The following is a 72,089-nucleotide window of genomic DNA, read 5'->3' as shown; positions in this document are numbered from 1 at the left end:
CTTGTTTTGTCTTGTTGCATGTTTACTTATTGTGAAATATGGAAGTAATACGTCATTTAAGATTAATTAAAATTTAGAATGATTACTTAGGGAGGTTTGTAATGTAATCCTTATGTGATGAATTAATAATATACTAAGTAAAAAAGGGAATACACTTAGTGGGGCATAAAGGGTAGCAACATAGACTTAGGTGTGTGTAACCTATCTGAATATTTTTGATGGCCTTATAGGTTAAAAGATACCTAAAGGGAAAGAGCTTAAGCCAATAGTGAAGTTGAGTGTTTTTTCTAGACCACCATTCAGGACATGGTTCATGTACACTAAGGTGTTTAAGGACTGGAGTGATATTGGCGTAGTGATGGCGCGAATCAAATATCACACTTGGGTGGGAAGTTTCTAGTGATAGTAAAGAAATATAAGTACCACTCTTGAACGACAACGAACATACTTGTATTTGTATTGTCAGAGTAGTGAACACAATGCATCGGGGGAAATGTTACGGGTAAGAGTCGCGCCTCACTTAGAACATTGGGTCAAGCCTATCATGTTAGTAGGGAATGAGGTTTTTACCTCTTGGGTTAGTGATGAACCCGTTGGGGTAGGGTTGGGCCAGTCACTTAGTAGTGAATGGGTTTTGCCTTCATGTTAGTGATGGACCTGCGTGTGGGGTGTCTACCTTATGGGTTAGTGATGGACCTATGTGTGGGGTGTCTACCTTTCGGGTTAGTGATGGGCCCATGGCTAGGTTAGGAATAATTAATATTGACCTAATATTAAAAGATAGATAGTAACAGTAGACCTTAATGATACTCTAGTGATGTATGTGATGCATGTATAGTATGTGATGTATGTGATGATATGATGTGTGTTTTCCAAACATTGTACTTATGGTTAACTCACTTAGCATTTGATAACACTTGTTTCTTTGCTTGTGGTTGTTTTGCTTTGTATTGATACATGTAGCCTGATATGATGGCTTGGTGAGGATTTAGGGGCTTTTGGGTACTTTTATTCCAAGTATATGTCTTAGTATTGATATCATTTAGACATGTCGTTGAGTTTTCATAACACTTGTTTTTGAGAACATGTTTCAGAATGGATTATGAACTTTAATTTTGATAAATGTTGTTTATGATAATAAAAGTAGCACTTGTGATGTTTTCATAAAATTCAAAATACGACTTTCGCTAATGTATTCTAGTTAAAAAGTGCTTTAAAAAATTGGGTGAAAATCACGATGTTACACATATATACATAATGGGTCCCACCCGATATACATAACTATATTACACATATATGGACTGCACTTTTAGGCTCTACTACTACATGTACATAGAGGTTATTCTTTTTACGCTACTAATTTTGAGTGCACTAACATTGAGCATCTAGAGACTATACTATCAAATCTATTATACTAGCTCTTTATAGCTCGAAGAGGAGTCCTTCATGCGCGCGCGTGAGAGAGAGAGAGAGAGCCGATATCCAAAGAGGACCACGAAGCCGCTGATGCCGAGTCGGCTCCTATGCCGCTAGCTATGCCCTGCTTGGTCCCCCGACACGATGGATAGTGGGAGTATGATTGATATTGATGAAATTTAAGACTCATCCAATGAGGAAATCTTAAATGACACTAACACTCAACCTGAGGATGAAATGCTTGCTGAGCCCATTGACATTTCGTTACCTCTTAGTCAATCCGATAGAGTTAGTATGCCACCCTCGTTTTATGATTTCCATATAACTACAGATGGGGACACATTTACTAATGATAACACACTGGTAAATTTGGATAATCCAACTAATATTTCCATATTTATACATACTTGTAGGCAATATTTGAATATATTTTATACACAATTTTGGTTATTTGCATGGAATAATGATACTTATAGGATTAAATTGTATTTTGCAGCCAAAATAAGTCATTTTGAAGAATAAGGACTAAAAGTGTAAAAAGAAGAAACTTTGGAGGTTTGGAAGGCTAAAGAAGATAAAACCCACTGAGAAAGTTGTATGCACGTTGTGGATATCTCCTACACGACGTGGAAAGGAATAAATCTGAAGATAAGTGCATGCAAAGTTGGAATCCTTGCCCGATAAGGATTTGTCTATGTCCACGACGTGGAACACTAATCCACGACGTGGAGGCTAATCTTATGATGAATATAAATAGGACTTGATCCTTACGGTTTTGGAGGTTGGCTGGTCCTAGAGAAGTTCCATAAGTCGAAAATCAGAAGGAGAAAAGGCTTGGAAACTGGTTTGCATACCAAGGAAGAAGGAAGAGTTCATAATTAACTTTATAGATTGGTATTTTTAATATGTTTTTGATTATGTATCGTATGTGTTTATTTGTTAGCATGTGCAGCTAAATCTAGTTGCTTCTGTTAGGTAGAGGAAGCTGGAACTCATGGTTTTATTTAATTAATCTAGACTTTGCTTGTTGGTTATGTCTTGTGTTTGATTGGTTTACCTAGCATGCTTGATTTGTTAATTTAATTGCTTAAACTTCTTATTATGTGTAGTTAATGACCATTATTCTGCATGAATTTGAACACCTAGTAATTTAGTGAACATTAGATTATTAGAGATAAGATTGAACCAATCTTAGTTAAGGAATTGAATTAATAAATTAGCCTGTGCTAGAGAACTCATGTTATGAACATAATTTGTGTTTGTTAATCCAATCTTACATAGCTCTAGTATTATTCAACAATTGATTATGTGTTAAATTATGTGTGACCATACATAGACCTATGTAACGTCCGCAGATTTGGGCTAGTCAATTCAGAGACAATGAGCATCAAAAATAAGTTTTTGATGGAAGATTATTTAGAAGGATTAATATTAACCAAGTTATAGTATATGTTATAAGGGTTCCGTACATATAAAGGATGCCGAAATCCGAGTTATAACGAAGAATTTATGGCCCGTCGAAGTTTTACGGCGAAACCGACACGACACCGCGTAACGTAAAAAGTAAAATTTTGATAAAATAATTTTTAGCCTTAGATATCTAAATGAAAGTTGTAATATACGTTAAACCAAGAGTGTGCATAAAAAAGAACGTCAAAATCTGACTTCGTATGAAGAAGTTATGATTTTTCTAAGATTTGACATAACAGTACATAGCCCGAAATTCGAATTTTAGATCGATCGATTTTTAGCCAACGCAACTTAAATGACAATTAATGATCTCATTATTAGTAGCGCAACGGTAAAAAGACAAATGAAAACGGACGTCGGATGAAGAAGTTATGAATTTTTAACGAACTTTTCCTGTCTCGGCCTGTTAAAAATATAACTTTAAAAATAAAGTCAAAATTAGCCGAAAGAGTTTAAATGAAAATTGTAGAGTACGTCTCCGCCTACGCGTGGATATAATGAGCGTAAAAAACAGAGCTCATATGAACGAGTTACAAATTATAATAGCATATTTACGTATTAAAATAAAGTATAAATTATATATACGTACATATATATATATATATATATATATATATATATATATATATATATATATATCATTAGAAAGGTATCGACGATGCGGTCGTTATAAGACTAATATTGAATAGTTTCGACATTAGTATAGTACAAATATCGTTAAATCTATTAAAAATAGTATTATAAATGGGTGTTTAGTTGTTTATATAACTATAAGGTCATTAAGTAACTATGAGAGTAGTTTTTGAAAATTCAATTACTATAAATAAGAGCCTTAGGCTCTCATAGAAAGATTCAATGACGAAGTTTTAGTATAGTAAGGTGAGCGGATGAAAATTAAATTACTATAAATATTTCTTGCACCATTCCCTTGATTCAAGAGTCTTTCTCTTCTTATCCCCGAGCATTTCGGTCCTTCGTGATTCGATTTCTCTTTCTGTTGTTTTAGTATAGTATGGTGAGCGCTGAAGCGCTGCACGAATCTTTCTTAGAAAGATTCAACGACGAAGTTCTGCCCCTGCAGAGCCCAACTCCTAGCTAAAACCCCATTGTAAGTAAGTTATGCTTACCCTATTTTGATATAGCTTATATTTAAAATTAGTATTGTTATTATGAACCTATAATAAATATTTGAGCTATTATTATGACTTATATAAGTGTCGTTATAATATCTTTTTAACTACTCGCGGTACGGGGAATCTGGTTTAAAGGACCGCATAGGGTTGTTGGATTTCAGAAGTGCTATATGTCAAAATGGTCCTGCCCTCCGGTATTTTATGTCTGGCCCCTGCCTGTACATAGTGGTTGGAAAATATTGTTTAAACACTTATATAATAATAATAATAATAATAATAATAATAATAATAATAATAATAATAATAATAATAATAATAAGACTAATAATTAGTCACGGTACATATTAGACTAAAATCTAGTGGTAATAATAGTAGGTTTCATCGAAAGAAATTATTTTTAAGAAGCGAAGAGTTGTCTGAGTTCGGAATCACCACCTTTACAGGTGAGTTCATAGTTACTTTCATCTTATATATAGATATGAAGTATTTTATATAAATTACTTGCTACGTGTGCATATTATCTGTATACTTGCTATCTATGTTGGATGAACGATTTTATACATGTTTTAAATGATTTAAATTGTATATGTATTTTACATCTACAAAATATGTTGGGTAAAACATGGGTAGATTAGAGATGAGATAAATGATGAGCGATGAAAGATGAGATGAATGATGAGCGATGCTATATGAGTGGTAAATTATGGTGAGAAGCGATGACCTAAGCAATGAGCCAAGCGATGACCTAAGCGATAAGCCAAGTGATGACCTAAGCAATGAGCCAAACGATGACCCAAGCGATGGCCCCGTCATCTAGCAGAGTATGGATGACAACCACAAACTATTCTAGACAGTCTAGTGGAACACTAGCAGGCTCGCAACTTGTAGGTGTTGTGAACGATGTGTTTACCCGATGTACTCTAAACCCTGACGACTATGCGACTTAATGCATGTTGTATAAACCCTGGCAACTATGAGACTTAGTGCCTAAATCCTAGCGACTATGCGACTTAGTGCCTGTCGAGTAAACCATTGCAACGATGGATTTCGTGTCGATTCCTTAGGATGGTCCTTAGGAATGAATGAATGAGGAATAGCTGAATCTTAGGGTAGATCCTTAAGAGTAAAGAAGATAACAGGGATGAGTAATTGGGTTGATTGTTTGATGTTTAACATCCTCCAAGTCCTAAAACCCTAGCCACAAAACCCTAGAACCTTGTGTGAGCTTGTGAGACCTTTTTGAGAGAAAACTTGTGCTTTTGAAGCTTGTGGAAGAAGAGGAAGCCAAAGGACTCAAGAAGAAGGGAGTAGATCCAGAATCTACACTTCATTTGCAACATTTTGGGGTAAGCAAGTCTCAAACTTGCTTAATGATTTATTAGATCTCTTCATTTCACTTTTATGGGGTTTTTGGTCCAAGAATGTTAGCTTTTGGGAAATGGACGACCTAAGTGGGTATTCTCCCAAGATCCAGGACCTTGAAGGGTTGTTATGGCATAAAGGTGCAAACTTTATGGCCATTGGAGCCCCATGTAAGCTCTAAGATGTCATTTTGGCCTTTTAATCCCCAAAAGGCCATGCATGGAGGTCAAGGCAAAAACTTTATGTGGAATAGTGTCCAAGGTCATTAACTATTGGTAATATTTCTAATAATAGCAGGGTCCTTTTGGGTTGCCCTCAAGACCCAAATTGAGTAGAATAAATAAAGGAGAAATTAGTTTACTAATTATTATGGTTAATAATTAATAAGAAACTAATTGGAAATATATTTTGGAAATATATATTGGGAATTAATTAATAGTTTAATTAATTAAAGGGTTGAATGTTCATTAACCGATAGTTGGTTAATCAGGAATGTTCCAGAACCTTATGGAATTAGGGTTGGATGAAAATCACTCCATCCCACATGGGAAAGGAGTGAATTTTCGTGGTTAGGCCTCCATCCCACATGGGAAGGAGTACTAAACCCTAGGAGCCATCCCAGGCTATAAATAGGGCCTTAGGAATTTCATTCCTCCTTGCATATTGGCTTGACGTATTCGCCAACCCTTCTTCCTCCCCCTCTTAGGGACGATTTCTAACCCCTTTGGTTTGTGAAATTGACCCTTCTCCTAGTTATTTTTATTCCACTTTTTGGTGTCATTGGGTGTGATACCATTAGAGGGATTCTGGTTTGGTTCCTTTCATCCAAGCAACTTCATGGAGGTTCAAGATCTCAACCATGGAGATCAAGGGATACATAAGAGGTATGTTTTCTTACTTATGTTTTATGTTTTCTAGGGTTGATGTAATTAGCATGAAGCCATAGATCCATAGGATGCATGTACACTTAGGTATATTGTTGTTTCGATTTTTCCACTGCCTAGTTTTAGAGTGTATTTGATGCGTAGAAAACCCAACAGTGGTATTAGAGCCATTGGTTCATGGTTATATTCACCCTACATCCATGTTTGCTGAAAATATTGTTTTGGAACTGAATGATGAAAGTTTAATTGAAAATTTCATAATTTGATGAAAAACCCTAATTCACGACGTGACAATGTTGTTCACGACGTGAACCTTAGCAGATCAGCATTATCGATTTTTAATCTTGCTAATTTTTTGAATTCAAGCTTTATCTTGCATGGATAAATACCTAATTAGATTAGATCTGGAAAATTAAATATTATTTAAATGTGTTTATTTAAATTTGAATATTTATTGATAAATATTATTTAAATATGTTTATTTGAATTTGAATATTTATCTCTTATTTAAATAGTGAATTTAATATTTAAAATTTTTATAATAGAGATTTATAAATTTGAATATTACACCCTTATGATTTATTAATTGTTACATTGCATCCTCGCAATTAATTAGAATTAATTATAGACAACTAAATTTAAAGAGTTTTAAATTTACCCCTTATATTTATATATATTAGAATTGTGTTTATTATATGTATAAGAAAGTTACAACATGCGCCCTCGCGTGTTTAAATGTTGACATTGTCTGTCTTACCTCGACTAGGCTCACCCATTCTAATGTAAGGGTTTAAGGAGGTCTCTTTGATTCCTAATGAGGTCGGTTTTTAATATGCTTCGCGCTTACCACCCTCACTGCCCTATTGCATTTTGAGAATAGAGTTACCGAAAGGGTTTGATAGTGATAATGGTCAATCTAAAAGTATTCTAAATACAAGTATAAAACAAAATCTCGTTTTATTAATAGAACGTGTGTTTATATTATCCATGAAAATTGCACATTCTCTTTATATTCTGTTGATGGAGCTCGTGTGGTTAACCGGCACATCAATCTAGGGTATAGTTGAGGATGATATGGTACTCGCGAATCTCAAAGCCTAACTTGAGTCGGGGGCCATGCGATTTTGCAAGGTTAATTCTCAATCTATTTAATGTGAATCTTATGTTATCCATAAAAGTTGCACATTCTCTTTATAACTTCTTGATGGAGCTCGCGTGGTTAACCGGCACGTCAATTGGAGAGTATAAGTAGAGAATGATGTGGAACTCGCGAATCTCAAGCGTAACTTGAGCCGGGGACCATGCGGTTTTGTATGGTCAATTCACCATCTGTTTAATGATCCGCGGCGACTCCGTCATTGAATTTGAGATTAACATAATTCGAGATTAACATGCCATTGATAGTCAATGAATCTCAAAGATCTAGGAATTTGTGGTGATCGAAATTGGCAAAGGGCTTTGCCTACCCAAATAACTTTATGGTGTGTTTACGGCATCCCTTTACACATCATGGAGCCAAATATGGATCCTAGCCTTTTAAAATAATTTTATTTTGGGTGATTATTTTCTAAGGATAAGTAAAACAAACTATAATGGAATTTGTTATTGAATGATGTCTGTAACCTTATCCACTAAAATCTACTGCTATAAAACCTTTGAAAGGATTAGCTATGAGGCTGATCAATCTTTTCAAATTCGTAGTTTGGAAGTAGTTCTCATAAACAAAAGGAAAGATCATGCCTTTGTTAAAGCTATTCCTTGGTTACTTCAAACATTACATTCTAAAAGTGTTAGAAAGAGCAATTATCAAATGTACGTTGTAAAATGACATATTGAAGTAAATGGAATTTCCTTGAGTTAGGAGTTGACTATGGTTAGTCGACAAGCTAACATGTACATATGATCAGTTCATTCTGATTTTGATATGAACAACTTGGAATGTCCATTAAGAAGTTGTGTAGCATGTTGAGGTTTCCTTTTGGAACTAGCATGACCAATCATAGAAACTCATACTTCAAAACACTCCCATATTTTACTATCATGAATAGAAGTGTCAAGAAGAAAGCCAATTGCCCATGGTTTAAAAGGCGATTAGTATACCTAATCTAGGCCCTAATACCTAAGACAAAGGAAGGCTTATTCTGAGACATGTTTTGATAGCAATTCGTTTCCATAACATGAAAAGGACTAAGAAAGCGAACTTGCCCAAATGTATATTTGAGGTGAAAGGACTGGAACATGAAGAAGTTAAATTTGATTGTGGATCACGAGCCCGTGCTACTTTCCATAGGATCAAAGGATAACTAGTTCTCCCATGTTTGGTGTTCAATCAAATATATGGATTTATAATGCCATGAAAACATTACTTCTAAGCCTTGAGTGTTTTGCTATGAATTAGTACTGACATTTGCAAGAATGTGCAGTTACTAAAATGAAGTAAGAAGACTAAAACATGGAGAAGGTAATTTGATCATGAATGCCAAGCCCTTGCTACATTCATAGGATCAAAAGACAACTCTTGTAAAAATGTTTAGTCTATGGTATTATAATTGAAATTGTTTATACTACGATTTACGAGATAGTTCTGACTTATTTAAATGTGGAGCATTCTGACATGTTAAAAGAAAGTCATGAAATCTATAAAGCTAGTATAGTAGCAATCGTTCAAAAATGATTCGAACATTTAAATAAGGTGTATATCTGTTGATGTTAGTTCAACTAATGGATCGTTCAAAATGACCACAATATGTACTGGTTCAAATACATCCAAAGTTTTGGGTGAAATGTATTTGTGGAATCATAGTCTTGGATACATAAACGAGAAATGCATTACCAAGTATCTAGTTGGATCGGATTTTGGATATCATTTGACCTTGAGTCTCATGATAAATGCAAATCTTGTTTATCAAGATAGATGATGAATGATGTGAGTATCTGTTGGAATTAGTTTACACTAATAGACCGTTCAGATTAACCGCAATACATGGTGATACCAACTTCTTATGAATGTGAGTCTGAAACCTTTCAGGTGTTTAGAGCTCTCATAAAGTGAAGTTGAGAATCAATTGGGCAATAGGATGAGACACTCATAGTGAGAATCTCAGTCCAAACTTTATCGATCATCTAAGTAATTGTGAAAGAGTTTCATGATCTGTCTCCTCCTAAAACACTGCCACTAGGAAGTGTTAGTTGGATAGAGAAACAAATCGTTCATTGATTTTATCCTAGATGAGTCGCACTGTGTGTGACAACCCTATATTTTTTCAAAAGCAGTGTAACGCTCAAAAGTAAAAAACAACGAAAACTATTTGGAATCAACTAAATTAACCCCAAAAATAAAGTATTCAAATATCTAAGTTGGGATGCATCAAATATTAGATACCATGCCAAGGTTTCCAAAAACGTAAAGAACGTTCAAAACCGGGTTATATTGAAGAAATTATAATCAATCGTATATTTACGACACACCGTTAAAACACTATTTAACGTAAAAAGTGAAATTTCAATAAAATGCATTTTAAGGATCTGAACAAAAGTTGTAGAGTTCGTTAAATTGTAAACGTACATAAAAAGATCGCCCAAATTGTACCTCGTATGAAGAAGTTACGATTTTTCCTAAGTTTTGTGACAACCCGATATTTCAACTCTATGTAATGACCTAAAAAGTCAATTATTGTAACCGCTTTTGTGATAATGAAATTAACTTCGAAAATAAAACGTCCAAAAAGTTTCTATTTAATTACCTATTGTGATAGATGTCTTTAAACCGTGATCGTACGTAAAAAGAACGCCCGAATCCGACTTCATATATTGAAGTTATGATTTTTCCAAGTTCGGCTAAGCAGCAGGCAGCTAAAAACTTGAATCGGAGACCGAGCGACTTTTGGCCGGAATGACCTAAACGAATATCGAAGGTCTCGACAATAGTAATTCAGCGGTAAAAAGTCTGGCAAAAACCGAAGTCAGATAAAGAAGTTATGAATTTTAAAAGAAATTCCTTAAACACGACCTTTTAAAAACAAATAATAAAAATAATTTCAAAATTTGCCGACGGAATCTAAACGAAAGTTGTAGAGCGTAGTCTCACCTACGCGTGGATATAAAGACCATTGAAAACGGAATTCGTATGAAGAAGATATGAATTTTAGAAGTTTATTAATTAAAATAAATATAAATTTAATTATAAACTCTTGGTAATATCCGAAGAGGAATCAGCAGATAGGGCCGAAGTACGCCCTGCGTACCCTCGTACGCCCCGCGTACTCAAATCCACGGCCCCGGTTTGTCCACGTCGCCCCCTATGCGAGCTATGCCCCGTCCCATCCGAACTCCGGGGCAGTCGAGGACTCGGTCATGCATGACGCACGGGTACGCCTCGCGTACGCCCGTACGCCACGCGTACTGAGGCCTCACAGCCCCTATAAAAGGGATGCGAGGGTTCCGGGAAAACTTGCTCATTTCCTCTCGTTTTTCTTGCGTTTTGCCTCGTTTTCCGTGCCCGTGCTAACCCGAAGCCCTGGTCATTTTGCCCAAGTCCCGAAGATCGTTTTTACTCCCGAGATTTCCGAGAATCCCGAGAAAAATCCGTTTCCCGAGATGAAATTCTGCCCGGTTTCCATCTCGCTTTCTTCAAACCTTCAGGTGAGTTCATACCCCTACAAACACACTGTAAATACGTTTTAAATGCTTTTTATACTCTTTTAGGGGGGGGGGGAATACAAGTAAAAATACGGTTATTATCGTGTATTTCATAAAGTTTCACTATACTCGTTTTTATCAAATGAATCACTTGTGATTCACTACTACTATGTGAAAACTCTTTTCATACGTTGCATGCACTAGATTTATACAAAGTATTTAGTAATTCCAAAGTATCCTTCGTTGCTAAACCGTTTTAATACATTTTAAAAACTTATGATTTATGCATTGTCAAAACTTTGTGAAAAAGGATGATCTTTGCATACAAAACTATTACTTTAATACAGACTTAGTTGAGAATCTGTGAGACATGTACATCTTCAAATACTGCCTTTTTGCTAGAAGGTATCGCTACAAGTTCTGTCTATAACCAGAGTCTCCCGTTCGTAGAACGTGTTAAATGTCTATAGATCTATACGGGAAGTCATGATCCCGCGCCCCGACTGTTAGCTACAGTCCGTCCTTTGGGGTGACAGTTTGTGATAACGCTACGACGCCTGAAGAACGTCGCTACAGGCATATTATGTTTAGTATGGTTATAAAACTCATCGGATATACAATTATTATAGTACTTCTGATTGATGAATGAGTAGTTATTAAAACTATTCTTCATCTAACAAACTGAAATCTTCTAATAGGTTTTATTATATAAATCTATGCTTCAACCTTCTAAAGCATGTGTTTTGCTTTCGGTTTTTAGTCTGGGATATTAGGCCAACCATTACTTTAGGAAAATATGGGATTTTCCCTGTATACAAAACAAACAACTAATAGGAAAATAAGGGTTTTTTCTTGATTCAACTATCTATATTATTCAATACATATATTCTCATGCATTTCACACTTTTATAAGAAAATAAGGGATTTTCTTGGAAAACATACACTCAATTTGGAATGGCATACAAACTTTCTAAACCACTTATGAACTCACCAACTTAATTGTTGACACTTTCTCTTTGAAATAACTTGTATTCTCAGGGAACCGCTAAGCAGGTTTGGAAATCAACTTTTGGGGATTAACGCGCTGGCGTTAATTACTTCTTTTGAAAGATGTTTATGCATTTATCTTTTGAGCATGTAATGAATACAATGATGTAAACATTTTTAAAACCTTTATATATGTATGGTGGTGTGTACTTTCCTTTCTATGAACTGTTATGATACTGAATATGACGTCCTCCGCCCCCGAACGTTTCTGCCGTTCTGGTTTGGGGGTGTGACAGATTGGTATCAAAGCATCGTTTTTAGTGAATTAAGTATATCAAAACCATTTTTGGTATACAACTATAAACTCAACTGGGCAAAAACACTCTGAGACGAGTCATACTTTTGAAATTAAATTTGTTTAGTTTTTGTAAAGTAAGCATGCACTCATTTCATACTAATAACAGTTTCACATCGAACCATTTTAGAAGTATTATAAATAAGTTGTGCAGTGCAGGTACGCCTTGGGACATGCAATCGGAACTGGGAAGAATATAGCCTGATCAACTATATTTGTCCGAGAGCCGACTAACGTGTGCCGAGGAGTGTCTGCAGTAGACAACAAATTTAAAACTTACCAAAAACATATCGTTAAATAATACTAAGGGAGTATTTGAGTATCAACAACCATTAAACTTAAGGGTAAATTTCATGTACTTTAGCTTATAGTAAATTCTTAACCCTATTCTCGTACAGACTCAATGGCTGGTTCCACCACCCCAATGACCCCTACTACCCCAACCAAGGTAATGGAGGATGGATCGAAGAAGATCCCGAAGAAGACGAAGAACCTATAGAGTTGGATGAAGGAGATGACTCTGGTACAGATTCAGAGCCAGAGGTTATCTATCCACCGGCCCTACAACCTCCCGTCAATGTGAGGAACTTCCAAGGACCCACTCCTGTGTGGGGGAGTCACCTCCACCATTGGAGCGATGGCTCAAATGAGCAACAACGGATCGGGAGGAGGAACAAACAGCTTTACAAATGGCCAAGGTCAAGGTCGTTCAGGGGTATGCACTTACAAAGACTTCACCAACGGAAAACCTATTCCCTTTTATGGGACTAGGGGAGTATTGGCTCTATCTCAATGGATAGAGAAAACGGAAGCTGTATTTGAAATTTGCGCATGCCCTGAAGAAAGCAAAGTAGAGAGATACATCTGGGGACTATCACCCCAACTTCGAGGAAGTGTGTTAGCTTCCAAACCCATGACCTTCGACAGCGCCAAGGAACTGGCACAATCCCTCGTTGATCATGGTGTCTCTCAAGGAGTCACGACTGTCATGGCTGAACCAACCAAAGGGAACAACAACAACGAGATCAATGCCAACAACAACAGCAAGAAGAAATTCTAGAACAAGAGAAAGGGGCAAACTTCGCAAGAACTTTCAAAGAAACAAATGGTTGCGGTTCATGCTGCTACTGCTCCCACCACAACTCCTGCTACCCCTACACCAACAAAACCATATGCGGGGAACCTGCCCAAGTGCAGCAAATGCAACTACCATCACCACGGTAATTGCCGCGAGATGCACTGTAAGAACTGCGACAAGAAAGGGCACACAGCCCGTTTCTGTAAGGCACCAGCGCGACCAGTCACTCAAGTTCCTGGTACTGGGATAAGCCAGGCATGTTATGGGTGTGGAGAAACTGGGCACTTCAAAAGGGACTGCCCCAAGACAAGGAACGTTGGCGGTGTTGGGAGAGTGCTGGCAATAGGCCAAAATGAAGCAATAGCCGACCAACGGTGGTTACGGGTACGTTTCTCCTCAACAACATTTATGCATGCATACTCTTTGACTGCGGTGCGGAGAGAAGTTTTGTGAGTCATAAATTCAAACACTTACTTAATCACAGACCCCAACCACTCAATAAAATATTCACTGTAGAAATGGCTAACGGTAAAACGGAAAGCACAAGCGATATGTACGTAGGGTGCACATTAAATTTAAACGAACCCTTATTTCAAATCGACCTAATGCCCATTTCGATAAGAAGTTTCGATGTCATCATCGGTATGGACTGGTTGAGCCTTCACCATGCCGATATACTTTGTCACGAAAGGGCCGCTCGCCTCAATCTGCCAAACGGTGAAACCCTTGTCATTTATGGTGACAAACCTAGTTCAAATTTACAAATCATCTCCTGTGTTAAGGCACAAAAATATCTTCGTAAGGAATACCATGCCTTTCTAGCCCACGTAGTGGACCAGAAACAAGAACCAAAGAACATTAAAGACATTCTGGAAGTCTGCAACTTCCCAGATATTTTCCCAGAAGATCTTCCAGGAATTCCACCAGAGCGCCAAGTTGAGTTCAGAATCGACTTAATCTCCGGAGCTACCCCAGTAGCAAAGTCGCCTTACCGTTTAGCCCCTGTCGAGATGCAGGAATTGTCCAGTCAATTAAACGAGCTGCTGAGCAAGGGATTCATCAGACCGAGCTTCTCACCATGGGGAGCACCATTCCTATTTGTGAAAAAGAAGGACGGATCCTTTCGCATGTGCATCGATTATCGAGAGCTGAACAAACTCACGATCAAGAATCGATATCCCCTACCGCGCATAGACGATCTGTTCGACCAACTGTAGGGAGCAAGCTACTTCTCAAAGATCGATCTAAGATCTGGTTATCACCAACTGCGAGTGCTGGAAGGAGACATCCCCAAAACGGCTTTCCGAACACGTTATGGTCACTACGAGTTTGTAGTAATGCCCTTCGGATTGACAAATGCTCCAGCGGTGTTCATGGACTTGATGAACCGAGTATGTCGTCCCTTCCTGGATAAATTCGTGATCGTGTTCATAGATGATATACTCATCTATTCTAGAAGCCAGGAAGAAAACAGCCAACACCTCCGCCAAGTTTTGGAAACGTTGAGGGCAGAGAAGCTTTACGCAAAATTTTCCAAGTGCGAATTTTGGATTCGGAAAGTGGATTTCCTAGGACATGTAGTAAGCAAGGAGGGGATACACGTGGATCCTTCTAGGATCAAGGCAATAGAAAGTTGGACGACACTAAGGACCCCTACAGAAATCCGGCAATTTTTGGGACTCACCGGGTATTACCGAAGGTTCATACAGAACTTTTCGAAGATTGCCAAACCACTTACCACCCTAACTCAGAAGAGTGTGACCTTCAACTGGGGAGAAAAACAAGACGCCGCGTTTCAAACGCTAAAGCGAGCCTTATGTAGGGCGCCCATCCTAACCTTCCCAGAAGGAACGGAGGACTTCGTGGTCTATTGCGATGCATCAAACCAAGGACTTGGGTGTGTCTTGATGCAACGAGGGAAGGTCATCGCCTACGCCTCAAGGCAACTAAAGACGCACGAAGTGAACTACACAACGCACGATCTTGAGCTAGGAGCAGTCATCTTCACTCTAAAGATATGGAGACACTATCTCTACGACACGAAATGTACGATCTTCACCGACCATAAAAGCCTCCAACATATCCTCAACCAGAAAGAACTCAACATGAGACAAAGACGGTGGGTAGAACTACTAAATGATTATGAATGCGAGATTCGATATCATCCCGGAAAGGCTAACGTGGTGGCCGATGCACTCAGCCGGAAGGAATACTCGGGCCGCAGAGTGAAGTCTTTAACCATGACAATCCATTCACACCTGTCCACACAAATCAAGGAAGCCCAGATAGAAGCCTTAACATCTAGAAATGTGGCAGGGGAAGCCTTAAGGGGAATGGATAAGAAGTTTGAGGTCAAGAATGATGGAGTTCATTACTTCATGGATCGGATCTGGACGTCGAAGTTTGGCGGATTCAGAGAAGTCGTCATGAACGAAGCCCATAAAACACGATACTCCATACACCCCGGCTCCGATAAGATGTATCTCGACCTCAAGAAATTATACTGGTGGCCGAACATGAAGGCCGAAATTGCTACCTACGTGAGTAAATGTCTGATGTGCGCCAAGGTCAAGGTAGAATACCAAAAGCCCTCAGGATTGTTGCAACAACCAGAAATACCAGAATGGAAGTGGGAACGTATAACCATGGATTTCATAACCAAACTACCCAGAACGGCAAGCGGACTCGACACTATCTGGGTGATTGTCGACAGGTTAACTAAATCAGCGCACTTCCTACCGATCAAAGAGACGGATAAATTAGAGAAGCTAACTAGGACATACCTCAGAGAAATTGTACGACTACATGGTGTGCCCATATCCATTATCTCGGACCGAGATAGTAGGTTCACCTCAAGGTTATGGCAGTCGCTACAAAAAGCTTTGGGGACAAGACTAGACATGAGTACCGCTTATCACCCACAAACCGACGGCCAGAGCGAGAGGACCATACAAACCCTAGAAGATATGCTGAGAGCTTGCGTAATTGATTTTGGCAAGGCATGGGACACACATCTACCTTTGGTCGAGTTCTCGTACAACAATAGCTACCACACCAGTATCAAAGTTGCCCCGTTCGAAGCCCTCTATGGCCGCAAATGCAGGTTGCCCTTATGCTGGGCCGAAGTGGGGGACACACAACTAGCAAAAGGACAAGCAACAGACAACACGCTCACTGGACCAGAAATCATAAGGGAAACTACGAAGAAGATTGTTCAGATTCGGGAACGTCTAAAAGCATCAAGGGACAGACAAAAGAGTTACGCGGATAAAAGACGGAAACCCTTGGAATTCCAGGTCGGAGATCGAGTTCTACTAAAGGTCTCGCCCTGGAAGGGATTAATACGCTTCGGGAAACGCGGAAAACTGAACCCAAGATACATCGGACCATTCGAGATCCTTGCCAGGATCGGCCCAGTGGCTTACAAACTTAGATTACCTCAGGAGCTCCACAACGTACACCCTACCTTTCACGTATCAAACCTAAAGAAGTGCTTGTCCGATGAGACCCTTGTCATCCCTCTAGACGAAATTGCAATAAATGAGAATCTCCAATTTGTAGAGGAACTGGTAGAGATCATGGATCGGGAAATAAAAAGGACTAAACAAAGCCGCATACCTATTGTAAAGGTCCGGTGGAACACCAAGCGAGGACCTGAATACACCTAGGAACGCGAGGATCAGATGAAACAAAAGTACCCGCATCTTTTTCCTAACCTGTAAACTCTATCTTAGATTAAATTTCGGGACGAAATTCCCTTAACAGGGGGATGATGTGACAACCCTATATTTTTCCAAAAGCAGTGTAACGCTCAAAAGTCAAAAACAACGAAAACTATTTGGAATCAACTAAATTATCCCCAAAAATAAAGTATTCAAGTATCTAAGTTGGGATGCATCAAATATTAGATACCGTGCCAAGGTTTCCAAAAACGTAAAGAACGTTCAAAACCGGGTTATATTAAAGAAATTATAATCAATCGTATATTTACGACACACCGTTAAAACACTATTTAACGTAAAAAGTGAAATTTCAATAAAATGCATTTTAGCCTTAAGGATCTGAACAATAGTTGTAGAGTTTGTTAAACTGTAAACGTACATAAAAAGATCGCCCAAATTGGACCTCGTATGAAGAAGTTACGATTTTTCCTAAGTTTCGTAACAGTAGTAGAGGGCTAAAAACTCGAATTGAAGATCGAGTGTTTGTTAGCTATCGCCACCTAAACGAAAGTTGAAGATCTCCACAATAGGAGTAAAATGATAAAAAGACAAACGAAAACCGACGTCGAATAAAGAAACTATGGATTTTTAACGGACTTTAGCAGTCCCGGCCTATTAAAAATATATCATTAAAAATAAAGTCAAAACTAGCCGACGGAGTCTAAATGAAAGTTGTAGAGCATAATCTCACCTACGCGTGGATATAAAGAACACGAAAAATGGAGCCCGTACGCGAAAGTTACGGAATTTAGAAGATGTGAGACTGGAGTACGCCCAGCGTAATCCCAGATTACGCCCAGCGTACTAGACCCAGAGTCGAGTCCCATCGGCTGCAACTCTACGCTTAGCTAGACCGGAGTCGTAAGCCGTGACGCATTTTTACGCCCCGCGTAACCTAAGTACGCCCCGCGTACCGCGTACGCCCAGCGTACTCCGGTGGTACGCCCCGCGTACGCGATCCTCCAGCACTATAAATAGAGGGCATGAGCTACGGGTTTTGGCACACCATCTCAAACTCCCACATACCCTCTCATACTTTCAAGCCCCAGAAGCTGTCCCGACGCCCTCGGTTTCCGCACCCGATCCCCCGACGAAAGATCTACGCTACCGAGACCCCCGAAGAGCCCGAAGGCGCAGCTTTCCGCAGTCGAAGTTCTGCTCAACTCTAGCCTCTCTCTCTTCAAACCAAACGAGTGAGTTCATACCCCTACCTTTCAATTATTTTCATGTTTTAGGGGGGAAATACAAGTACATTACAAGTCAAAGTATCATTTTATAAACGTAAATGTAATATCTATCTTATAGAGTATCGATACAAACATCCTTATGTTTAAAGGGCTATTATATCACCAAGTTATTTTTACTAAATGGGAACATACTTTCTGAGAAACTATAATGAGTATAGTTAACAAGTTATTCATACATTATTACATATACATCTTGACAAGCGAAATACTTTCAAATAAAGTAAAGTCTTTCTTATCGTAAATCTATTTATACCAAGCAATGTGAGATATTCAAACTTCAACGTACTCTTATGTATGCATTTCAAGTCCTGTATTATATACCATAATCTCTTGGAGGGAGAACGTGATACTTGTGTATAGATCTATACGAGATTGACAACCCCGCACCTAAACTATTAGCTATAGTTAGATCGGCAGGTTTGGGGTGACAAATGTCATAACACTACAACACCTGAAGAATGTTGTTACAGGCAGTCAGTGTCAATAGTATGGTTATAAAACTCACATAAAAGTATAAAAACAAGTTTTATTTACGAGATTCATATATGCATTCAGTTTTTCCACGTTATTTTTAGCACAAAGTTTATCATTATTATTCAAGTATGAAACACACTAACGCAGTCCAACTCTGGGAACTTTTCAAACCATTTATAGAAAATATTGGATTTTCTGAAAACCTCGTTCATCGATTTACTACCAAAAGGACATACTTTTCAATACAAAACACTTATGAACTCACCAACTTAATTGTTGACACTTTTTCGAAACCACTTGTATTTCTCAGGGAATCAGTAATACAGGTAACCACCGGCTTTTGAAGAAGGAACGCTAAGGACGTTTATCATTAGACATTTATATCATCATATTGTAATATTCTTTTGCAAATATGTATAACGCAACAATATACGTTTTTATTATATATATGATGGTTATGTTACTTTCTTTACAATATTCAATTGTTGTGATACTACGTGAAGTCATCCACCCCCGAATGTTTCCGCCATTCTGGTTTGGGGGTGTGACACTATGTTTGTTGACAATTCGTGGATTGTACCATGAATAGTGTTACTAGAAGTCCATTGGTCTTGTGCCAACTAAGTAGGTTCCTGCAACACTCTATGATATGTGAAGTGGGATCTATCCTCACTTCCATGTATGTAAGTCTACGATTATGAGGCTTACGCTCGTCATTGAAGCGCTCGACAATCTGGGACATTGAATAGAGATGTGTTATCTCGTTGGAGAACCCATCAAGCATTTTGGATAATTGTTTAATAATCCTTATGAGAACAAAGTGTATGTTTCTCGAAGGGTAGTCTTCCGAGAGAGGAAGCTGATTTCCAAAAGGGCTACTGGGAGCCACATTGATCTTGATAAGATTCGAGATCCAACCAACGAAGAGCCTAAAGTTGGACATAGCATTCAATTTGGAATTGAAAGAGCTATTAAGGAAACTGACATATTTCCATTTTTCCTTATAGATCTGATAGAAGACGTCATGGACCTAGTTATATAAGAGTTTATATTGTTAATGTATTTGAGTCACTGGTAGATAACAATCAGAGTGTACCATCTATCGGAAGCTATGGTAGGCCCTAAAGGCTACAACATGGAAGGAGGAATTGAAAAGCGAGATTCAATCCATGTATGTTGTTATTTGGTAGATCTAGCACTTGACCTTAACCCTTAGGTGCAAGTGGATCTTCAAGTAGAGACAATCATGAATAGGAACAAACACATAATTAAACCAAGATAGGTTTTGAAGGATGTGTAAGCTTAATAAGTTCATTTATATGTCAAAGTGTATGAATTTCGAGAAATAAATATGAGCCATACATATGTCAAAGCTAGTGGGAGTAATTGGATTCTTTGTTTCAATGAGAATGTTCAAGTAGTTTGAATTTCGAGAAACATAGATAAGCCATATATATGTCAGTGCTAGTTGGAGCACTGTAGTCATCCTTGTATTGTACATAGATAATGTACGATTCATAGGAAATTATATTCTAACTTAGCAAGTGTAAAAACTTGGCTTGGTATGAGAATTGTTTCGCTATGATATACATGGGAGATACAGAACACGTACATATATCAAGGTGATTCATTGGATTAAGCAAAAGTACGTGGAATGTTGAGGAAACTCAACATGCAGAACTTGGAAAGGTTCATGCATAATATGGCATAACATTGAGCGATGCTAATGTCCTAAGTTCTACTAGAGGTTATGATTCGTGTCCCACATCTTTTTCTATGGGTTCGATCATATATGCCATGACATGTACCAGATCTGATGACTCGTATGCCTTGAGCATGACAAGTTGGATTAGATCAATTTGGCAAGAATCAATGAATCAAGATCAAGAACATTCTTAAGTGTCCTTGGAGGACAGAAGAGATGATCTTGATAGTATGGAAGAGATCATTGTAAAAGTTACATTGATGCTAAGTTCCGCACTAATAAAGGCAATTCCGTTTGCAGTCGGAATTCGTGCTTTTACTGAATGGTGGTATATTATCTTGAAAGAGTACCGGGTAATACACCATAATGGATTTAACATACTTAGAGTATATTACAGTTGGTTAAATTGCAAAGAAGATAATGTGACTAAAAGAAATTCATTAGTGACATCTTTGTTGAAATTCAATCATTGATGGTCCTTATGAAGTTTCTTGTGACTTTGGGTGAACTTACCTCGAGTATGGATCCCAAGTCACACAAGCTCACATGAAACATACTCAGTAAGTACCAACACATTTAATAGCGAGTCAAATGTAAAGACATCATAGTCAATGATTCATATCAAAAGATAATCTTGTCGACCCATTCCATAAGCCGATGTCATTGACCATGTCTGACAGTCAGAAAAAGTCGAAAGGCATTAGATTTGCAAATGAATTGACTTAAACACTCTTAGTTTGGTTTGTTTTAAAACCCGAGAACTTTAAGCAATATAAGTTTTAATTTTATTTGGCGATTATTAAGTGGTGATCTTAATATATGATGGATTTCGGTCATTTCAATTAAGCTATCACTGCGTTCTCACTTTTGCATGTTTGGAACCAACTTCCCGAGTATTAATTTACTCAAACGTCCACAGTCGATCATACTCTTGGAAGTAAGTAGTGATTCAAGATTGTCATGAGTATTAATGGATTGTCCATATTGATTGGACATAGCATAGAGATTGCGCTAACACTCATGAGTGCTTAATAGAGATTTAAGTATTGGACCAACCCACGCTTAGATATTACTTCATGGATTCAGTCACGAGTAATTCTAAGACGATAATATCTTCTATTCTTCAAACCTAGATACATGTGGGGTTTTGCTCTTTGATTATGTTATGCATTGGTCCACTCCAACGCTATCCGTAAATGGTAGTTATAAAGGGTATGTCCATGTGTGACATGATGAAATAGACAAAAACTATGCAGTCAAAGTTTATTTGTTCCTTCTACCTTAATAGGAGAAGTGATATCTATGGGCCCCTCGATGATTTGGTGCTGACATCTAAAGTGCTGGGCCGAGCCCTGACTGGAATTGATGTGTTCAATTTAGTAGTCAGATGCAGTCGTCACAAATCTGTATCAGGAAACATAATCTTGAATTCTTGAGATTGACCATTATCATGTCTCGAATTCATACAGATATCATAGAACGAAGGGATAGTTGATCACTTATCTAAGGGCTGAATTTTGATTAGATCAAGAGTTTGGTAGTTTCATTGGATGGATAACTCTCTGTTGATTATTGGAGAAATATTAGTCCTCGTATAGTTGATGACTTGTCCAAGTGGGAGACTGTTGGAATAGTGTCCAAGGTCATTAACTATTGGTAATATTTCTAATAATAGAAGGGTCCTTTTGGGTTGCCCTCAAGACCCAAATTGAGTAGAATAAATAAAGGAGAAATTAGTTTACTAATTATTATGGTTAATAATTAATAAGAAACTAATTGGAAATATATTTTGGAAATATATATTGGGAATTAATTAATAGTTTAATTAATTAAAGGGTTGAATGTTCATTAACCGATAGTTGGTTAATCAGGAATGTTCCAGAACCTTATGGAATTAGGGTTGGATGAAAATCACTCCATCCCACATGGGAAAGGAGTGAAATTTCGTGGTTAGGCCTCCATCCCACACGGGAAGGAGTACTAAACCCTAGGAGGCATCCAAGGCTATAAATAGGGCCTTAGGGATTTCATTCCTCCTTGCATCTTGGCTTGAAGTATTCGCCAACCCTTCTTCCTCCCCCTCTTAGGGACGATTTCTAACCCTTTGGGTTTGTGAAATTGACCCTTCTCCTAGTTATTTTTATTCCACTCTTTGATGTCATTGGGTGTGATACCATTAGAGGGATTCTGGTTTGGGTCCTTTCATCCAAGCAACTTCATGGAGGTTCAAGATCTCAACCATGGAGATCAAGGAATACATAAGAGGTATGTTTTCTTACTTATGTTTTATGCTTTCTAGGGTTGATGTAATTAACATGAAGCCATATATCCATAGGATGCATGTACACTTAGGTATATTGTTGTTTCAATTTTTCCGCTGCCTAGTTTTAGAGTGTATTTGATGCGTAGAAAACCCAACAGTCTAAGGCCTAGATCTTTGTTTGTATGCTTTAGTTTGGAGTATGGATGACATGTGGACCAAGATCTAAGTCCTAGAGAGTTAGGGTGTAATCTAAACCCATCAAATAAGGGTATTAATGCGTAAAGTTGGAGCCTTTACCCTTAAAAGAATATTTTCAATGTATATGAGAAGCAAGAAGCTTAGATCTGAAGAGTAGGGGCTTAATCCTTTAAGATGGCCCAAACAGACTGGGGAACTCGTCGAGTCCATAGAGGAACTCGACGAGTTGAGTCGTTATGTCCCGATTCTGAATATGATAGAACTCGACGTGTTTGAGGATGACTCGAAGAGTTGACTCGCTTTATCGCGACTGTGAGTAGCCAGGGAACTCGGCGAGTCAGGGGGATGACTTGACAAGTTGGATTGTGATTTCAGGGCATTTGATGTATAGAACTCGGCGAGTTAAGTCAACCTCGAACGTTGACTTTGATCAACATGTTGAGTTTGAACGGGGGTAAAATGTTCATTTTACCCTAAGATTTTGACTAAGTGTTATTGTGATAATGATAGCCAGGGAGTCGTTGGAGCAGCCGTCGGAGATTCCTCACGCGAGATTTCACAGTTAGCTTTGCGAGGTGAGTTTTCTTCTATAGGAGTGGGTCCAAGGCACCAAGGTCGGCCCGTTTATGTATGTTAGTATGTTCCAGACTAAGGTCCGTTGCCGGGCGAGGCCTGATGTAGGTTTATATGTTTTCCGGGTTTCAATCCGATGTCGGGGTGGTACCCGAAGAATATTAGTATGCTTGATTTCTTTGTGATTCTTGCATGTGTTTGTATTTGTATGTTTCCGAGGAATGTTTGTATGCTTTCGGATTTTAGTTCGATGCCGCGCGGGGCCCAGGGAATGTTTATATGTCTATAATTAGATTATTATGCTCATGTTATGTGTATTAGTAGTTATGCCCATATGTATGCCGAGCTTTGCTTGATGTCGGGCGGGGCCCAATGGGCGGGGCCTAATGTATGTTAAATGTGTTTACATGTACGATATGTAATAGTTTAGAGAGACTTACTAAGCTTCGTGGTTACAGTTTTCAGTTTTGGTTTCAGGTACTTCCGCTAGTAAGGGGAAGAGCTAGGGATGACTGCATTGCACACACCACAACGTTTAGCCTAGGAGGATTACTTTGATATTTATACATATGACTTTGATACAATATTTTGATGTGATGTTTTGAGATACTTCTATTTATGTAACACTCAGAATCAGAAAAGACCAAGAAAGGAAAGGAAAACCCTAAGTCAAAGGGGTCAACTCGTTGAGTCCATAGGTGAACTCGACGAGTTGGAGCGGGTTCCGTGTCGGGATTTAAGTGACCGACTCGGCGAGTCGGTGGGACTGACTCGGCGAGTCAGGTTCGGGCTTGGTGCCCTATTTAAGCATCATTTCAGGCCTTCACTCCAGCCTCCATCACTCCCTTTACCTTCCCTCGAAACCCTAAGCCTCCATTGTAGTACTCTTAAGCTATCTTTTCCATTTGGGTGCTTAGAAGCAAAAAGGAAGAAAGGAACCTTGGGTGATTCAAGAAGTGGTAGTGGGCTCTGAGTTGGTGTGCTATTTCCGATCATTGGAAGGTATGGAGCTCATACCTTGGCTGGTATTCATTTAGATTCCCTTTCCTAGTTAGATTTTATCATTTTGGGCCATTTCCAAGGCCAATTCGTGTATTGTGCCTTTGTGAGCAAAGAGAGCTTTGGATCTAGGGTTGTCTTGGCCCAGAAACCCATAAAGTAGCAGCCTTTGGTGTGTTGGTGAAGCATGCTTGTTTCAAACCCTAGCCCTAGAGTGATTTAAGCCTATAGCTCATTGGTTTCACATAAAGTTTGCAACTTTACGTGAAGGATGGGCCTTAGAAGAGTGGATCTACAGTTTGGAGCCCCTGCATGGCTCGAAAAGCCACTGTATGGATTAAGAACTGAAGCTACTCGGTGAGTCACATGGGTGGACTCGGCGAGTTGTATGAAGATAGGTAGGAACTCGACGAGTTGGAAAAACAACTCGGCGAGTCTGTTGAAGATTGTGGACTCGACGATTTGGATCTCAGAACCTCAACCTTTTCTGGTTAAGACTTACATCGGTGGGTTGAGTGGTGACTAAGTGAGTTGGACAGGATGGGAATCGGAGATTGTTGAACGACGAGTCGATGGGGTGACTCGGCGAGTTGAGGCATATTGTGAGAGTTTCTGAGTATAAGGACTCGACGAGTCAACGGGTTGACTCGGCGAGTAGAGTCTGTCAAGAAGGTTGACTTTGACTAGGACTTTGACTTTGTCAATAGTGGACTTTGTTGGCTTCTAGAGTTCAATTTGGATCTAAGTTATCTCTATATATTGATATTGGTAGCTCGGGAGCTAGTGGAGCAGCGGTTCAGAGAATTGTCGGACAGCAGCCAGGGGGTTACCAGCGAAGTTCAGCAGTGCAGGTGAGTTTCCCTTTTGTGTGAATGGGTCTACGGCCACAATGCCGGCCCATGTAGTTATGAGTAGGAAAACCCGGGGGTTAGCCCTAGGCATTGTTTGCTATTATGATATTCAGGACCAAGGTCCAGTGTCGGCGGGTGCCCAAGTAGTGGTTTGCATGATAGAGTATACTTGTTGTCTGTGTGATGCACGTATGTGCCTGGTAGGGAGGTGAGTGTGGCCGAGGTCCCGTATCTCACCAATAGCCGAGTATGGATGGTGTTCCATATCTCATTGGTAGCAGAGCAAGGGCGAGGCCCGAGATAGGTATGGAGTGAGTATGGGCGGTGGGCCCGTATCTCACTTATAGTAGGAGCTTGGACGGGGTTCCTTGACTCGCTAGTAACAGGATAGGGGCGAGGCCCAAGACAGACGAGGCCTTAGGACAGGAATATAGTAGGGTATGTTCAGCTATGTGTTATATGCTATTTTGTATTATGTGGTTAGCGGGCGGGGCCTAAAAGAAGCAGATCTGTATCCAAGCGGGGCTCGAAGTCAGGCGGGGCCGTTGTAGCGAGCAAGGCCCGAGGTAGGGGGCGAGGCTCGAAATAGCGGGTGTGGCCCAATATGTGCTATATGTGTTTGTGCAGGGTATGTGGTAGGTTGGGGAACTCACTAAGCTTCATGCTTACGGTTTTCAGTTTTGGTTTCAGGTACTTCTGGTAGCGGGGGAAGAGCTCGGGGTGATCGTATGGCACACACCATTAATTAGACAGCCTGGGATGTTTTACTATGATAATGAGAATATGTTTTGAATTAATACTCTGAATGTATGTTATGAATTATGACATGGATTTTATAAATATGGTTTTAGTAATGTTTAAAGAAAAATTTTCAGTCGTGATTTTGGGACGTTATAATTTATGTTTTTATGATATAGTTTGGGGCTACATGGTATTATTTATAAATTAAAAATGAAAATTTTGAACCGTATTTTAGGATGTTTCACTATATCAAGTCAATTAGGGTAATGCTTGTCATAGGTGCCTTTCATGATTATGAAGTCTGACAAATGGATGTTAAATTGCTTTCCTTAACGGTAGGCTGACTGAGGATGTTTACATGGCTCAACCATAAGGTTTTAAACATGCCAAATACCCTAATAAGGTGTGTAAGATTGATAAGTCTATATATGTATTTAAACAAGGATCTCACACCTCGAATATTTTATTTCATTAAAAGGTCAAGGATTTTGGACTTTCTAGAAGTGAGGATGAGTCTTATGTGTATGTCAAATCTAGTGGGAGTGTAGTGACCCTTTCTAGTTTTGTATATTCATGACATACTCCTTTATATGAAACAATGTTCCAACTTTGCAATAAGTGAAGTCTTTTCTTGGAAAGTGTTTTGCTATGAAGGATCTAGGTGAGAAACGTACATTCTTGGAATAAGGATTTACATGGATAGACAAAGACGTTTGTTAGGACTTAACTAGAGTACTTACTTGGATAAAATATTGAAACAGTTTAATATGGAGAATTTCAAGAAAAAGGATTTACCCATGCACCATACCGTCAAGTTGAGCAAGGCTCAATGTCCTAGTAGTGATAAAGAAACAAATGCAATGAGCTGAGTCTCATATGTTTCGACTATAGGATCGATCATGTACGTTATGAATTGTACTCACCCTGATGTAGGTTATGCTTTGAGCATGGTTAGCCGATATCCTGGAAATCTTGGCGCATCTCATTGGACAACAATGAATAACATACTTAAATATTTGTGGAAAACCAAAGATATGGTCTTAGTTTTCGGTGGTAAGGATGAACTTAAAGTTAGCGGTTATACTTTATAGTGATGCCAATATTCAAACGAATCGGTATAATAGTTATTCGCAATCTAGCTGGGTATTCATACTGAATAGTGGAGCAGTAACTTGGAAAAGTTCCAAGCAGCAAACGGTGACCGATTCTACTTGTGAATCAGAGTACATTGCAACAAGTGAGGCGACAAAGAAAGAAACTTGGTTAAAGAATTTCATTGGAGACCTTAGAGTTGTTCCATTAATCCAATAACACATGGAGATTTTACGTGACAATGAATGTGCGGTTATTTTGATAAAAGAACCCAAAGGATCATGGGAGATCAAGACACATCGAAATAAAATACCATTATATCGGACATCAAATTGAAGAAGGCAAACTCGTGGTGAATTGTGTATCATCAGAGAATAATTCTGTCGATATTCTCACAAAGGGGTACTTCATTTTAGAATGTACAAAATCATATTTTTCTTAAATATTAAATCATTTACAATCCCAAAAGACAACATATCATCTACAATATATCAATCGATTCTAGTTTGAAAAATAACCAAAAACCCGAAACTGGAACCGAGACTAACGGTTCGGTTTCCGATTCATATAATATAACAAATCCGATTCTGGTTCCGGTTCCGAACCGGTCCGATTCTAAAACTCATTCCTACTTTTTTCGGGTAGATCATTGTTGTTTTCTATTATGACTATTTTTGAAAATTTGCTAATTTTTAAATGACAAAACTACAAAAATGGTCCATGCGGTATGCATTTTTTTGGGGTTTTAGTCAAAACCCCGAATTTTTTGGCTTCGTGGTCATTTTGACCATGTTTGTACGTAAATTTGGTCCCTCGTAAAATTGAAATGACTGTAATGCCCTTCTGATATATTTTTTTTTATGTTTTTTCTATTTAATTTAAATGAAAAAGAAAATAGATAAATAATTTGGGCCCACATCTCTCTCTCTCGGATGGTAATCCGTTGCTTTTGTTGTTGAATTATCATCTCCTGGACTTTCTTCATGAACTCTTCTTGTTTTGTTCTTCCTCTTTAATTGTTGCAGATTCATGAGTTAATGTGCTCAATTTAAGAAATTTATAAAAGGTACAAGTGTTGTAACTAATAAGTGAATTTTCTTCATGAATTGGGAGGTAGCCTTGAGTATTCGTCTTTTCCATCTACTGCTTCTAAAACTTGAAGATGATGAATCCGTTTCTTCTGATTTAACAGAAATTTCATGGCAGAGTTTTTAGATGATGATCAACCAACCTCCCATGGCTGCCATCAAGTGAAGAACACAACCCTAGATTTTTTGCAGTAAGTAAGAGATCGGATGGGTTGAATGAAGTAGAAGAGAATCGTCTTTCAAGATTGTTGTTTGTCTGATCTTCGAGTTCATCCTCATTTGAATATGGTAATGTGAGAATATTCTCGAAGGCCTCGACCAAATGCAAAACTCTTCCAGATCCAGGTTTAGGAATTGTCTTTCTTGCTTCATCCAACAATTTCTCCGTTCTCCTCTTATTACCGGACATCTCAAAAACGTCATCTTCTTCGGATTTTCCTTGAAGACCTACAGGTAAACTAGGGTTTTCTTCTTGAACAGAAACTTCAGTCCGATTGAAAAACCCTTCCTGAGAAGCCCTAAGAGTCTCATAAGCAACACACAAACATTTTTCTGAATTACCACTAGCCTTACACTTACAATCGACTGAAATCGGGGTTTTATCCTTGTCTTTCTTCGAATTCTTCTTTGCCACCACAAACTTACTCTCCTGAATCTTGTTCTTGGGAGAAGGTGAAGAGATATGATTAGGTTTCTCATCGCCGATTTCTGGACTTTAGTCGCTGATTTAAGTGATGGGGAATTCAAGGCTTTCAGATTAGGGCTAGTAACGTTAGGGTTTATGTAACAACCCAATTGTCGACATTTTTTTTTATTTTTTATTGTTAAATATACTTGCATTAACCATAAATTTCATCACAAACATTTTCAAATCCACCTTTATTACAATTTGTCTAAAACATCAGAGTGTCCCAAAAAGGTAGTAATAAAAGAGAGATAGAGTGCACATCGCGCCATCACGCCTTGCCCTTGCCCTTAGCCTTAAATGTACCTGAAACACATCCACAAATGGAAAGCTTAGTGAGTTCCCCAGAGCACACTCACACATAAGCACAAAGTATATAATACATGCTAATCAGTTATACAAACATATAAACCATGCAAGCCAACACATAGGGAAGCCCTGGAAACCCTCTAGGGTCTTACTCCGGGTGCCATAGGAACCCCCTCATGGTTTTAGCCCAATGCCTCGGGAACCCCCCAAGGTCTTCGACCTAGGATGCCAAGGAAACCCTCCCAGGTCTTATACCCAAGTGCCCCAGGAACACCCCCCCCCTCCCGAGGTCTTCCATGCCAACATAATCACAATCACATAGTTTCACGGAATGGCTAACACGTATCACATCTCATATAATGGGTCGGCCTTGGTGCCTTAGACCCATGGGTATGGTGAGGAGACTCACCTCCGTTTGTTGAAAACCAAGGCTGCTCTCCTAATAATCCGGAAATCTCGCGTGCAGGATAATAGTATTAAATAATATTAGATTCTTAAATTAATCGGGAGGGAAAGACCCAAACCCCAACCCTATTCATGCGGCCCAATTAATCCTCCTTTGATAATGAGCCCAAAGTCCAAGTCCAAAATTACTAATGGGCCTCTTAGCCCAATAAGGCCCCAAATCTAAAGATATAGCCCAATATTCACAGAATGCAGTCAACCCAATAACCAAGATGAGGCCCAAAAGTCGCCAGCCCCAAAACAGAAACGGCCCAAACTGCCTTGTGTACGCTCAACGTACCTCTTTGGTACGCGCAGCGTACACTGAGTACGCTCGGCGTTCGCCCAAGTTAAGCACTTTCCCCATTATGTGCTAATATCCCATTCTTTTACGTCGAAAAGCTAGATCTGGGTTCTTTAACACGTCCTAAGGCATAAAGTTGCTAACTTTATGTCTTTGCATGTTCCTTATACCTCCAAAACCATCATCAAGACCTTCCCAAGGTCTTTAACTCATGCTCAAGGTCAAGACTACCACAAAGATCCTATTTTTATGCTTCTAGATGGCTTAAGGACCCTAGATCTGACTTTCTAATCAAATGGGGATGACCAAACCAACAAATGAGGTCCAAGGCTCAAAAAAGGGACCAACTACAAAAACCCTAGCAAGATCTAAAGAAATAAGAGGAAAGATGCAAGCTTTTTACCTCCAAAAACTCTGAAAGATGATTATGATGCAAGATCCAGAAACACCCACTTGATCCAAGCTTGCTTTACCAAATCCTCCTCTTGAAATGGGCACTAAAGACCACACATACACACACTTATAAGGCTCAAAGGTTCTCTCTCAAGGTTTCCAGAGGTGTAATTATTGGATTAGTGTCTAAGTCCATAACTATTTTGGTATGTACTTGACTCGATGGTGCATGGTCCTTTTGGGTTACCTTCACCAAAGCAACTTGATAGGATGAATTATGGAGAGAAAGGATTAAATATGATTTATTAATATATTATGAGAATAATATATTAAAGGAGAAATCATATTGTTTAATTAATATTAGTCAATAATTAATTGGTAATTAGTTTTGTGACTAAAAGAGATTAATTAAACTTAAAGGACTGAAATTGTAATTATAAGATAATTGCAATTTGGGCCATGGATTGTCTTAAATCAAGAGGTGGGCGAATTCTTATGGGAAGCCCATAAGGAAATCGTCCAAGGGCTTGATTAAAGGAGTCTATGGGTTGCTTAGGGCTTAAGCAACCAAATTAGGGTTTCCTTGTTAGATAACCCTATTAGCCTCACTATATATAGAACCCTTAAGGCTAAAAAAACGTGGGGAACTTCTTTTCTAGGGTTAGAACACGTTTTGGGCAGCCTCCATCCTCTTTCCTCTTCATCCTCTTGCTTATGGTGTTTGTGAGCCATTAGAGGAGTGACACTTGTGACTCTAAGACTTCCAAAGTCAATTCAAGGAGGAATTGGTATTGTTATTGCTACATAACAATCAAGGTAATATCTTAAACCTAATTATATGTTAATATTGATTTCCATATGCTAGAATTAGGGTTTATAGTCTTGGATTCAAAGCATGTACAATAGAGAAACCTAGATCCAAGCATTAGGGTTTGTATGAGCACATAGGATGTCTTATGACCAAAACCCATCAGTGGTATCAGAGCCTAGCTTGGTTTCAATTGTATTGATGCGTTGCATATCTGGAAAATTCGTTTTTTGGGTTTCTGGAGGCTGGACTCGCCGAGTCCATGGCTGAACTCGCCGAGTCCATGGCTGAACTCGCCGAGTCCATGCAGACTCGACGAGTCCAAGCCTGACTCAACGAGTCAACTCGTCAGATGGAGGGTAATTTGGGATTTCTTGTTGTTTTTGCATTGGGATAGTTACCTTATCATGTTAGATCAATATTAATCCGATTATATGATATATTTGACTATAATTTTGATCTAATTGAAGATATTTATCAATTAATAAGATAATTGTTTCCTTATAAGATAATTGATTAATTATTTTGACTAAATTGATAAATTGTTTTGCAAGAAATCATTAAACAAATCAAATATGGATAATTATGTGATTAAATGTTAATTTAAATTATTTGTTATTTGATCCTTGTTGTTATGAAAAGTTTCATATTTTGCCCTTTAGGTTTTATAGTTTAAATTTGAACCCAAAAGTTTTGTTGTTTTGAAATTTAAATAGTTGAAACCCTTATGTTTTGAAAAAGGTTTCAAAACTTGCCCTCAAGTTTTGGAATTTAAATTTTGATTAAATAGTTTAATTTTGATGTATATTTAAATTCTAAACCCTAGTGTGTTGAAATGTTTCAAAACTTGCCCTCAAGTTTTGGAATTTAAAAAGTTGATTAAGAGTTTAATTAGGAATGTTAAATTCTAAAACTCTAGTATTGTTTTGAAAAAGTTCAAATCACACCCTTATGGTTTTATTAATTAATTAAGGTGTATAATTAAAAGAGGTTTAATAAATCCATAAAAGTTTTGGTTTACAATTTAATTGAATTAAAGGTATAATTGTTAAATTTGACCACCTAATATTTTAAAAGTGTAAAATACACCATATACTATATATAACATTAAAAGTCTAACATTATATATATGTATGAGTAAAAGTCAGTCTTACCGTTAGTAGGTCTCATTCACGAAGCTGGTCTATAAGGGGCGTTTAAGGAAATTGCCTATAAAATGGCGATTGAAATGGTATCCACTCTTACCCACCGCACTCTTGACTAGTAGAGGGTCGTTAGCCGAACGGGTAGGATAGGACGAAACCTTTCATTATAAGTATAATAAAGTACAAAAGTAACTAAATATTTTACAAATTCCCAATCTTAGTTACTTAGGCAAAAGTGAATTGATGCAATTCCATGAAATTACACTTTGTGCCCTTGCGAAGACGTTAGTGGAGCGTGTGTGGTTTACCGGCACACTAAATGGTTCTAAGCATAGGTAGCAAAGGGTGACTCAATGTTTGTCATAGTTCGGTGGAGCGTGTGTGGTTTACCGGCACATTGAATAGGTGACTGTAACATGTGAGGGCACCATGTAAGTTTGCATGGTTATTCACACCCGCTTTGTGATCCTCGGCATCCCAGTCACAAACTAGAGGGGCATATCGAGATTTAAACATGCCATTGAAAGTTCAATGAATCTCAAAGGATCTAGGAGTTTTCATAGATTTAAAACTTAAATTCTTTTTTGTTTTTCGTGGTGGAAATTAGTGAATTGTCATTCACTTACCTTCAAATATTCTGCAATTAAGGTTACGACATCCCTCTCCCGAGTTGTAGAATATTGTGTTGGGTCCTAGCCTTAGCATATCATTTGGGTGATTTACTAAGGACTCAATCTATAAACTAACTTGAATTCGTTTTCTCCCGTTTTGTAGATGTGAAAGTTTGACAACTATGGTCTTCTCAAATCCCGTGGAACATGCATTCCATATGAAGATGATATTCCACGATTCGATTGAGGAACAAGAGATCATGCTTCACTTCCTCCTCCTCCAATTATTCTCCCTAACCCACAAGTTTAAACGCTTGAAAAGTTCAAGATCACTCAAGCCCTTTTGGCAAGTAAACATAAAGAAGGAGAGCCGGTGTGTGGACACGTCCTAGGGATGAAGTCACACATTGATAGGTTAAGAATGTTGGGATTCGTTGTCTGTGAGGAAATAGCTGTTGATTGGGTTCTTCAGTCACTTCCTAACTCATATAGTGAGTTCGTAAGAGAGTACTATATGATGAACTACGACGTGAACCTTATAGATCTCACCTATATGCTTGTTGCTGCTGAATCAGCAATGGTTTGGCGCAATAGAAAAGCAAAGTTGATTGGTGAATCTGCCTTCAAGACCTCTATGGTTATAGACAATGGCAACGAAAGACATGCTATGATCGAAAAGTTTGATCATAAGAGAAAGGCAACGTCTGAAGTAGTTCCCTGTCATGTTCCAAAAGAGTCAATTTTCTTTTATTGCCAGGAGAAAGGGCATTGGAGACGAAGCTGCCCGATTTACCTAAGAGATCTAAGAGATGGGGGAGTCGAAACGTATGGTTCTAATATAGGTAAAATCCATTAACTAACTCTTTTAAGCTTCTATTCTAGATTCTTGAAACATAATGTGATAAGATTACAATTGATGTTTTGTAGGATCGAAGAAAAGAAAAGGACGCTTAAGGGAAGAAGTGAGCAGAATCTAACCGAGAAGGAATGGATTTCGATCGCATTACTTGAAGATTAGATTCTTGAGCTACTACTTAGAGTTAGAATTAGATTGCTAAGAAATATGTACTAGCATAGTTTTTCAATGAGATGCATTGTAAGGACAAATTTTTCCGCAATAAAATAAAATTTTGATTTTATACTATTTATTTATCCTTGCAATGGCGTATATGAAAAATTGATGTTTGGATGTTTCTATTATTAGCAATAACGGATTTGATTCTTAATTATATTATTTATGGAAAGTCGAGAATTTACCAAATAGGGAGAGTTTCTCATCGCCCAAGTTTCAATTGGACAGAAATTTGGAATCATGCAACTTGGTTGCACGATGAATGAGAAATTTCATATTTGGAAATTAGACTAATTCACTGACAAAGTGTCAAGTGAAGGACTTGGAGATCGAGTACACAAAGTTGTGTGTTGATCAAAGTCCACCATAAGAGTAACATGATATTCGTCATGATTTACTAAAAGTTTAGTAAATATGATTATACTTACAAGATTAAGTATTGATTGAAAAAGTTTAATAGCAGAACGAATAAGAAGAATCAAGTAGGCAGAAAGATAAAAGTTTCTCCATTCTAAGAAGAAGGGATAGTACCTTTTATGCTTTATGATAGGTCTTAATGATTAAGAACCATATCTCAATTGATCCTCTAAGTGAGTCTTAGTACAATTGTATGTATAAGAAGAGGAATCAAGAATTAAAGAAATGGTTAAATCAAGAAGTCTATCATACTTCGTTCCAATGACAAGTCTTAAAGTTAAGATTGTGACAATGAGTGAAAAGTATTAAAGGTTTATAACATTCATCAAATGTGGAAAGTTGTGATGTCTTGGATAAGACAAAGACCAACTAGAACCAATTTATGAAGAGTCTTAATAAAAGCTACACTAACTCTTGAATATTTGTTTGTCAAGAAATGTTTATTGACAAAAGAATCTTATATGTCAAGGAGTCAGTGGGAGTCTTAATGGTCTTGAAAGGTTTCAAGAACAAATCAAATAAACCTAATTAATCATCACTAGCACACGAGTTGAGGTTTACAACCTATCGTGTTGACATTATTTTGTTTCTGTGCCGTTCCAATCGAGTTAATTATGCATGTGAGTCCTATGAGTTCTCATTTGAATGCATAAAAGGCAAGGACCTTGATCAATGGAAAGTACATTGATAAGAAAAGGTGAGCTGCTTAACTACTTGGAAGACATGGTGGGCAGCTGTGCTACCATAAGGCAAGAAATCAAGATTAAGAAAGTTCGGTCCATATGAGTTTGAATTTGTCTTAAACTTTGGTTTTAACAAATTCACATGGATAGGAACACATACACCGTTTAAATCTAAGTGTCATAAGATTTCTTCCTTCATGAAAATGATTGTGAGTAAATGCTTTCACTAAGAAAGATTTTAAGAAGATAGTGATTGTAAAATTGCATTCTCGAATTCGATTATGGTTACGGTATCCCTTTCCATAATTTGAATTGTGAGGTTTGGCAATTGTTTACACACACATATGAACTATCTAAGGCAAAGGTGTATAAGTTCAAGAAGCCTTGATAAAATATTATCAAAGCACTAAGTATTAGAAACATGGACTTAAGAAAGTCAATAGGTATTGTCTTTCTGAAAGTTAAGATGTTTATGAATACATGTCGAAGCTAGTGGGAGCATAAGTGTTATGTTTTATAATAATCATCATGATAGTGGGAGTATAAATGTTATGATTGTATGATTATTAAGGAAAGTATTGCAAGGTTAGCAATATTAATTATAGAAAACAAGAGTCATACTTTGCAAAGTTGTAAGAGTTGAAAGGTTGTTTTGCTATAATTAAGGGAGAGAATATTATGCTTCATTTCAAATCTAAAGGTTTAGGTTGAGAAATGTTAATAAATTTAGTCAAAGGTACATAGTGTGTTCTTAAAATTTCGATTATGATTACGACATTCCTCTTCACAATTTGAATTTTGAGAACATAGCAAATAAAACATTATGCGTCGTGTCCCATACGCTTCGGGTATAGGATCGATTGCAAACGCTTTAATGTTTGACCATTCTAAATTTTTCCAAATGTCTAGCGCATTTAGAGGGAAAAAGGACTAGAATCGGTTTTGACTAAAATAATTAAACAACTATCAAAGGACAATCCAAAGTTCGACGAGGATTGGTCGCTTGTGAGTAGTTGGAAGTATAGTATTGGAAAATATGGAAATCTTTCCATATTGGATGAACAATATCGACATTATCATGAATAGAAAAGATTCTATTAAGAATGAGTTGTCATATGGAAAATATGGAAGCGTGTCCATATTGGGAATGAATATTGAAAATCTATTACTAGATTAGAAACTTTTATGCAAAAGGATGTTCAAAGAATGTACTTTGAGTGAGAGACATCGTATCTTAGGAATTATCTTCTAACAATCTCCGATAGAGGACTTTGTAATATAATTGACAATAGTCTTTGTGACTTTGGTGCAGTGAAATTACGAAAGGATAAGTTGCATAGAATGTTAGAATCTAGCGTATTCTATAAGTAGCAAGAATTTGATATTCTTTAACTTATGGAAAAGGATTTGGAGTTGTGAAATGAGAATGATTGGAAATGTGTTCAATGTGATCTATTTCACAAAGAAAGAACCATAGGTAAACATTGTGTGCATGCTAAGAGCATGGGACAAGTGTAATAATTCAAGTAAGAAGTTAATTACCCGAAACGACAAATAATGAGTAATCGATATGGTGATAAATAAAAGGTGTTTTATTTATACTCATAGGTTTGAGGCCATATGAGATTAGTATTATTCTTGTGTTTCACATTTGCATGTTTTAACTTCCAGAATATTGAATTTATTAAGAATAATCGAATTATTCAAACGGACCACAGTCGTTCATATGTTGGAAGTAGATATGAATGAAGACTGTCGTGAATTGATGTGTGGATTGTCTAAAAGAGTATTAGACATAAGCAAATGTTTGCTGCAACGTTCATGAGTGCTTATGAATATGATTTGAGCATTGGATTAAACCCACGCTCACTTGGATCACCCCATGGATTGTATCACGAGTGATTGGCGAGACGATAACATCTTATATTCTTGAAACCAAGATGTGTGAGTTGTATCTTACAAATCGGTTGCACATTGATAATATGTAAACGCACTGGTAACTTGGTGTTATAAAACATATTGTTGTGTGTGATTCGGTAAGTGAGTGCAAGCAAGCATTGTATCAAAGTTTATCCGTTCCTTTTATCCAAAGTAGGATAAAAGCGATATCTTTGGGCCCCTCGATGATTTAGTGATGACAAACGTAAATGCTCGGCCGAGCTAGGGCTAATTTGATTTGTTCAATTAGTCAATCGTCATAAATCGGGAATCGAGATATAGTACAAAGATAATGATTTGAAATCATATCTCATATGATATCTAGAATGGAGGAATATATGATCCCTTATCTAAGGACACGCGTATCTGATAGGATCAGAGTTGACAGCAGCTTTGGAAAGCTACGATTGCAGATCGGGATCTGAAGTCATACGCATAATAGTTATTAGACTTATCAAAGTGGGAGACTGTTGGATTAGTGTCTAAGTCCATAACTATTTTGGTATGTACTTGACCCGATGGTGCATGGTCCTTTTGGGTTGCCTTCACCAAAGCAACTTGATAGGATGAATTATGGAGAGAAAGGATTAAATATGATTTATTAATATATTATGAGAATAATATATTAAAGGAGAAATCATATTGTTTAATTAATATTAGTCAATACTTAATTGGTAATTAGTTTTGTGACTAAAAGAGATTAATTAAACTTAAGGGACTGAAATTGTAATTATAAGATAATTGCAATTTGGGCCATGGATTGTCTTAAATCAAGAGGTGGACGAATTCTTATGGGAAGCCCATAAGGAATCGTCCAAGGGCTTGATTAAAGGAGTCTATGGGTTGCTTAGGGCTTAAGCAACCAAATTAGGGTTTCCTTGTTAGATAACCCTAATAGCCTCACTATATATAGAACCCTTAAGGCTAAAAAACGTGGGGAACTTCTTTTCTAGGGTTAGAACACGTTTTGGGCAGCCTCCATCCTCTCTCCTCTTCATCCTCTTGCTTATGGTGTTTGTGAGCCATTAGAGGAGTGACACTTGTGACTCTAAGACTTCCAAAGTCAATTCAAGAAGGAATTGGGATTGTTATTGCTACATAACAATCAAGGTAATATCTTAAACCTAATTATATGTTAATATTGATTCCCATATGCTAGAATTAGGGTTTATAGTCTTGGATTCAAAGCATGTACAATAAAGAAACCTAGATCCAAGCATTAGGGTTTGTATGAGCACATAGGATGTCTTATGACCAAAACCCATCAGTAATAACGTTTAAGGGCAGTGGAGGCTCTCTAGGGTTCACTCCAAGGAGCTTAAAGTCGTTTATATAGGCCTCAAGTCCGAGAATTAAGGTTTTGCTTCTCTGGCGCGTACGCCCAGCGTAGCTCATGGTACGCCCAGCGTACCGCCAAACACCCGCGACCAGAAAGGGGCGTAGTACGCTAAGCGTACACTTAAGTACGCCCAACGTACTAAGGGACCATTTATGCCAAAAATTTTTATTCAAAGGTTCCAAGACATACTTAATTTTATTTTGGATATAACAATTTATATTCTCTGGTAGCTTTGACTTGCTGGAATGCTTCTACTTCGATGGTGTCAGTGGCACTGCTCCGACGTTCTTGCTATTCGGTTCCATCGGAAAATCGTCGGAATAAGGAGGAGGTTAGTTGTAGAGAGAGATGACAGGGCTTATAGGATTCAGTTTATTGGAGGGAGAGAGAGAGAGAGAGAGAGAGAGAGAGAGAGAGAGAGAGAGAGAGAGAGAGAGAGAGAGAGAGAGTATGTGGGCCCCTATTTTTATTTTTTATATATAAATATTTATAGGAAGAAAAAGAAAAATGGAAAATAAATAAAATAAGGGCAATTTAGTCTTTTCAGTTTACCGAAGGACCAAACTCACAAACAAACTACTTTAAAAGGATTACCAATAAAAAAAAATCATGGTTTGGACTAAAACCCCAAAAAATTATATACCACAGGGACCATTTTTGCAATTTTGTCTTTTTAAATAAATATTAGAAAGTGATAAATGAGATTAGTCTATTTTTATTTTCATAATTAAAATTAAAAATTTATAGTAATTCATAAAAGATTAATATAAAAAATTGATAATATCTTACCATCTTGTGCAAGAGGTGACATACTTACCGCTACGCAAAGCAAGGGTATAACTTTCTTTTAACGGATAATGGTGGCACAAATCTAATAGGCAAAACGTTTCTCTATCGTCAAGTTCACGGAAAAACGATTGAATCTAGGGTTTTGTGATTATCGGAGAGAACGAGAAAAATGGAAGGTCCGATCAACGGAGGAATGTTGTACCACGAGGTACAAGAGTCGAAACTGTGTGCTGTCCATTGCGTCAACACGGTGTTGCAGGGACCTTTCTTCTCCGAGTTCGATTTGGCTGCTCTGGCCTCTGATCTTGATCGGACGGAGCACCAGATGATGTTGGAAGGCTCCGCCGCTTCCGGAGGAGATGCTTTCCTTTCGGAGGAGTCGCATAATGTCTCTATGGATGGCGATTTCAGTATCCAGGTCAGTTTAATCCCGACATCTTTTAATCTTTCTTATTACTGTATTGAGATAAGATTAGTATATATTCATATAAACTTCAATGATGGGACTTGTGATGGTTTATGATACCAAATTGCCAATTATCCTCGTAGAAAGATATAGTTTTCAATATCAAGTTAATTTTGATTAATCACATTTACGGCATATGTTTCTCTTATTGGGCAACCCGGCGTTCTTCCATTCCTTAGTTATTTAAGGCTACACGATACAGCTTTTCTTGATTCTGTATTGTTCTTCCTTCATTCATGTGTAGATGTCTGATTTCAATGTTACAGTCTAAACAGATTACCAATTTTGTCAATAAGTTATCAAATCTTGTCTACAAAGGAACGTTACAGTCTAACGAAATTGTGTTTATATGAAATGTATGATGTATTAGTGCTTAATACATGTTCCAAAGCTGCTAAAAGTATATAACTTTTTGGCTTAGAGTTATCTGTTGAAAGTGTGGAAGACGCCCATGATTTTGTATCTTGAACAATGATATGATAGTGGAAATGAAATTTTTTGAGAGGCTAGAACCAAAAATTTAGTTATATAGTGGCTTATGAAATATAGAAAAGATGGTATTTTTGATGCTAATACTTGCTAAAATATAAAGGTTTTCCAAATTTTATAGATGTACTTCCAAATTTTCTAGTGAAGATATATTTATATGCAAACTTGGATCGATATATCTATGTATATGTATGTATGTATATAATATGGTTGTATATCTTTATCTATATATGTATATTAGATACTTTAAATTCATACACCCCACTGTGACAAAGGTGCACACATTACCTTAGATCTCATCTACAAGTATCAATATCAAATGCCACAGAATCCTTTTCTGATTGTATATGCCTCTATGGTACCAAAATCGACTATTTAAACCTTTATCATATATCAACTTGAAATTTCTAAAGGTTTAATTGTAGTGTAATTTATAGGTTTATTCCTGAATTGGCTCTAAGAGGTTAAGTAGACTTTCATTGCTCAAGTAGTTATAAATATTTTGTTATAATTTTGATGACTATTTTGGAGTTATTAGGCGTTTTTACTCGAATCTCATACTGAAATGTTCTCTAGTTTTGTGAATTTTTGTTCATATGCTCAAAAGCCAATTTGGAGATAAAATAAAACCCCCCTATTATAATGTAAGTTGAAACAAGTAGTTTTATTTATTAATTCAAAGAAAACTTCAATTTAAATTAATTAAAATGCAAGTTTATAAACTTCAACAAAACAACTTTAGTCCCAAAAGTTTATAAAAGCTGTATTTTTAATTAATCTAAATTAAAGTTTTCTTTAAATTAATAAATGAAACTACTTTTTTAATATACAAGGCCAACTCTGAGATTTTTACAAACTGAGGCGATGAACCTTCAGGCCTCATTTAAATTCCCATATGTCAATGCGAATCAAAGGGAATGGTTTTGAAGGCTTATAAATTATAACAATTATAAGATAAACATTTGGGAAATCTCCAGAAAAGTTTACGAAATAGTCCCAAATTAATTTTTTTTACGAAAAAGTCCTAAAAACTAGTAAAAGGTTGCATTCTGACTATTTTCTCCCGGTTATAGCCAGTAATAAATTAATTTAGGACTATTTTGTAATCTGGCAAAAAAATATTGGGACTTTTTTACAAAAACCTTTATTTTTATTATTTATTAAAAAGGCAAATAAATATATGAAAAAGAACTTAGGGTAATAACATAAAAGGCTTGTAACAAGGCAAAAATAATTTTTTTTTTTTGGGAAATTTCGGACATTAACAAACAAAAAATCGTCACAAGGACAAAACCCATAGGGGGTCCCTTTTCCACTTTTTAATTTTGTCCTTGTCCCACTTTTTGGTATAGTCGCATGACAAACACAGTACAACCTGTCCTATGACCTGTCCATATATCTAAAAAAGGAAATATTTGCAGGTTCTACAAAAAGCATTAGAAGTGTGGGACCTACAAGTAATCCCCCTCCACAGTCCCGTAGCCGAACCCGCACAAGTCGACCCGGAACTCGAAAACGCGTTCATTTGCCATCTCCAAGACCACTGGTTTTGCATAAGAAAAGTCAACGGCGAATGGTACAACTTTGACTCCTTATACGCCGCCCCCGAACACCTCTCGAAATTCTATCTTTCCGCTTACCTCGACACCTTAAAAGGCTTCGGATGGAGCATTTTCTTAGTCCGTGGGAACTTCCCTAAGGAATGTCCCATCACCTCTGGTGAAGCCTCTAACGGCTACGGACAGTGGCTGTTGCCGGAAGACGCTGAAAGGATTACCAAATCCTGCAATTCCGGCAACCGCCACCAACAACACCACCGTGACCCACCCACTCCGGTCGCGGTGGAAGATGATGATTTGAATGCGGCCATTGCCGCTAGTTTGAGGGAGAATAGTGGCGGTGGCGGTGGCGGCGGCGGTGGTGAGGTTGGGATCTCTGGGAACGACGATGATGATTTGGAGGCTGCGATTGCTGCTAGTTTGGCGGTGAATAATGTTGCACCGCCTTCACCGGTGACGTTGGCTGTGCCGGCGGCGGCGGGTGGCTGTGGAAGTGCACCGGAAAGCGAAAGTAAGGATAGCGGGTTACAAGATAAGTGACGGGAGAGTTGGGTGTAGAAAAAAGGTATGAAAGAGTTGTGTTTTGTTGGTTTTAACTGTGTGCATTACACACACTACTTTCATTGGAAAAGTTTTTTTTTTTTTTTTTTTTTTTTTTTTTTTTTTTTTTTTTTTTGAACATTTGGTTTTTTGTAAAGACATGTGAAAATTTGTTTTACTTTTGGTTCATGAAAGTGTAAAGACGTTGGGTTAAGAAAATAAGGTGGAGTATTACTGAATTTTTGTGTTCTTTATTTGCATATGTATTAATTTAGTGTTCACATACTTATAATTAAATTTATTTGTTTCACTTGTAACAAAAGTGATGATGAAAGGATAATATAAGTAACCTATATATTTGTTAATTACTTAAATAATCAAAATATGATAAAGACAAACAAATGGCTACATGTTTATTAGAACTTCAAATTCAAACAACATAATCAATCATATTATATTACTATTCTTTCTATAATCCGTTTTTTTTAATGTTAAATTACGATTCGTTGTGTTTAGTAAATAATTCTTATCTTATTTGGTTTTCAAGAAATTGAGCTACACCAATATGGAAGTGGAAGACGAAATTCAACTTACCCTTTTTACTTGGATAAAACAATACGTAGAGCCAAAATCCAGTGTTTAGATTGGTTTGTTTGATCTTTGAAAGTCATACTCTTACAGCTAGCATCTTGATAGCTGTTCCTTTTTTGTGTTAAATACAAAATCCATCCGTATTGGAAAACAATATAAAAATAAAATAAAAAGTAAATAGGGTTATTATATGTTTGGAAGGGTGGACACCTACTTACCAAGAAGCTACAAATCGCTGGTACTCCAGCCTTCAACTTACATTATTCGCTAAATCATTGCTACCATTCCACCAACTCTAACGCCCACACGTTTACACCTTTTTCCATTTTTTATCCCTTATTTTAATTTTACTTGTTAGGTTTACAATAAATACCCTAACATTTAAATTTATCATCAAAAAAAAAGCCAACAAGGTAAATTTAAAGTTATTGCTTTCTAAGTATAGTGTACACACCACCGTGAGATGAAGTGTCATTGTGGTGGTGCGGTGAACATCACACTGTCTGGTGTGCGGTGGTGCAGTGAGGTCCCCTGCACAAGAAGAAAGCCCCCCCCCCCCCCCCCCCATTCTTCACTTTATCTACGTATTTTACTTTCGTCCCCAAACTCGAATGTTCAAGCTCCGTCACTGAAGCACCGAGCATCTTTTTTTCTTTTTCCATGCTTCATACGGTACAACATTTCATTGATGTATATTTTGAAGAATTGAGACGTGACAATTTTCAATTGGTAAAAGGATAGAAAAAAATGAGGCAAACAAGACAAAAAAAGGTAATAAAAAATAATGTAAAATACCCATCTCAAGTCTCAACCTAACAATTTTTTTTACTAGTGGCGTATTTAGATGGGTCATGATTGGGGATATTGAGGTATTGGCGATACTTAAGTTTACCATAAATTCTTTTATAATTGTGCATTAAATATTTATTTTGCAACCATATGCTATATTATCTTGTTCCCTAGATTGAATTGCTTGTATCCATGCTTTGACTTTTGAATATGTTTGCGTTCTAATATTCAAATGTGTGAGCGTCCACACTGCGTCGATGGTGAGCGCACTTGCTTATATCAAAGATCAAAGTGGATTACAACAAAATATTTAGAGTATGTTTTGCAAAACTTGTTTGAATCTAGAATATGATATTTAGAAGTTGTAGCTTTTATTTATGTTAGAAGTGTTTGGCTAAAAGAATGTAAAGTTTTAAAGGGAAAATATCAAAAAAAAATCTAAAGTTTTATACACCTATTTGACAAAAGCCTTATTTTTTTGTTAGGTAAAAAACATAAACCAAAAGGCTTTTAGCCGAACGATATCAGGTGATGCCCTCCTCCTTTGAAGTCGAGGGTTTAAGTCATGTCGTGGACATATGTGAATTTAGGTGTTAATTTAAGAGTAAATTATATATTATATTTGTTGGTTCAAAAAAAATATAAAAACCATAAATTTTTAGAAAATCTTTCCTTTTTAATCTATCAACCGGTCATCCCTATTTTTTTGAAAATGAAAGGTTTTTTGAAAATTTATGGTTTTTATCTAAAAAAAATTAGTTCCACCAAGTGTATAAACCTTGAGACTGTTTTGGTATTTATCTTTTTTTTTTGTCAAACGGATTTATATACACAATTACACAAATGATATTTGTATATCTATATTTTACAAAACATATTGTATGTATAAAATATTTATTTTATGTGTAAAAAATGTTTTTTTTTTATGTAAAAAAGTATATTTTTATGTATTTAGGTATGTATAAAAATCGTATTTGATATATAAATCGTCTTTTGTATGTATTTATGTGTACAAATTGTATTTTATATATAAATTTTATTCGTATACCTATATTTTAGAAAGCATATTTTATGTATAAAATACCAAAAAAGTCTCAAATTTTACACATTTGGTTGGAAAAAAATCGTAACTTTTTTTTAGGTAAAAACCATAAGTAAAATGAAATGTTTTCATCTAAAAAAATAGTTAGAGTTTTTAATAATCAAGTGTGTAAACTTGAGACTTTTTTGGTACTTCCCCAATTTTAAAAACATAAAATTATATAAAAACTAAAAACTAAAAGTTCATAAAACTGAAAAATATAAAATTCTACAGAAGAATTCATGTTGGAAAGGGGTTTACCACAATGAGACCTTTTATGTTTTTTTTTTGTTTATTTTGGTAATGGTGGGATTTTACATCGCCACAAAGGATGTTTTAGCTACATAGTAGTTTAAATGTGTGGAAATCAGATTCAGAGCATGTTATGATGCTTTAATCTTTGATATATGGTCTTACGAGAATATAAACAAGCTTGTTCCCATTTTACATTGTTTTTATTTGACTTCTAGTTTTGAAGATAAATATGTAGAAACTGAGTTTATATGGGACTGATATTCACATAAAGGAGGTATGAATATCTTTTGGTGCTACGGGGTATGTCCGAGTTTATTACCCTTTATTCTATAGGTAATATGGCCAGGGAAGATGACACTTTTAAATACATTTGGGAAAAATACTTCCAATTGAAAATTCAAAATGTTTTTTTATTGGATGTCATTATTTAGTCTTAAAGATAGTGTTGGGATTAGTTGGAATTTACTTGTAACATCCAAAAAGTTACTTTAAAAGTTTTCAAAATTAAAGTATGACATTTCCAAAAATAAGGGTTCCATCCATAACAATGTAAACCACAGTATCACAAAAACATCGTCAAATGCGGAAGCTAAGTTCTTGTTTTGCAATCAAACACAAAAGATAAACATAAAAGGATACCATGCCCTTAGAATGTACATATATCCTAATCAAACCAACTTCTTGCCCTTCATACCTTAAGGACCTGAAACTAAAACATAAAGTAGCAATTGTAAGCCTACGAATTAGTGAGTAATCACAACACTTATCCATTATACATATTATATGCATTTCTCATCATACACATAAACATAAATAGTAATCACATATAACTAAATAATATGATAACATACTAGCCTAACTAACCCCTGTCCATTGGATTCCTTCTGAGAGGTTTATTTCTAGTTGACCTAATATCGACCATTTCCCTTTGAGAGGTCTATCATGGTGGTACATCCTCCTGATTCAACTAGATTCTCTCCAAGAGGTCTATCTCTAGTTAACATACATAAAAATCATCTATATAATAAGTAAGTTCGTGAGAGATCACCTGAATGACTAATAAGGTAATCCACATTGAGCTAAGCGATACCGATATTGCCTCGAACCACTACACAATAATTAACTCTAATTCAATAATTAAGGTATAATATCTAACTTTCCTTTATAACAAGTCTTTCTCTTTATAATCCTTTTAATAAGGAAAAAGACCATTTTGCCCTCAATCCATGATCTAAAACATACTCTTACAAACATTTGACCAAGAGTCAACTTGGTCAAAAAGTCATCGATGAACGGTCTACTGCATCGTGGCAAACCCTTGGCCGCGTCGTGGTCTAGTCCTGAAAAACAGTCGCGATACCCCCTTGTCTAATGTACTGTGGTCATCCCTTGACCGCATCGTGGTTCATATGGCAGGACAACTTATTCATTAAGCCCCTTAATCCGCTAAGTTCAAGCCTCAAACTTTTAAGAAGGCTCAATGCTCACTAATGGTCCATAAAAATTGTAACATTAGGGACATGCACAAATCATGCAAGTCTTACACCATTCTAGGTCAAAATGGTGATATTTGGTCTTTAACTCCATGCATGACACTAAATGGAGGGTAGAGACCAAATCTAACACATATTCTACTCCTGGGACCTCAGAAAACAATAAAATTGCAAACTTTACTGTAACCATTCACTTAAAACTCATAAAATGGATAAACAAGATTAGAACCCAAGATCTAATGAATAAGAATCATAAAAGGTGCACCTTGGTGACTTAAAAAGGTCCAGAAGATGCTTAAGGGACTGATTTGTGCTAGCTAGATGCTTCCTTGCTCCACTAATACTCTTCTTCTTTCTTCAAATGGAAAAAACAACCCAAAATGGCTCAAAATATCAAAAAAGAATGATTAGGATATGGTAAGGACTCTTTGGGGGTGATGGATGCTAAGGGTGAACGAAACCTAGCCCTCACAACCTTTAAATAGGGATCAAGGTCCGAAATCTAGGGTTTTGTGACCACGCCGTGGCAATTAAATGACCACCGTCTCGCGTAAACGTGACAACACCATGCAATGGTAGCCCAACCATCACACTGTGGCAAGGAAAAATTCCCAAAAATCAAAAATAAAATTTTAACCATGCATAACATTAACTCATACCTGAATTGGGTGTTATATTACTTTGTCTCAATTTTTAAGATGTTAATTAAAGTAAGTAAACTATTGGAACACCTAGGTTTATTTAGCATGCAAAAGGTAGTGCCTCATTATTCTATTAAAAAAATGTATGGGTGACGGGACTTTGACTTCGTTTTGGAAAGACATACGGATGGAGACTTACCTTTATTGAATGTTTTTCCAAGATTATGTTTGTTAAAATCAATGTTTTAAAAACCGGTTTTTTAGTTGAACCGGTATGGTGACCGGTTCCCGGTTCAACCGGTTTAACCGGTTCGACCGCCGGGTGAACCAGTTTCTATATTTTTCATGTTTTTTTCTATTTTCCTACACATACATACATATAGAAATTAGGAATTTGATGTTTACAAGTTCAAACGTTAAAAATACACATAAAAATAAGTTGTAGATGAATCCAAAAACATTAAAATAACACATAACCATAAGTTTTAGTGTTTTACATCAATGCATATACGTTAAAAAGAAAATAAAGTATAATACCGAAACGAAATATAGTTTTTGATGAATACCAAAACCTCAAAAGAATTTATAACTTTTACCATATGTTTTTATTTAGAGAAAACTAAATAGATTTGAAAAAAATCACCAATGTTTATTATGTAAATGGTTCTTTTTCATGTGTTTTTATTCGGTTTAACCGGTTCAACCGGTTTATTTTGACCGGTTCAACCGGTTTTTTTTCTAAAAACCGGCCGGTTCAATCCGGTTCAGAAATCAATATAAAACCGGTGATAGTTGAATCGCTCTCTCTCCCGGTTCCCGGTCCAACCGGTTCGACCGGCCGGTTCAAACCGGTTTTTAAAACATTGGTTAAAATCTAGTGAAGGCTATAGCGTAAAAGAAATATAGGATTCACGTCGGTGGGTTTAGTAGTGGTGTTGAGATGTCCTGGGTGGAGTAAAAGGACTCCAACTCATGTATCTTATTCTAAAAGTAGATCTGACCGTCTTATGCGATAAACAAAACACTTGGTGCTGGGTGTTGGTAAATGTAGTTGATGCATTTAGAAATCATATTGATCAAGTTTATCTGAGAGATAGACGGGTGGTCTAGATATAGTGTCGATATGTTTCAAAAACGTTAATATTTTAATTTGGTGTATTCTTCTGATTTCATCTAGACAAAATTTGTCGAAAAAAGGTATGAATATTCCTTCAATATTATGTCATACATGTTCAAATGTGTCAGACTTTTTTTTCTTCATGTTTTCATGCGGTGTCAATTGGCAAATTAGCATTGGGATCGAACGGGCCGGTGATGCGATCTTAAGTTACATACTTTCCAAGCGGTTAACATTGTTTTTTGCGTGATAGGGCCGACCACAAACTCTACAATTAGAGGGAACGAAATCAAAGCTTCAAAAAAAAAATTATATAAACAAGTTTGATTACTTTTAAGGTCATGACATATCAACTATTATAATTGATGCCTAGACGACGAGATTCAATAGCAAAGTCAACCAACAAGAACACAAAGAACAAAGATAACTTCAAAACTGGATGCTTTAATTATAACAAAAAAAACTCCTAATAAACAAAGAAAATGAAATACTTATAATGATGAAAAATAAGTTTTATTCCATGACCGTAGGAGATTATAATTAATTAGGATATGATCCCTAATTAATGATCTAAATCAAAACTCAAAATACAAAATTGCCACAAATAAGGAAAAAAACATGTTTTAAGGCCCTAATTGAATGGCCGAAAATACCACACGTCATGGCAAAGCGATAAGTTCTCTTAATAGGCCCATTTTACATGTAGTGTGAAATTTTTGTAACATCCCGATGATGAGGTACTTTTAGTTTTTAGCATATGATTTATTTTTATTGGAGTTTAGACCCTAAGTAAAAGAAAGACTGCAATAAGGGCCCTAGTGGTATTTCTGAAATTTTAGGTTTGGGGGAGTATGCCATGCGTATGTGTGTACGATGAGCGTACCAGGGTGCGCCCTAGTACGCTGGGCGTACATCTGTACGCAGAGCGTACGTTCCAGTCATGCAAACCCTAATTTTTAGGGTTTGGCGCATATTTAAAACCCATTATAGCCTCATTTCCCCTCACCTAATCAGCCTCCATCCTCTTGGAACGTTCTTGCAACCCTAATCCATCTTGTGAAGCATTTCGAAACTTGAGTGTGGGTGTTTTGTGCCTTTGAAGAAGAAGGAAAGGAGTGGATACCATCTTGGAGGAGTGAAGATCTTTAGATCCAGAATCTCACCACCTTTTGGCATCATTTGGAGGTATAAAGTTCTAAACTTGGTGAAGTTTCTTTTAGATCTTGTGTTGGGTTGGTTTTGTTGGATTAGGTTTCTAAGTTCATAACTATTTCTGGAATGTACTTGACCCGATTAGCATGGTCCATTTGGGTTGCATGACATCATGCATTTGGATAGACCAAAATGAGAGAAATAACACTTAAGGTTTATTAATATATTATAAGTTCTAATATATTAATAATATTATTTAATTAGTATTGATTAAGAATTAATTTGGAATTAATTAAGTGATCAAAAGAAGACTAATTAAATATATGGTTTGATTATGTAAATCACCCATTACTTGTATAGTGGGTTAATGCTCCATGGATTATCAAGTTAGTGTAAGAAATATGGTTTAGTGGCACTTAGAAATCTGAGAATCGTGATAATCACTTTCAAATCGAAGTATTTGGGTGGTACTCCCAAATCCTCAATTGGATAAGACTCAGATAAAATTAGAGAGAAAAGAAAGAGAGAATGAGATGGTTTAATTTCGTGAGTACCAGAAAAGTGACTAAAAATTGGTTATAAACCTTCCTTATCTAAAAAACTGTCAAAACTGTCATATAACAGTTTTTTCTCAACAATAAAAACTGTTATAAATCCGGGTTTTGTTCAAGGATTAATGCAAAGTCAAAACCGGGTCAAATATTCAAAATTTGGATTAATGCAACTGTCATATAGCAGCTCTGCCCCTTGGACCCCGCTCCCAGGGGCGCTGCCCCCGGACCCCCGTTTGTTCAGGGGCTTCGCCCCTAAATGACAGTATACTTTAATACTTGATCAAACTTAAACAAGTGTGTATTCCACACCTTCCTTACTTGTTTAATATTTATCAAGATCATTTTTAGTCAACAAAGTAATCATATTACACTTAAATAACATTGATGATAACAAATCACCAACAGTTAGGCTAAAGCACATAGGATGCTCCATGATGTCTTTGAACCCATGGATCATGGAAATGAAGAGCCATGTCAAGTTAGGGTTTAGATGGTAAAACCCTACTTATGACACACTATAAAAGGAATATGTGAGCAACCAAAATCGGCACTAGTGAGAACAAGAGGGCATAGCCGATTTTAGAAGTGTTCTATTTCTCTTAAGGTTATTCCAAATGTATTTGGTGTTGTGTGAGACATTTGAGGCATCGCACTTGAGGTGCTAGGCTCACAAGGTTTTCAAGGAATCCAAGCAACTAAAAGGTATGTCTTTCTTACTAACTTTTATGTTTAAAAGTTCCCCATGTATGCTAGATAGGTTATGAACCTTGGAAAATCAAATTTTCATGTATCATAGTAAAACATATATCAAAGGTTTCTAGGGTTGCATGTACACCTTAGGAGTGTTAGAATGCTCAAAACCTAATAGTGGTATTAGAGCCTAGGCTTGTTTGTTTGATACTTGATGCAAAATTGTGAAAAAACTCAGTTTTTTTGCACTCTGCAGCATGAACTCGCCGAGTCCATGGGGGGACTCGACCAGTCTATGAGTAAACTCATCCTACTCACCGAGTAGGTTCATGCACTCGACGAGTAGGAGCCCCAAAATGCAATTTTTCGGCTTTTGCTACTGGAAATGGACTAGAAACATTACCCTAAACTGTTTTGGTCTTATAAAACTTGTTTTAGATGGTGTAATGGTTACACTAATCCATTTTCAATAGCTATTATCAAAATTTCAAGTTTTATATGGTTAATTTTATGATTCTTGAAATTGTTGATATGCATGTTCATGAACTTATGAGTTTAGAAGATCATATGAATTATTTGTAACTTGCTTGTTAGTTTAATTCTTGATCATTATGTGTTTTAGTGGACTCCATAATTTGTTCTCAAGTTATGGATTACCAAAAGTCATTCTTTTAAAGTCCATTAAAGAAACACGTAGGTTACATAAAATGAAAAGTCTATCATTTAATAAACCATTTAACTCATAAGTTATGAAAGATGAAAGGTTTTGAAAGTTACAAAACTTGCCCTCAAGTTTTGGAACATGTAAAGTCACTTTAAAGACTTTAGTTCCAATCCCTAGGATTTTAAAAGTTAAAATTCAACCCTTATACTTTATAATATTATAAGTTAATAATTATTATATATGTATAAGAACAAGTCGTTTTACCATTAGTAGGCCTCATTCACGAAGCCGGTCTATAAGGGGGTATAAGGTTGCTAGTTATAAAATGGCAGCTTAATGGGTGCCCACTCTCACCCATCGCTTCCTTGACTGGTGGATGGTCGTTAGCCGAACGGGTAGGACAAGGACTAGAATTCTCCATTCATTAAAAGTATTAATGATAAATACAAAGTAACTAAATGTTTTATAAATTCCCAATCTTAGTTACTTTGATAAAATGTGAATAAGGTGCTAACCCATGAAATTACACTTTGCACTTTGCTTAAGTCGGTTAGTGGAGCGCGTGTGGTTAACCGACACACTAGCTGGACTTAACAAGGTAGGCAAAAGGTAACTTAATGTTTATCATAGTATCGATGGAGCACGTGTGGTTAACCAACACATCGATTGAGGGGTAATACATTAAGGGTACCAAGTAATTTGCATGGTTACTTCACACCTTGTTTTGTGATCCTCGAAATCCCAGTCACAAAACTTGAAGGGCACACTCGAGATTGAAACATGTCATTGAAAGTTCAATGAATCTCAAAAGATCTAGGAGTTTCAAATCCAATTAAACCCTAATAATTTATTTCGTTTTTCATGGTGGAAATTGGTGAAACTTCATTCACTTACCTTCAAATATTTTATAAACCGTCAAATATAATGGGTGTTATATTAACCAGACATCTTTTGGGACTTTAAATTGGTGAAAATTCATTCACTTACCTTCAAATATTTCAAATATTTTATAGCTTGGTTCGGTCCCTATATTTGGGTCCTAGCCTTAATATTTCATATTGGGTGTTATATTAAAGACTTTAAATCAACTATCTTGAATATCTCCCAAAAGATGTTTCGCTCAGACAATTATGATCGTCCTAAAACTCTTGGAATAAGCTTTCCTAATGAAGATGATGTCCCGTGACTGGATCATGGAAATCATACTTCAATTCCTCCACCTCCTCCAATTATTTTGTGACAACCGTCAATTTCCGGTCAAGTCAAAGTCAACTAAAATCAACAAGTCAAACCGGTCGACTCAATTAATCCTTGTGTACTAGGGCTTACGTTAGGTAATTACTATACAAATCGCTATTCTAATGAGAAATCATAAACTGAAAAGTTCGTATATCTAGATTTCCTTAACCAAAAACTGTGGTAAGTAATGAACCAAACCGATAAAACAATGTTACATACTCATTAGGAGTGTGTAAGATCCTTAAACATGGCTTAACGGGGCTTACGAACCTTGTGTTGCGAAGCCAAGCACTTAAAAGGGTCACAAAAGAAGCCTCTCCCGATCTCTTTCACTCTATCTCTCTCTCTATATAAAATCTCTCCCAAATCTCTCCAAGCATGTGAAATCTCTCCCAAATCTTTAAGTATGAGAAACCTCTCCAAGTATGTGAAATCTCTCCCAAATCTCTCTAAGTATGTGGAATCTCTCCTAAATCTCTCTAAGTATGAGAAATCTCTCCAAGTATGTGAAATCTCTCCCAAATCTCTCTCAAAAGTTCCTTTAACTTTTTATAGTCTTTCGGGCCATCCCGACCCTTAATCGGGTAAAAAACCGCTTAAAACGGGTAAAATAACCTTAAGGACCCGAAACCCACTCTCTAGGGGCGAACCCTCTTAGAACCAAAGGTCCCTATAGGGACCGAACCTGCTAAGAACCGAAGCTGGAAGAGCTGAACCCGAACCTCGCAAGGACCGAACCCTCCTTTTGCCTTCGCCTCATCCCGCCTTCGTTTCGCTTCATGCACCTTCGGTCCTATCCTCACAACCGAGCTTCGGTCCCACCCTCTAAAGGAGCGAACCCTTGCACTCTCGGTCCCTCATGCGAGAGGCCTCGCAAAAAAGCCTTTTCTTCCCGGTTTTCGACTAGTTTTGCATTTTAGGCCCGTTTTGAATTATTTTAACGTGAGATTTTCAGCCAAAACTTTATTTTAACATATAAGGCCCCATATTTATTTATTAATCACATTTTTGGGGATAAATCTTATCCTAGAAGAGTGGGTGAAGTACAAGAGGTGGAGTGTTGACTTTTCTTTAGTTTATGACACAAGCAACCACCCACACCAACTCCATGACCAGCCACACTCCTTCCACCATACCTAGGTCATGTCAATGTACTTTATCATCATTTCCAGCCATTTCCCACGTTCTTAGAGCTGGAACATCCATCCTCTCTCCTCACACTTCATTCATTCTCTCATTTACTCCAAGAATCACACTCCAAACTCTCTCATATTTCTCTCTCAATTTCGAGAACTTCAAGGCATAATCCAAGGCTTATCTCCTTCATTTGGTAAGTATCATCATATTTCTTATGATTACTACACATCCTCCTACTCAAAATAATAGATTGCTTACACAAATTCCATCACATTAGTGTTAGATTCTCGAATATTCAAGCAATCCTCTAAGTGTTGTTGAGTTGAACACTTCTCTTCTTCAACATCCACCTACTGAAATCATATAAGGTGAGTTCATAACCCTATCTTTTCATGTTTTCTTAAGTTTTAAGGGGGGGGGGGGGATACAAGTTAAAACACCAAGAATTCAATTAAACTTTTCCAACAGCTTTCATCAAGAAAGTTTAACTCCATTCACGGACTGTTTTGGTCAACTTAAGCATTTTAGTTTTCAAAACTGTATTATATGCAAATATTTCAGGTTTATACCTTTAAAATGACTACTTGCACATCTCCATACAATTTTTCTACGATTTATGGTGATTTTTACAAAACAGCCTATCATTCCAAGAACAAATCCGGACCAGTCTGTGAATATGGACATTTTAACACAAGTTAAAGACTTCCAAAAATCATAATAAAAATTATGAATAAACTAGACACATTTTATGAACTCGCAAAATTTACGGATTCAGTTTTCGACTTCGTATGATTTTTTTATAATTTTTCTAAAACAGTGCAGAAAGGTTCAAAACTAGTTAACAACTTGTAACTTTCATAACACTTTGTATTATGTTGAGAAAAGTGTATAAGAATAAGTTCTAAATATTGAATGTGTTTTCTTGTTAGTTTATCATCATAAACTGAAATATAGTCATTCGTGATAAGACTGTTCATTCATTTAGAACACATATATTAAGCTATAATAAGCATAGTTTATGGATTCATAGCATTAATGTATTTTCATAAAAGAGTTCTTTTACATTGCAAACGTTTTGGATAAACTATAATAGGTACAGTTTATGTATCATTTACATTTCAAACTTATTTACCAAAGGTTTTCAGTTCAGTTCATGTAAATCTGTTAATGAATAAATTTGTGAGTCATTCCCTTCGTGTTACCTTCATGGTAACAAAGTCAAAAGTCCTGTAAATTGTAACCAGAGTCTCTTGTAGGGAGAGCGTGATAGTTATGTATAGATCTATATTGGGTCTGACAAACCCGCACCTGAGCTGCTTACAACAGCTAGACCGGTAGGTCTGAGGTGACAAGTGTCATTTAACGTGCGACGCCTGAAGAACGTCGTATTACGAGGCCGTCTGAGTCTTAGCATGGTGATGATAGCTCACATGTGGTATTAACAAATCACAAGATTTACGGGTTCTACTTTTATATTAGCGAGTTATGTCGATTTAACTCACAGGAATTACTTTAAGTATGGAAAAATACTTGTACACTTTCATATCAAAAAGGGTTTTATGCCGATTTAAAATCACTTTAATATCTTTAAGTATGGAAAATACTTGTTTACTCTCGGTCCTGGGATTTAGGACTACTATGAACTCTTATAAGGAAAATATTGGATTTTCTTTGGAAACATATTTATGTTAAAACTACATTCATCTAGAATTGTTGGGCTTCGACTATAATTGCTAAGTGTATATGTTAAGAGTTATATAAGATTCTATTCATAATCGACTTAGAATTGGTGGGCCCGCCTTTCTTCCTGTTCCTTGTTTGGTTGTGGATCTAGGGCAGACCCATTATATTAGACAATTTATTTAATTTAAATCTTATATAACTTATATACACTGAGTGATTATAGAAGGAATCTACGGGTCTTTCTAGGGTTCATTATCGCATAACATAGAAGCATTCATTTCACACTTAACAAAGAAAATTTTGGGTTTTCTGGAAGCATACTTTGTCGCTTTTACAAAGACAACGGTTTCTTTCTCAAACAAAACTCTTATGAACTCACCAACTTAATTGTTGACACTTTTTCAAAACTACTTTTATTCTCAGGAAATCAGTGAAACAGGAAAACCAACAACATTTTGAGGATGGGACGATAAATCGTCAAACAGTTCATTTTGTCACCATAATGTAATTGATTTTGAAACATGTAAACTTACTATGATGTAACTTTTTCAATTATATTTATGATGGTTGTATTTACTTTGAGCACTATTATACTCGTTGTTGTGATACTATACATGAAGTCCTCCACCCCCGGACGTTTCCCCCATCCTTGGTTTGGGGGTGTGACATATTCTCCCTAACCCACAACTTCAAGATCACTCAAGCCCTATTGGCAAGCAAAGTCGTGTGTTCACATCTTGGAGATGAAGTCACATATTGACAAGCTGGGAGAGTTGGGTGTCAAAGTATTGAGAAAGTTGGTTGTTCAATCACTTTCTAAGTCACATAGTGAGTTTCTTTGGGACTACTATGTAACAGACTATGACATGACCCTTAATGATCTTATCTATTTGCTTGGTGCTGCTGAATCAGAAATGATTTGGAGCTCTGGTAAAACAAATTTGATTAGTAGATCAACTTCCCAAACTACCATGGACATTGACAATTGGTGACATTGGAAATCCAGAAAGCTTTCTCTTCCCAATGGAAAGGGATCAGCCATAGTCAACTCGGTTGACTAGATGGTAAAGAGAAAGGCTAAGTCTGAGATAGTCCTGTGTACCATTCCCAAAGGGTCCATATGGTTCTATTGCCAAAAAGGAAGGGGCATTGGTTGCAAAGCTGACCTAACTACCTGAAAGATCTAAGAGAAGGTCTAGTCAGAAAGTTTAATTATGCTTTAGGTAAGTCCACTATCTAACTCTATTAAGTTCCTTATTGATGATTCTTAATACAAAATGTGACTCGGTTACATTTTGGTGTTTGGCAGGATCAAGCAAAGGGAAGGACACTTAAAGAAAGAGTATGTTGAATCTGATCGCGAAGATGGATTTCAATCGCATGGTTCGAAGATCGGATTCTTGAGCTACTACTTAAGAGTTATGATAGATTGCTAGAAAAATATGTAATATCATAGTTTTCATTTAAAGTAGCATTGTAAGGAAATTTTTTTTCCGCACTTGTATAAATAAATAAAATTTTGATTTTATTTTAGTTTATATCTCCTTGCAATGGCTTTATTTGAAAATTGATGTTTATATGTTTCTAGCAATAATGGAAATGTGAATTTGATTCTTTCATTTGTGGTAGTGTCTAAATTTACCAAATAAGGAAAGATTCTCATCACCCAAGTCTCAATTGGACCGAAACTTGGAATCATGCAAGTTGTATAGTGTGATGAATCAGAACTTTCAGCTTTGGAAAATTAAGACTAATTCCTTGTTCACATGTATATGTGATTCAAGTAAAGGACTAAGGGATAGAGTACACATTCTTGTGCACTGGTAAGGTCCACCACAAAAGATCGATAAGATTATTCGTCATGATTTACTAAAGTTTAGTAAATATGGTTATACTTACCAGTTTAAGTATAATTCTGAAACATTGGAAAATTTTCAATGTTTTGCAGGACGAATGAGAAGAATCAAATTAGACAGAAGGATAAAAGTTTCTCAAATCTGAAAAGATGGGAGAGTACTTTAGTATCATGATTAGTGATCATCTTAATGATTAAGAAACCATATCATAATTGGTTCTCTAAGGACATCTTAGTGCATTCTTATGGCTAAGAAAAGGAATCATGAATTGTTGAAATGGTTAAATCAAGAAGGTGACTCATACTTCGTTCCAAAACAATTCTTAGAGTCATACTCCAAGATTGTAACTTGAGTGACGTATCTTAAAGAAAGGTTTATAACACTAGTCAAATGTATGAATAAAGTGTGTCCTACTCTTGTACACTTGAAATTGGTAAGTTGTGATGTTTTGGAGAAAACAAAGACCAATTAAGGCCAATTGTGTGCAGTGTTTGTCTTGATTAAGAATCCGCACCATCTCTTGAATATTTGGCAAGTGAGTCTTATATGTCAAGAGGAAAATGGGAGTCCTAAAGATCTTGAAAAGGCCTCCAGATCTAATCAAGCAGAAAAACCTATAGTTTATCACTAGTACACATATTGAGGTTTATAACCTATCGTGTTGACATATTTCTATTTTTGTGCCCATTCGAGTTAAAGTTGGCTTTGCATATGAGTTCCGAGAGTTCACAATTAGTTGCATAACAACTTGGAAGCAATGGCAGGCCCTTGTGCTGCCAGGTGGCAAGAAGTTAAGACTGCACAAGTTCAATCCATAAGAGTTTGGATTTGTCACTAACGTTGTCTTGTGATTATGGTTTTGACAAATTCATATGGATAGGAACACATACACCAGAAAATCTAAGTGTCATAAGGTTTTTCTCCGATTCATGAAAATGGTGGTGAGGAAACGCTTTCACTAAGTAGATTTTAACTAGATAGCAATTGTGATATTTGCATTCTCAAAGTCGTTAGTGGAGCGTGTGTGGTTAACCGGCACACTAACATGGACTTGTGAGAAATGGAAAAGGTCTAAACAATTGAGAATATGATTACGCCATCCCTCTTCATAGTTCTGAAATTGTTTAGCCACACATGTGTGCTATCTAAGGAAAGCTGTATGATTTTGATAAAGTTTTATCAAAGCATCTCGTATCAGAAATATGAACTTTGGTAAGAAGGTCAATAAAGTATTGATTTCTAGAAGTCCAACATATTTCTGAGTACATGTCAAAGCTAGTGGGAGCATAAGCTTCATGCTAATAATCATCATGCAAGAGGGAGCATGATAATTATAATAAGTGTTGTAAGTTAGCAATGTTAATTATAGAAAACAAAAGGTTTCAATTGGGAAAATTTTGTTTTGCTATAATTAAGGGAGAGGAAATTATACTTCACTTCAATTCTAAAACCTTAGATTGAGGTTTTAATCATATTTAGTCAAGGATATATATATATATATATATATATATATATATATATATATATATGAATTTCATGTAGGAATGGCTCAACATAAGGAAGTTCTATATATGGCTCCATTATTTGCATTCTAATATTCGATTATGATTACGACATCCTTTTTCGTAATCTGAATTATGAGAACTTGGCAAATAGAAATAGAAATATTATAGAAAAAGACTGGTCTAGTATCATGTCTTTATGCATCGTGTCACATATGCTTCAGATATAGGATCGATTGCATGTGCTATAATATTCATCTGTTCTAAATTTTTCCAAATGCTTAAGAGGGAAAAAGTACTAGAACTAGATATGACTAATTTGATTAAGCAATTATTGAGGACAATCTAAGGTTTACCAAAGATTGGTTGCTTAGGGACAGTTGGAAGTATAGTGTTAATTTTGAAAAGACCATATTGACATATTCTAAAAAGATGCAACTATTGTTCAGGAGTAATAGTCAAAAAGGGGAATATGGAAATGTTCCCATAAGTGGAAGTTATTCATGTAACATACACGTTTTGAAATCGTGTGTTGTAAATCATAAAAGTGAATAATATTATGAAATATTATGTGAAATTGAGTGTTGAGTTCTAACAGATAGTTTTTTACTAGAAATGAAGTAAAACTATGTTTAGAATCACTCAGAAAATATTGGAAGTCTTATGAAATTCCAACTAAAAGCCAAATAGTGAAATTTAGCGAAAATATAAATTTGAAATAAGTAAAATTTTATTATTGAAAATTTTTAAATAATCTCGTTAGAAACGTGTAGGCGAAAACCTCATCGAAATCCGAGTTATAACGAAGAAGGTATGACCAATCGAAGATCCACGAAAAAACCGGCAGGACGCCGAATGACGTAAAAAGTGAGTTTTTGATAAACTACTCTTTAGCCTTAGTGATCTAAATGAAAGTCGTAGTATTCGTTAAACCGACAAGTTCGATCAAAAGAATGCCAAAATCTGACTTCGTATGAGGAAGTTATGATTTTTCTAAGTTTCAGCTTAACAGTAGACAGCTAAAAACTCAAATTTTAGATCGAGTGATTTTTAGCCGACACAACCTAAAGGAGAATTGGAGATCTCGTCAATAGTAGTACAACGGTAAAAAGTCTGACGAAAACTGATGTCGGATGAAGAAGTTATGAATTTTTAACGGATTTATCAGTCCCGGTCTATTAAAAATAATAATATTAAAAATAAAGTCAAAATTAGCCAACGAAGTTTAAACGAAAGTTGTAGAGCATAATTTTACCTACGCGTGCATATAAAGAACGTCAAAAACGGAGCCCACATGCGAAAGTTATGGATTTTAGAAGATTTAGGCACAATTTTCGAGAATTTTCGCAAGGATAAGGTTCTTATCCTGAGATACCACGTCACCTCGCATGAACAGTAGCTGTGTGTCGCCTTCCGATTGGACCGAACTTAGGTCAGGTAAGCATCCGACGCTCCTTTCAACGTCCTAAGCGACGTCTAAGACGCCTCCTAAGACGTCTCGCATCTGGTTGCCATCGAGCTGCTTCGCTGCTGACTCCCCCCCTTCGCGTGTCCGAGCCTTGCACCTCCACCTGCCTCCCTCGCATGCGCACCATCTGGAGCCCCTCGCTGGCACCGCCTCTTTTCGGCCGACTTCGGATCTCACCCCTATAAAAGGGATGCTTGCGAGATTACCCGGGTAAAATGGGATTTTTGCCATTTTTGACACCTTTTTCAATATTTTTAGTATTTTGACACCTCCCGAATCCCCGGGATTATTTCCAACACCCGAAACACGCCCCGAAGTGCCCGGAGAGCCTGAGAAATTTATCTTTCGATTTGAAGATCTATCCTTACAAGGCCTATTTTTCAATATATCTCCCGATTTTCAACGACGAAAGCTATTTATAGAGTCGAAGTGCCGCACAAATTACTATTTTAACCCCCGGTTATTTTAAGGTGAGTTTAATATATAGGAACAATTGTATGTTATGTGTTATATGTGCTATGTGTTTTTCAGTTATTATTCCGGGTTATTTTTCCGTGTTATTTTTTTCACTATTTTTTAATAGCAAAGAAGTACCTTTGACCATGTGATTAGTGAAAGGAATTAGATTCACGTTGGTACTGGTATGTAGCCTCTGGCCATGTAGAACATGTCTCCGTAAGAGAATGATTTTTATTCTATGGTATTGACAGAAGGTTAGACAAGGCTATAAGCCTAAAATCTACCAAAATGTTAATCCGAAGTTGTATGTCTTCCGTGCCATTTGGGCCAAAGCTTTATTGATGTATATCAAGTATGGAAATTGTTATGTCTCATTGATTGTATATCTTTGAATCAAATCAATGATTTGATACAGAAAGTTTGACACGTGATTCACATATGCCCTTGTTGTTCCTTGTTCCTCTTTGCTTCTGCCATATTGAAGTATATATATGACATAACGTTATATTGTATCTATTATTGAACTCACTAAGCGTCACCGCTTACCCTCTCAATGTTTAACAAATATGCAGGAGATAAATAACCAGTATAGTTATATACTGTCGGAAGGTTTAGAATAGTTGTAATATTACTTTTGTATTTAGGGACCATGTATGTATAAATGTATAGTATCCTGGGTAGTTATGTAATATATAACACTTTTTAATAGTCGGTTTGTATCCAGTCATTTGTAATCTCTTTATCAATGTAAAATATTGTTTTTATGAATATGCAAATAGCATGTTTTGAAGTAACTATATTGTCAAGTATGAAAGTTTGGGTCTTTCAGAAATACGAAAGTGCGGGTCTTTCAATCATGGTATCAGAGCAGTAGTTTAAGTGAAGTAAATGCCACGGATTAGTATTTAGCCTTAAACTATTGTAGTATCAATATATGAATGAATTCTGTGACAACCCGAAATTTCCATTCTGAACAAACCATATCAAGCCAATAGATGTAGAGCAGTTACAGTGAAAATTCAGACTTCGAGTATAAGTTTGGCAGTTTTCAGGATTTTACACTTAAGGAGATATTAGGAGAGTGGATGCACTGGGGTTTTGTGCAACACCGTTATTCCAAGACTCTAGGACATTAGAGTTCGTTCCAGGAATAAAAATATTTTCTGCCAAAAATATCTCAGGACTATAAATAGAATTTTGAACCAAATTGGTTCATTAGTTGAATTTCAATTAGAGAAAAGCCAAAATTCTCTCTCACGGATCTTTGGGTTTTTATCCCAAATTGTGAGTACTTCAATCTAGTTATTTTATATAGCTTAGATAGTGTTTAGAAACGCCAATTACATAGCAAATCTGCAAGATTCGGGAGTTTACCGCCCAAGAACGTTCTTGGGGAGTAAACTCCAAAAAGTGGCTTAAATGCTACCTAGTCCTTTCCCCGTGACTTGTAACTACCTTAGACTTGTATGCTAGTGTGTATACGACTAGAAAACATTGGAATCAGATTAATAACCCAAGATTTGGGAGTTTACCGCCCAAGAACACTTGGGGAGTAAACTCCATTTTAAGGTCCTAAAGGGTTCCATTGACCCTCAAAGCTTTAGAATTCGAACTAGAAGCCTTCATTTCATGTTTAGGACACCAAAATCATTTCAAAACAATGAGGAAAGTGAGTTCACGGCCAAGGAACTTCTTGGGCCGTGAACTCCATGTTAAGTACCCAAAATGCCCTAAATGCCTTCATTTAGCCAAGAGACTAGCCTAGCACATTACCTTGATGTGTCTAATACCCAAAACACTCAAAATACCAACACCTAGGGGTGTTCACGGCCGCAAACACATGGCCAATTGGTACATGGGCCGAAAACTCTAGTTAGGGGTGTTTTGATGCCACAAACACTACCTAAGGCTTAAACTTGATTTTAGACATGTACCCTAAAGTGTTTAAAGCCTAGAAAAAATAAGGAATTACAAGTATTGAGGAGTTTACGGCCAAGAGTAGTTCTTGGGTCGTAAACACCTATAAAGGGGTCAAATGACACCCTAACTCCTTCCTTATGCCTAGAACCCAACATAGATCATTACCTAGAAATGTTTGAGACTTGAAAACACCATAAAAACCCTCCCAAGGGAGTTTACGGCCATAAACTCCAAGGGAATATGGTCTCTGGGCCGTAAACTCCCCAAAGGAGTTAATATGGCACCCAAACACTTGTTATAGCCTTGAAACAATTCACCACATGAGTTGTATAATTGTTAGACACCATTTAGGGACTTGGTTGAGAGTTTACGGCCAGGAGTTTACTCCCCTGGGCCATAAACTCCAAAGAACATGGTCATTAGACCTTAAACTCCCATTTGAGGTATTGCACTCCTTTGTTGCAACCCATTAGCCTCCTAGCACTTGACCAAAAGTGTTTTCCTCGCGTTTAAATGTTTATACTTGTATAATTAGTGTTTTTAATCACTAATTATTTATATACATATGTCTTCATATGTAATTAGGATCATTGTGTGTGTCTAAAGTCTTCACTTGACACCGAGCACTTGCCCGATCCTTCCTTACGATAACAGTCCGTTCAATTCCAGTCACTTACTGCAGGTGAGTTCATACCCCTTAACTAATGTTTTAAACTATTTTTAAATGTTTTATGGGGGGGGGATACAAGTAGAATCATGCTACTTATTATATCAATCACATGTGATTAATAAGTAGAATTATGCTAGTTATTACATCAATCACATGTGATTAATATACAACATTCAAATGATTTGGCTACTCATTAGCCGTTTTACCAAACAGTTTCCTTAAAATGATTTTTTAAACATTTTATATGTTTTAAACTCCTTTTTACACTGTATATTTTACTCTGTATATCACATTTCAAACTTATTTACAATTGTCTTTCAAACAAATGCTTCTTTATACTAAACTGTTTTATCAAACCCATGCCTTCAAATTGTTTTATAGGTTGACATCAAGTCGATCTTTTCTTAAAATAATAATTATGTTTCAAATGTTTTACAAAACTTATTTATGCTTCTATATTATAAATTGCATGCCTCTATATGTATAGTTATATAAGAAATGTTTAAAAGACTTAGGAAGGCTATCCACCCTATTTCCTTTTTGCGCTTGAGATCTGGTCTGGTGGGATATCGGGTACTCGTCCGAAGGTCGTTTAAATATTAGTTATATATCATGTGTACATATATAGTCATAAAAGGTCCTTCCAGTTCATCCCATTCCCTTGGGTAGCAAGGGTATACATCCATGTTCATACGTACCAGTTAGATTACTAGTAAACTACCATATGGGTAGTTTAGGAAGATACTAGAACAATTACTAGAACGCGATATCATACAATGAGTCAGTTCATTCATGAGTCAATACTTTCTACAACATTACAGTACATTACATATACAACTATACTAGGAAGAGAACATATACAACTATACTAGAATGATTACATTACTATACTTGCTAGGTAGAGAGCATGTACATTACAGCTAGAACAGTTCATTTCATTACATATACAAGAATACGTTAATTATTGTGATTTAAATCGGAGCATGACTTAAATGTCATGACCCGAGTTGTAGCCAGAGTCTCTTGGAGGGAGAGCGTGAGTTTGCGTATAGATCTATACTGGATTGACTATCCTACACCTTGCTGCTAGCTACAGCCGGACCTGCAGGTCTACGGGTGCCAAACGTCATTCCGTTATTATGACCATTCGTATGTCGTTGTTACCAGTCGATAGTATGGTGCAATTTATCACATAATGCCTTAATATAAATCCAGTTTAAGGTAATTAGTACAACAGTAGTTCTTATAGCGCTACGTTTTAGTACTACATTAATTTTCCCTGTACATATATTTAGTGATCTTTTCACTTAAACTATAAATGTAAAAACTATATTATGATAATGATAGTTACACTTGGGAAAAATTACACACTTTTACAAGAGACGATCATATGGAACAGTTAAGTCTTGGTAGAAGACTACATAGAGAATCAGTTAAGTCTTGGTAGAAGACTCCCAATTATAATAGTAGGAATCATAGGGATTCCTAGGGTTTTTCAAACGTTTACAGTTGTTTTACAAACATTTTCATACTTACAGTTCATATACAAATTCTTACATACAAATTCTTACTTACAAATTCTTACATACAAATTAAGACACTAAATACTTATGATCTCACTAGCTTCAAAGCTGATACTCGCTTTCAAAATTACTTGTATCCACAGGTCATCATAGACAGGTACCGATGCAAGGAGAAAGGAAGATGGAGCTTGTTCAAGACTCATCTTTCATTTTGATTTATTCTTTAGTGTTTATCAAAATTTGATAGAACATACTTGTATAATAATTCTATTATTAATGCAATGGATGATGTTGTTGCTTGTTTACTACTTTTCATTGTTGTGATACTGTACATGACGTCCTCCGCCCCAGAACGTTTCCGCCGTTCTTGGTTTTGGGGTGTGACAAATTCATAGTAAATATATGGATACAAACCATAGGAAATACTTATGTGGGGTATTGGGCAGTGATAAACCCTAGTATTCTTAGATATTAAGTTACTTCAAAATTTTCAGAGAATTAGTTTAAGTGAACTAGGAATTTTTAGAATTTCTAGACTTAAACATAAATTTTTTAGTGAAGATGATAGGATGTGTATCTGGTATACTTAGGTTGAATACCTAAATTGAAACAAGCACTAGAATATTAAGAGGAGATATGCCTTATATTCTAATATGTGCTAAATGATAAATGAATATAGCATGCCTTAGGTTGCTTGCCTTATTGCTATTATTTGAGAAAGTTTAAGGTCTGTTGCCGACCTTGGTTTAGAAAAATTTATGTTTAGAATTCTAAGAATTTTCGTAATAGAATTTACATGTAACTTTTCGAAGTGATAAAGAGACTTATGATAGTTGACATCGATAAGTTTATAAATAAACGATCGCGGGATATCGTAAAATAATATTTACCAAGTGAAATCGTAAATAGTGCATTAATACCAATAGAGTGGTGTTGTACATTCAATGTATAAATTTGATGAAATAATAACATCTTTAGAAGAATGATGTACGTTTGAAACACATTTGGGCGAGATAAATGTGTTGGTACAAATCCATGAAGTTGTTCCATCGCTGTCCAGATTGAAGCAGTGATTGTTTATAGAGTTAGAAGAACCGAAGATGGTGATAAATACTTCGACAGTATTGAAATTAATGTGGTACAAGATTTAGAAGAATTAAATGAAGATCAAAGGGAAGGCTAATGAAGTTTTCAGACTCAATAGGCCAAGACTTTGTGATGTAGTATGTAGTTCGAGTAGTAACATTATACAGGATGCTCAGACTTAGTATTTAATAATAGTGAGTGATGATTGACTTCTATCACATCCTTATGAAAGTTCCATTGTGTGTTAAGCCGACTTTAACATACATGATTAGGATGGTGAATTAAGTCATTTAGTAATAAAAGGTTAAGTAACTTACTTGTTTAAGTAAGGTAGAATGCTTAGTTGAAGTAGCAATACACTCATAGTATTGTATGAGAAGAGATGTTGTAGTCAGGAATGACAGAGAACCAAGTTGAAGCTAGTAGAGCTTGCTGAGATGCAGCTATAATGCAGACTTCTTAGGATAGACTCCTATGAAGTAGACTTAGACTTACTCAGATACAAGAATAACGATGTCATGGAAGGATAATGAAATGAACAAAGGTTCATGGTGAATTACATAAGTTAAAAGATGATGCAAGTAGTTGAAAACCGTTTGTCTCTGCACTGCTAGAGTAAATTTTGGGTGTAGTATGTCTTGCAGAGTAGACACTACCCGAGAAAGAATTTATATGAAGAATTGGAAGTAAAATTCTATCGACCTATAAAAAGGTATTAGAATATGCTAGATCAAGTATATGCGTGAGAAGAATCTTAGAAGGTGAGTATAGGTAATCCAAGATATGTTTGATAGAAACGCGGAAACCCTAGTTGAGTCTAGGAGAAATTGTTGTATGTATTTGTTTGAACACATTCATGTGTGATAAGTTGTTTTGTGATTTTGAATGGTGACTTGGAAAACTGCAAGACAATACTTGGGACGAGTATGAGTAGGTGTGAATGGTAGTAGAGGCCTATACTATCGGAAGCACATGGCTCACGCTTGGATCAGGGAAAGTCACAAGGTTACCAAGAAGCTAGTAAATGATTCCGTTTTATTCATGAGTGTCGTTACCTTCGTTTTGGTAATGAATAAGAAGATAATTATCGTTCAAATCTTAATGTCATAAAGAGTGGAGTCCGATTAATATAAATATACAAAGATAAAGTTGATTGGTTTAGAAAGCCATGTATTGAGTAATGACGAAATTTCAGTCAAGAAGGAGATGGTCGATAGAAATATAACGATCTTCATTAAAGAATTAAGCAACCATTAACTAGAGATGTTACCTGTTATGAAGGCAATGAAGAATTTAGTTATTCATGGAAGGATTACAGTATGAAATCCGTGATTTAGTAATCAATCGAAATATTCTGTCATTTGACAAAATTGATGTGTACGTCCGAAAGCACAAATTAGAGATACGTGGTGCTATTCTTTCTGTTCCGAAGCATCCACGTGTTGATCAAATTCTTTTTGTTTTCTTTATTCCATCAGCTCGATTTATTCGATATGATTCTAATACAAGAGTTTGGTTCGTTATGTGTCTTGTGCGATATAAAATCAAAGTTCATTAGAATATGACCATTCGAGTTGTTGTTATAGCAAAAGTAAAGACCTTATCTTGTCTTTAGTTTGTAAACCAAGAAGGAGCAGGAGTCTGCAATGAGAATTGAGTTTTAACACAAAGATTAGGATCAAAGGTCCAATAGAGAATGATGAACGGGTGCAGGTTTGAGCACCACTAGTAACTAAGAAGTTTGAAGAGTTTGACAATCGTTTGGTAAACCAAAAGTTAAATATCGTACATTTTAGATTACCACAGAAGAAGTAAGTTAGGACTCGAATGTTATGACTAGTAATTTTCTTGTAAACTCTATATCCACTCACATCTTATTTGATTTCAATGCCTCAGATTCTTTCGTTCCTTATAAATTCGCACATTCTTTTCAAATTGCTTGTTACACAATTTTCCAATCATTTCATATAGATAACACAGGAAGTATATCATTACTTGCTGTTAAAGTCTATATGGATAGTGTCATAGGAATTGAAGGTTATAATCTTCTTGCTAACCTAATTCCTATCTCCTTGCCCAACTCTGATATAATTCTCGGCATGGATTGGTTGTCAAAGAACCACACAAAACTCTTGTACTACGAAGAGATAGTATGCATCCCTACTGAAGAAGAGGATTCTATTTATGTCTACGTTGAAAATAATAACTTCTTTCTTAAAAACTCGTAAATTTATATCAAAGGGATATTCTACTTATCCGGCTAATGCAGTTGATATCTCAAGAGAGGGGAAGAAAATTGTAAATGATAATTCCATTATTAATGAAAATCTTGATGATCTTCCCGACGAATTTCCTGGACTACCCCGAATAGGCAAGTAGAATTCCGAATTGACCTTATGCCTGGTGCTACTCTAATTGCCAGAGACTACTATATAGAATGATAGCATTTGGGTAATTGTCGAAAAGCTGACTAAGAGTGCATATTTTCTCGCCATACGTACAATGTTCCTAATGGAGAAATACACACAAGTTTACTTAGACAAAATTGTGGCGAGACATGGTGTGCCACTAAACATTATTTCCGATCGTGATACTCGCTTCACTTCTCATTTTTGGGCAAGTATGAAACGTGAATTGGGATCTCGAGTTGCTCTCAGCACAACTTATCATCCCTAGACAGATAGTCAAATAGAGAGAATGATCCAAACAGTAGAAGATATGCTTCGTGCATGTGTCTTGGAATTTAGTGGTAACTGGGACAAGTACTTGTTCTTGTAGAATTTTCGTATAATTATAGTTACCACGCTTCAATCAAAATGCCACCATATGAAGCATTATATGGTCGTAAATTCCGTACGCCATTATGTTGGCGAGATATAGGACAAAAGATCCTTGGAGGCCCTGAAATGATTCAGGATACCACTGATAAGAATCAAATTGTACGAGAAAGAATGAAAGTAGCCCAGGATCGACAAAAGTCCTATGTAGAAATGGAGGAGACAATCCATAGAATTCCAAGTGGGTGATACTGAACGTAACCCCGTGGAAAGGTATTGTGAAATTTGAGAAAGAAAGGAAAACTAAGTCCTATATTTGTTGGTCCTTTCAAAATCATCCATAGGATTGGTAGGCAAGCATACCGTTTGGAATTGCCTAAAGATTTGGCAGGTATTCATGATGTATTTCATGTGATTTATCTGTGCAAATGCTTGAGCGTATATGATGAAATGATTTCGTTATCGTAAGAGAAATTGGATAACAAGTTAAGATATGTAGAAAAACCTGGAAATATCGTAAACGAAAGAACGACTAATCTATGTAATAAAGAAGTGAAGTTGGTGCTTGTCAAGTGGAAGCACCATCGAGACCCAAATTATACATGAGAAAATAAGAGTAAGATAAGAGTGAAATATCCTCATTTATGTTAATCGTTATGATTTCCGGGACGAAATACTCAAAATGAGGAGGTATTTGTAACATACACGTTTTGAAATCGTGTGTTGTAAATCATAAAAGTGAATAATATTATGAAATATTATGTGAAATTGAGTGTTGAGTTCTAACAGATAGTTTTTACTAGAAATGAAGTAAAACTATGTTTAGAATCACTCAGAAAATATTGGAAGTCTTATGAAATTCCAATTAAAAGCCAAATAGTGAAATTTAGCGAAAATATAAAATTTTAAATAAGTAAAATTTTATTATTGAAATTTGTAAATAATCTCGTTAGAAACGTGTAGGCGAAAACCTCATCGAAATCCGAGTTATAACGAAGAAGGTATGACCAATCGAAGATCCACGAAAAAACCGGCAGGACGCCGAATGACGTAAAAAGTGAGTTTTTGATAAACTACTCTTTAGCCTTAGTGATCTAAATGAAAGTCGTAGTATTCGTTAAACCGACAAGTTCGATCAAAAGAATGCCAAAATCTGACTTCGTATGAGGAAGTTATGATTTTTCTAAGTTTCAGCTTAACAGTAGACAGCTAAAAACTCAAATTTTAGATCGAGTGATTTTTAGCCGACACAACCTAAAGGAGAATTGGAGATCTCGTCAATAGTAGTACAATGGTAAAAAGTCTGACGAAAACGGATGTCGGATGAAGAAGTTATGAAATTTTAACGCATTTATCAGTCCCGGTCTGTTAAAAATAATAATATTAAAAATAAAGTCAAAATTAGCCGACGAAGTTCAAACGAAAGTTGTAGAGCATAATTTTACTTACGCGTGCATATAATGAACGTCAAAAACGGAGCCCGTATGCGAAAGTTATGGATTTTAGAAGATTTAGGCACAATTTTCGAGAATTTTCGCAAGGATAAGGTTCTTATCCGGAGATACCACGTCACCTCGCATGAACAGTAGCCGCGTGTCGCCTTCCGATTGGACCGAACTTCAGTCAGGTAAGCATCCGACGCTCCTTTCAACGTCCTAGGCGACGTCTAAGACGTCTCCTAAGACGTCTCGCATCTGGTTGCCACCGAGCTGCTTCGCTGCTAACTCCCCCCCTTCGCGTGTCCGAGCCTCGCACCTCCACCTGCCTCCCTCGCATGCGCACCATCTGGAGCCCCTCGCTGGCACCGCCTCTTCTCGGCCGACTTCGGATCTCACCCCTATAAAAGGGATGCTTGCAAGATTACCCGAGTAAAATGAGATTTTTGCCATTTTGACCCCTTTTTCCATATTTTTAGTATTTTGACATCCCCCGAAGCCCCGAGATTATTTCCAACACCCGAAACATGCCTCGAAGTGCCCGGAGAGCCCGAGAAATTTATCTTTTTGGTTTGAATCGCAAGGCCTATTTTTCAATATATCTCCCGATTTTCAACGACGAAAGCTATTTATAGAGCCGAAGTGCTGCACAAATTACTATTTTAACCCCCGGTTATTTTAAGGTGAGTTTAATATGTAGGAAAAATTGTATGTTATGTGTTATATGTACTATGTGCTTTTCAGTGTTATTATTCCGGTATATGTACTATACCTTTGACCATGTGATCAGTGAAAGGACTTAGATTCACGTTGGTACTGGTATGTAGCCTCTGGCCACGTAGAACATGTCTCCGTAAGAGAATGATTTCTATTCTATGGTATTGGCAGAAGGTTAGACAAGGCTATAAGCCTAAAATCTACCAAAATGTTAATCCGAAGTTGTATGTCTTCCGTGCCATTTGGGCCAAAGCTTTATTGATGTATATCAAGTATGGAAATTGTTATGTCTCATTGATTGTATATCTTTGAATCAAATCAATGATTTGATACAGAAAGTTTGACACGTGATTCACATATGCCCTTGTTGTTCCTTGTTCCTCTTTGCTTCTGCCATATTGAAGTATATATATGGCATAACGTTATATTGTATCTATTATTGAACTCACTAAGCGTCACCGCTTACCCTCTCAATGTTTAACAAATTTACAGGAGATAAATAACCAGTATAGTTATATACTGTCGGAAGGTTTAGAATAGTTGTAATATTACTTTTGTATTTAGGGATCATGTATGTATAAATGTATAGTATCCTGGGTAGTTATGTAATATGTAACACTTTTTAATAGTCGGTTTGTATCCAGTCATTTGTAATCTCTTTATCAATGTAAAATATTGTTTTTATGAATATGCAAATAGCATGTTTTGAAGTAACTATATTGTCAAGTATGAAAGTTTGGGTCTTTCAGAAATATGAAATTGAGGGTCTTTCAATTCATTAAATCTATGTAATACTAGGAAACTTAAAGCAAGAAGAATGTTCAAAGTCAATGAACTTTGAATATGAGACTTCGGTTCCATGGAGTTGATCTCCATTGGAATACTCTATAATGTCTGTTGACAAGTCTTTGTGACTATGTGCATAATCATTACAAGAGGACCAATGCATATAAGTTTAGAATCTAACAGATTTAAGTAAATGACAGGAATTTGGAATTCTTGCATTTGTGGTAAGGATTTGGGATTCTGAAATGAGTATCATTGGAATTATGTTCAATCGATCTATTCCACAGAATAAAGATCATAGACAAACTTAGAGTGCATACTTGGTGTATGGCATAACTAATGTTTGGAAAACCATAGTGTACATGCTTGGAGCATGGGATAACTATTGTTTTAATTCAAGTATAAAGTTAATAGTTTGAAACCGTATACAATGAATTATGGGTAATCAATATGGTGATAAATAAAATATGTTTTATTTATATTCATAAGTTTTGAGACCATATTGGATTCGATTATTCTTGGCTTTCACTTTGCAT

The 72,089-nt window shown here is 36.4% G+C and overlaps 2 protein-coding genes across 2 annotated transcripts; one reads left to right on the top strand and one right to left on the bottom strand.

The window, feature by feature from the left end:
* Nucleotides 1-28,385: 28,385 nt before the first annotated feature.
* LOC145067534 (microtubule-destabilizing protein 60-like) lies at nucleotides 28,386-29,123 on the bottom strand. Its single transcript, XM_079014663.1, has 2 exons — nucleotides 29,111-29,123; nucleotides 28,386-28,984 (listed from the first exon to the last, which is right to left on the bottom strand). The coding sequence occupies exons 1-2, from the start codon at nucleotides 29,121-29,123 to the stop codon at nucleotides 28,386-28,388; spliced, it is 612 nt and encodes a 203-aa protein (XP_078870789.1).
* A 10,142-nt stretch (nucleotides 29,124-39,265) lies between these two features.
* On the top strand, nucleotides 39,266-42,506 carry LOC145069191 (Josephin family protein). The gene is made up of 2 exons (XM_079016140.1): nucleotides 39,266-39,631; nucleotides 41,590-42,506. The coding sequence occupies exons 1-2, from the start codon at nucleotides 39,383-39,385 to the stop codon at nucleotides 42,265-42,267; spliced, it is 927 nt and encodes a 308-aa protein (XP_078872266.1). The 5' UTR covers nucleotides 39,266-39,382; the 3' UTR covers nucleotides 42,268-42,506.
* Nucleotides 42,507-72,089: the final 29,583 nt, after the last annotated feature.

The sequence above is a fragment of the Lactuca serriola genome, chromosome 8 (assembly GCF_051521515.1).
Source record: "Lactuca serriola cultivar US96UC23 chromosome 8, Lser_US96UC23_V15, whole genome shotgun sequence".
NCBI classification, from domain to species: Eukaryota; Viridiplantae; Streptophyta; class Magnoliopsida; order Asterales; family Asteraceae; genus Lactuca; species Lactuca serriola.
The sequence above is the reverse complement of the archived record's forward strand: the minus strand, read 5'-3'. Positions and strand labels throughout refer to the sequence as shown.

Excerpts from the sequence above, each read along its gene's own strand:
- LOC145069191 (XM_079016140.1), top strand. The coding sequence starts at position 39,383 with ATGGAAGGTCCGATCAACGGAGGAATGTTGTACCACGAGGTACAAGAG. Across the intron at positions 39,632-41,589 it reads ATGGCGATTTCAGTATCCAG|GTTCTACAAAAAGCATTAGA; the intron begins GTCAGTTTAATC and ends AAATATTTGCAG.